The sequence below is a fragment of the Lolium perenne genome, chromosome 5 (genome assembly GCF_019359855.2).
Source record: "Lolium perenne isolate Kyuss_39 chromosome 5, Kyuss_2.0, whole genome shotgun sequence".
Lineage (NCBI taxonomy): Eukaryota > Viridiplantae > Streptophyta > Magnoliopsida > Poales > Poaceae > Lolium > Lolium perenne.
In genome coordinates, this window is record NC_067248.2 from 59,565,683 (window position 1) to 59,637,771 (window position 72,089).

Here is a 72,089-nt window from a genome sequence, read left to right on the forward strand (position 1 = left end):
AGTTTAGGGTTAGGGGTAGATACATGATTTTTCTGGTTTGAACATGTCTAGACCTTGTTTATCAATTTGAATGCATACTATATGACATAAGAAGGCTATGTGCTTTGGTTTTTCATTCTTACGATTTTTTTCTTAATTTTTATGCCCATTCGAATCTTGGTCAAATCCCAGGTTTGAGCAAGATTTAAACAAGTTTAAAACATGACAATGAAAAGGTAATCAATCCTGGATCCTTCATAATTAATAAGTTAGTCTAATTAAAATGAAGCTTTTGGGAGGTTTTTGAAATTTTTGTGTTTGAAACCAAAAACCACTTCTCTTCATGCTTGACTTCATAAGATAGAGTTTAGGGTTAGGGGTAGATACATGATTTGTATTATTTGAATTGTCTTGACCTTATTTATCATCTTTTAAATGCTTACTATATATATGACATAAGAAGACTATGTGCTTTAGTTTTTCAATTTTCTGATTTTTTAATTTTATGCCCATTTGAATCTTGGTCAAATACTAGGTTTGACAATGATTTAAACAAGTTTAAAATATGAAAATGAAAAGATAAGCATGGATCCTTCTTAGTCACTCTAAAATAAAGCTTTTGGGTGGTTTTGGAAATTTCCATGTTTGAAACCCAAAAGCACTTCTCTTCATGCTTGACTACATAAGACAGAGTTTAGGGTTAGGGGGTAGACACATGATTTTTCTTGTTTGAATATGTCTAGACCTTGTTTATCAACTTTAATGCTTACTATATGACATAAGAAAACTATGTGCTTTGTTTTTTCATTTTTTTATTTTTTTGGAATTTTGATGCACATTTGAATCTTGGTAAAATCCTAGGTTTGACCAAGATTTGAACAAGTATATAACATGAAAATGAAAAGGGAAGCATGTATCCTTCTTAGTCACTCTAAAATGAATTTTTTGGGAGTTTTTTGAAATTTCCATGTTTGAAACCCAAAACCATGCACTTCTCTTCATGCTTGACTTCATAAGATAGAGTTTAGGGGTTTGCGGATAGATACATGATTTGTCTAGTTTGAATAAGCCTAGACCTTGTTTATCAACTTTAATGCTTACTATATGACATAAGAAGACTATGTGCTTTCGTTTTTCATTTTTCTATTTTTTTATTTTATGCCCATTTGAATCTTGGTCAAATCCTAGATTTAACCAGGATTTAAACAAGTTTAAAACATGAAAATGAAAAGGTAAGCCTTGATCCTTCTTAGTCACACTAAAATGAAGCTTTTGGGATGTTCTTGAAATTTCCATGTTTGAACCCAAAACGACTTCTCTTCATGCTAGACTTCATAAGACAGAGTTTAGGGGTTAGCGGGTAGATACATGACTTGTCTAGTTTGAATAAGACTAGACCTTGTTTATCAACTTTAATGCTTACTATATGACATAAGAAGACTATGTGCTTTGGTTTTTCATTTTTCTATATTTTTATTTTATGCCCATTTGAATCTTGGTCAAACCTATATTTGACCACGATTTAAACAAGTTTAAAACATGAAAATGAAAAGGTAAGCCTTGATCCTTCTTAGTCACACTAGAATGAAGCTTTTGGGATGATCTTGAAATTTCCATGTTTGAAACCCAAAACGACTTCTCTTCATGCTAGACTTCATAAGACAGAGTTTAAGGTTTAGGGTTATAGATACATGATTTGTATGGTTTAAATATGTATAGACCTTGTTTATCAACTTGAATGCTTACTATATGGCATAAGAAAACTATGTGCTTTGGTTTTTCATTTTTCTGATTTTTTTAAATTTTGATGCCCATCGAATCTTGGTCAAATCCTAGGTTTGACCAAGATTTAAACAAGTTTAAAACATGAAAATGACCAGGGAAGCATGTATCCTTCCTAGTCACTCTAAAATGAATTTTTTGGGAGGTTTTTGAAATTTCCATGTTTGAAACCCAAAACCAGTTCTCTTCATGCTTGACTTCATAAGACAGAGTTTAGGGGTTAGGGGGTAGATACATAATTTGTATGGTTTGAATATGTCTAGACCTTGTTTATCAACTTTAATGCTTACTATATGACATAAGAACACTATGTGCTTTGGTTTTTCATTTTTCTGATTTTTAAATTTTAATGCCCATTTGAATCTTGGTCAAATCCTAGGTTTGACCAAGATTTAAACAAGTTTAAAACATGAAAATTAAAAGGGAAGCATGTATCCTTCTTAGTCACTCTAAAATGAAGTTTTTGGGAGGTTTTTGAAATTTCCATGTTTGAAACCCAAAACCACTTCTCTTCATGCTTGACTTCATAAGACAGAGTTTAGGGGTTAGGGAGTAGATACATGATTTGTATGGTTTGAATATGTGTAGACCTTGTTTATCACCTTTAATGCTTACTATATGACATAAGAAGACTATGTGCTTTGGTTTTTCATTTTTCTGATTTTTTTTTAATTTTCTGCCCATTTGAATCTTGGTCAAATCCTTGGTTTGACCAATATTTAGACAAGTTTGTAGACCTTGTTTATCAACTTTAATGCTTACTATATGACATAAGAAGACTATGTGCTTTGGTTTTTCATTTTTCTATATTTTTATTTTATGCCCATTTGAATCTTGGTCAAACCTATATTTGACCAGGATTTAAACAAGTTTAAAACATGAAAATGAAAAGGTAAGCCTTGATCCTTCTTAGTCACACTAAAATGAAGCTTTTGGGTGGTTTTTGAAATTTCCATGTTTGAAACCCAAAAGTACTTCTCTTCATGCTTGACTACATAAGACAGAGTTTAGGGTTAGGGGGTAGACACATGATTTTTCTTGTTTGAATATGTCTAGACCTTGTTTATCAACTTTAATGCTTACTATATGACATAAGAAAACTATGTGCTTTGTTTTTTCATTTTTTTATTTTTTTGGAATTTTGATGCACATTTGAATCTTGGTAAAATCCTAGGTTTGACCAAGATTTAAACAAGTATATAACATGAAAATGAAAAGGGAAGCATGTATCCTTCTTAGTCACTCTAAAATGAATTTTTTGGGAGTTTTTTGAAATTTCCATGTTTGAAACCCAAAACCATGCACTTCTCTTCATGCTTGACTTCATAAGATAGAGTTTAGGGGTTTGCGGATAGATACATGATTTGTCTAGTTTGAATAAGTCTAGACCTTGTTTATCAACTTTAATGCTTACTATATGACATAAGAAGACTATGTGCTTTCGTTTTTCATTTTTCTATTTTTTTTATTTTATGCCCATTTGAATCTTGGTCAAATCCTATATTTAACCAGGATTTAAACAAGTTTAAAACATGAAAATGAAAAGGTAAGCCTTGATCCTTCTTAGTCACACTAAAATGAAGCTTTTGGGATGTTCTTGAAATTTCCATGTTTGAACCCAAAACGACTTCTCTTCATGCTAGACTTCATAAGACAGAGTTTAGGGGTTAGCGGGTAGATACATGACTTGTCTAGTTTGAATAAGACTAGACCTTGTTTATCAACTTTAATGCTTACTATATGACATAAGAAGACTATGTGCTTTGGTTTTTCATTTTTCTATATTTTTATTTTATGCCCATTTGAATCTTGGTTAAACCTATATTTGACCAGGATTTAAACAAGTTTAAAACATGAAAATGAAAAGGTAAGCCTTGATCCTTCTTAGTCACACTAAAATGAAGCTTTTGGGATGTTCTTGAAATTTCCATGTTTGAAACCCAAAACGACTTCTCTTCATGCTAGACTTCATAAGACAGAGTTTAAGGTTTAGGGTTATAGATACATGATTTGTCTGGTTTAAACATGTATAGACCTTGTTTATCAACTTGAATGCTTACTATATGGCATAAGAAAACTATGTGCTTTGGTTTTTCATTTTTCTGATTTTTTTAAATTTTGATGCCCATCGAATCTTGGTCAAATCCTAGGTTTGACCAAGATTTAAACAAGTTTAAAACATGAAAATGACCAGGGAAGCATGTATCCTTCTTAGTCACTCTAAAATGAATTTTTTGGGAGGTTTTTGAAATTTCCATGTTTGAAACCCAAAACCAGTTCTCTTCATGCTTGACTTCATAAGACTGAGTTTAGGGGTTAGGGGGTAGATACATAATTTGTATGGTTTGAATATGTCTAGACCTTGTTTATCAACTTTAATGCTTACTATATGACATAAGAACACTATGTGCTTTGGTTTTTCATTTTTCTGATTTTTAAATTTTAATGCCCATTTGAATCTTGGTCAAATCCTAGGTTTGACCAAGATTTAAACAAGTTTAAAACATGAAAATGAAAAGGGAAGCATGTATCCTTCTTAGTCACTCTAAAATGAAGTTTTTGGGAGGTTTTTGAAATTTCCATGTTTGAAACCCAAAACCACTTCTCTTCATGCTTGACTTCATAAGACAGAGTTTAGGGGTTAGGGAGTAGATACATGATTTGTATGGTTTGAATATGTGTAGACCTTGTTTATCACCTTTAATGCTTACTATATGACATAAGAAGACTATGTGCTTTGGTTTTTCATTTTTCTGAATTTTTTTTATTTTCTGCCCATTTGAATCTTGGTCAAATCCTTGGTTTGACCAATATTTAGACAAGTTTAACACGTGAAAACGAACTGATAATCCCATTTGTTGACTCATTTAACTAGTTAATCCCATTTGTTGACTCTCTGTTGACCAGGCACTTGAGGTAAAACTGAGTATATTGCACTAGCCAGTATTAGTACTCAAGGGGAAAACCGAGCACACAAAAAATGCTACAGTATAAGACTCGAGAGTATATCTAAATTTCCAGGGTTAGACTCGAGTACGCGTGTTGCGGTGCAGAAGTGGAAGACGTGCAATCGTTGACGGGTACTGACGCGAGTCGCGGTGCAGAAGTCGAAGACGTGCAATTGTGGACGCGTGTCGCGTTGCAGAAGCCCAAGACGTGCAGACGTTAAATGGTGGACGCGTAGGACGCGGGTCGCATTAACCACCCCTCGCCTTTATAGACGCCTCCTCGCACTATCTCTGTCACTCTCACTCGCTCATGCAACGCCGCCTCTCACGTCCCATCATCGTCTGCAGGCGAGATGGACATGGAGAATGCGAATCCCATCGTCCATGACGCCGTCGGCTCCAAGCGCGACGCCTCCCTCTTCGATGTCGTCCCCTCAAAGGCCATCGCCGCCGCCGGTGGCGGTCGTATCCCGCCGGGATGGGACCCCTATGAGCCGGTGCCGTACATCTCGCCTCCGAACCCCTACGACACCTTCATGGACGACCCATGGAACGAGGTAACTATGGTTTGCTCCCTTTTTTCTTCGCCCATTCCTTTTTGAACCCTATTTTTGCTGGTTCCCTAGTAACTATTAGTGCCGATCTGTAGATGGTTGAGTATTGGGTTAATATTTGCGCCGATCGATTTTATTCCATTTTGCTTTGATCCCTTCTTGATTTCGTTTAAGATTTGGAGTTCGGCCGTTCGGTTAATTTATGCAAGTAATAATGGGATCTCAATCAGTTAATTTATGGGATCTCAGTCAATTATTTTATGCAGGAATCAAAAGATATCAACCGTTTAATTTTGCAAATATTCTGGAATCTGTTCAAAATCAGATCTGGAATCTGTTTCTTTGCCTATGATGAATCGTTGGGCACAAATTTTTACAGAGTGGGTTCAGCGAACCATTGCTGTGTACAAATCTGTTGTGCATGAGCTATGGTTCGCTAACACCATCCCTGTAGACATATAATCGTGTCCACTCTAACTGAGGCTGGCTCTGTTTTTCCTTACTTTGTTATCATGCACGTTAGTCATCGTTGCATCTCATTCACTAATAGTTCCCGTTTGATATGGATCAGCTGTCTGGCAGCGACGTCGGCAGCGACGACGAGCACCATGACGTCAAGACTCGCCAGGTGATGCGGAGGCTGCAGGTCGGCCAGTACGTCTCCTACTTCGCCAAGGGTGTCTACAGGTGCCCCTTCTGCACTAGGAGGCTCGGCCGCACTGACTTCAACTGCCTCCTCACGCATGCCGAGAACATCGGCAACACCAACCCCAAGGTCGGCGCCGCGATTAACCACCACTCCTTCCGCGCCAAGCACATGGCGCTCGGCATGCACCTCCGCAGCATCCAGCGGGTGGAGATCTCCGCCGGGCGCATGCCTCCGCTCAAGCCCAAGGCTCCCAAGGGGAGCAACAAGTGGAGGCAGATGGGGTAGGCGGAGTCCCGGACGTGTGCTGCTGCTGCTGCAAAGCAGCTTCTATTTTGTTGTTAGCTAGGGATCCCTTGTTGTTATGTTGTTAGTATGATGGTGTTGTGAAGAACCTCGAACTCGTTGGCTGCTGTGTATGCAGCTTATTATCTAGGGAGGGATCCCTATTATCTATCCCTATTCTACTGGAGTATATTTTGTTGGCCCTACTTTGTTTTCTCGATTTACTATTACTGCGAATTTGTCGTACGGAGTACATTACCCTGGAGATTTGCTTCTAGATTTAACTACATACATATGGACCAGAGGGAGTACTAGATTTGCTGCCATATTGGGCAAACAACGAGGGCCAAAAGGCACAAATAATTGAAGAAAGACAGAAATGCAAGCTTCTCTAGATTTGATACTAATTTGGTTAATAAAGACAAAGAGACAGAGGGGGAAAAGGTGCTCTTAAAAATGCCAATTCGCGCCGAGAGAGACAGAACCCAGCTCCTGCTCACGTACAACCAAACGCGGTCTCGTCCTGTCCCACGCGGTCCCTTTCTACTAGCCCCACACGTCAGCACGGAACGGTCAACTAAACTGGAATCCTCCCGTCTGAGCTCCTTCTGCGGGTAACAAATAAGGGCTTGGCGAAAACTGAGGAAAAACATAAGGCAATCTTATTGACTAATATAGCTGTTTAATTAATAAAAGGATTAGCTACAACGTGCTCAGTTTGCCCATTTATTAAGGTATAAGACTGGCAGGAGAGAAAGTAATCGCTAGTTTCCTCATTTTGCCCCTGCATGCTCGCACGATTAAAGCTCCTTCCGCACGCGCTGGACTCCTCGTTTCCTTAAACCTCCTCGTTTCTCGGGATAGACCAACAGTTTTTCAGGATCTTGGGGGTTTTTTTTTTGACAATCAATACCACATATATTCATAGCAAAAATAGTACATGGTAGAGGGCTACATGACGACTAGATATATCACCAAAAAAGGTGATGCATGTCTCCTTCACCAAAACAGCTGAAACAAGCAGTACACGAACGCAAGTACACCACCATAATAATACTACTACATTAACACAAGTACGAGTAATAAAGTAAGAGTACTACTCCCTCTAATCTAATTTAAACCAAAATAAAACTTAAACTTCATCCTAAATTTGAACTAGTGCCTCGTCCTCGTTCTTCGCTCATTTTCTGATCCAAGACGGCGCAGAGTGCCAGAGTGCATGGCACGGAACTCTTCATCGGTGGCATGCCATGGGCATGTCACCGGATGCATGATTTTTTTCGCAATGTTTTAAATTTGAATTTAGGCCGCATGTCACACGGTGACATGCAAAAGGTGCATGTCACCTGGTGGTGGTAGGCAACTACCCTTATTTACGGCGGAGTAGGCGACTGGATGCCGCGTGGCCAGCCGCTGCCTCGTGGCCGCCTCGGTTTCCACGCGGGAGACCATTAAACGCCGACGACCAACCTTCCCGCGTCACGGTTAGCGACTATGACTATAAGGGCAAAACGCTAAACTCTCTCGTTCCATTCACTTTCTTCCTCTCTCCACCTAACAAACATTTGTTCGTCTCTCTCTCCTCCAGCAATGTCTTCAAAATTCAGGTCGTCGGCGGTCAAGTACGCGGAGAAAAAACGCCGGCTCGAAATTTCGAGAGACGGTTCCAGAAACCAAGTGGGCTCGCCGTCGCCGCCGCTGCCGCCGCCGCCGAAACGCGTCCGTGCTGTGCTCACCGGGTTAGTTTCCTTCGCCATGTACTTTCGTTTCTTCTTGCCCGGGCTCAAGCTCTTTAAGAGTCTCTATGGTTATACATCTTAAAGGGTTGGAAGTTCCAACGACGCCCCTACTGCACCAACTTCCACGACCAAGGAATCATCGTCGTCCGATGATTTCAACCCGGCCCTACCCCGGCGAAATGAGGTAGCACCAAGCACTGTGTAGTTATCTTCTTCTTCTTCTTCTTCTTCTTCTTCTTCCTTTGCGCTTACTTGCTACCGATGATTTCGCCCTGAAGGAAGCGGCGCCGACTATCGACACCACTGTCGCCATCTTGATGGAAAAAAACGAGGAGCTCAGCTTAGAGTGTGATCGCCTCCGAGACGATTTGGCTGCCAAGAAGAAGAATTCGAAAACTCTTGTGGAGCTCATTTGCAGCCTTCGAAATGAGCGCGATATGTTGAAGAACGAGCTGATTAAGCAGAAAGCATCAGCGGAGAAAGCCAGCAGCATACTCAAGACTGTGTGCCTCGACAGAGACAAGTCTGATATAGAGTACAAAATCCTTCTTCAGGATAAAGTACAGCTCCAAAAGTTGAACCTTGAATATGCTGACATCGCCATCCTTGCCCTTCTCGAGAGGCAGAAGGCACAAGATAAGTTGATGCACCTGATGTTGGAGAGCTGCAGTGAAAGAGAAGAGACATTGAAAGAAGTGAGCAGTTTGGTGGGATACATGAGTGACGTCGGGCGTACTTCGCAGAATCCGCCCCGGCTGAGCTCAAATTCTAGCGGAACCAGCTTTCAGCAATGCATGTTAGGCGCACCTACAACTTCTACTCATTGATTAGAGGTCGCACGACATGGCATTTTCCCTCGAAATAGTAGTACTGTACTAATAGTTGTACTACTTAATATGTACCTTTTTGTAAAATAATTTCTTACATGTATTAGAAACTACCCCTCTCGTTTCTGGATGCACCCGGGACATTGTCATCCGGCCCTCTTCTGGACAAACCCCCTCGGGAAGGGCGGTATATTTTGCACATTTCGCTACTAGTACTTCTAATTCCACCGCTTATTTTTCTAATCCGTTAAATCGTTAATTGGATGACCAACTGATGGAAGCTGCGATAGATTAGACCAACAAGTGGTGAATTGTGCAAAAGATATGTCCGTGTTTTATGCAAAAGAGTGATATGGGGATCTGGTGGAATCTTGAATTTCCTCTTCAGTGGTAGGCATGCTTCACTTATAGCTGGAGTACATTGCGGACCTGGTGCATTTCGTCAGTACCGATCAGCTATTTTTGCTTATCCGGGAAGAAAAGGTAGTACTAGCCTTTTCTGTGAGATGTCTTTTCAGTGCTACGGAGTTGTCTGTTCACTGCTTGCTTTGTCTGTCGGTGACTTTGCCAAGCTGACTTTGCCATGACTTTGGGTGACTGATATGTGGACCACAGTTGTAAGTGACTCAAAGTCACTGACTTTGGGGACTCGTGAATGCTTCGTATATTTCTGACGGTTTCAGAATTATGTACTCCGTACAACTTTTGTAATATTGGTCAAACTAGTTTTGACCAGGGTTTGTGTAGGGTGTTTTTTTTTGGTTGGTCCAAATGGTGTTGTGTGGTCCAAATGTGATGTATCATCACACCACCATGTGCCCCCCTCCCCCCACCCCACCCCTAGGTTTTGGTAATGCCATTCTGATACATGCTTCTTAGAAGGAGTACATTTTTTCCGTTAGGGCATGACAATTTTGAAAAATTCAAAAAAAAATGGGAAGACAGAATGGTAACATCATTTTCCATGTGATGATGCACCCCTGTGCCAAATTTTGGTTCATTTTAAGAATGTAAGGTGACAAATTACTCGAGGAAGCTAGTTGGAGTAGACGGGCATGATCGGATTGGCATAGGCGATTTATTTTTTGAAGGATGTTATTTTTCATAGACAATATCTGACACAAAAAATAAAATGTTAAGGTCTCATATTATTCTGAATGATTTTGAATTACTTATGACGTTTGGAAGTATTGGTATACATGAGTCCCACATGAAGTTAAATGGTCCAAAAAAAAAAGTTTCGTACACGTCTCCCAGAAAGTGGAAAGTCGAGTACATGCATGACTTCACGCGTCCACTACTGGATACAGGGGGTCGGAGGCTATAACATAATCGGCCTCATCATCTCTCGCGAGCTCGTCCTCTCCACTCCCCCAACTTGCCTCCCCCACACTGTGAAAACCCCCATCCACTCACCGCACCTCTGAGGCATCGACTTTCCCGTTTCCAACCACAACAGCATGAAGATAGGTATTGCATACGAGGCGGAGCAATAGGCGACCGCCCACGCAGAGGATGCCTCTACGGTAGTGGCCGTCGTGGTGGGTGAGGCTTCACCGGGCACCCAAGCCGCTCGTCTCCTCTGCTTGTCGGATTCTTCAACCTCGGTCGAAATGGGCATCCTGGCCGTCACGACGGGTGAGGCTTCACCGGGCACCCATGCCGCTCGTCTCCTCTGCTTGTCTGGTTCTTCGACCTCGGTCGAAACGGGCGTCCTGGCCGTCGAGCAGAAGGTGGATACCAACGTTGTTTATCCCGCCGAAGATGTGCACGGCGTTGCAGGCCACCACGGCGAGGTCTTCCTAGGCCCGATGCTGGACGCGAACCTCGACCCCTTCGATGATTTCGGCCCAAACGTTCAGTTCCAGGAGGATGTTGAGGGTGATGACGAGGAGGTACTTCTCTTTTACCGAAACTGTCCCAACCCTCTTTGTGTCATATTGCTGTTCACATGGTTTGCACGAGCCTGGTTCTTGATTGATTTGATATCCTACCTTGTTCTTGTAGATGTAATTGATTCTATGATTCGTAAGATCAGATTCTAGTTTAATTTCGACTAATCTGCCATGTAGTCATATAATCAATTTATGTGTTCATACTTAGTGGACTTGCAATTGTTGTGGCTAATGTTCATGGTTGTTCATAGGGTTTCTCATGATTTATTACGATTTCTTCTGCCATTTACTTGTTCTACACATTTAATTTTAGGGTTTCTAAGGTTTGATTATGTTAGTGGAGTATTTATTCGATCTGTCATAAAAACTTGATTATGTAGTACTTAATAATTCATAGGAGTATTCTGATGACATGGACAACAACAAGGTGCGCAGGGACCGGAAAAGCCGCTATGTTCTCAAGCGGCTGAAGGGTGGTGAAATTCGTTTCTGCATACGCGCGGGGAGCTATTTTGCCCATTATGTGGCAAATTTCTCTAGAAGGACATCCACAGCCTGATCCAACATGCGATGGGTGTAGGCCTAAGTACATAGGGGGAAACACCGCCCTGCAACCAAGGCCAAGTACGCATCATATGGCCTCTTCCTCCAGAATTACGTCTTGCCTAGCTTGCTCCACGTCAACGCCCTCGCCGCCGGGCCCTCATGCTCCTGGTCATGTTTAAAGTTCATATGTGTAATCTTAATCCCTTTGGAAGTTCAGCATTAAACTCTACTAGTACAACCGTGGTGGTCTTGTGATGTAGTACTCTTTTGATGCATTTGTGATGTAGTAGTACTTTTTTTTGAAATGATATAGTACTATCTAAGAAAGTACTCCCTCCGATTCACATTCATTTCACATCAAGAAATATGGATCAGAGCGAGGAGTAAATTAAACATGGCATCTCGTGCATGAAGCTTGACATATCGATCAAAGTTGGCTAGAATAGCAATACAATGTTGCTCATTAGGCAAATGCATGCCATGTACGATAGTATACATCCAAAGAAAGAAGTCTATACTGACATAAAAAAACTACTTTGGGGATGAGAGTCAATTGGGGCATCTACAATATAGAAAATCTTGCTCGTAGATGATTTTGGCTAAGAGGGTTTTACTCACATTACACGTGCCACTTTCCTTGTCTGCAAAACAAGTTCCAATAAAGGGAGAGGAAAGAAGAGGGTATTGTGGGCGAGATTGAACACCTTTTTTATGTGTTAATCTGAGGCCTCGTTTAGATGAGGATTTCGACTTATGCCTAACAGCTCAACACATCCACAAATAACTCTGCTTGCGCACACCACCGTTCATTAAAAATAACAATATTAGCTCGCAAGATTAAGAACAAAGTGAATTTAAGTAACTTGGTAAGCTTTTCAAGCAATATATTCAGAGAAAGAGCACACATGTTCGGCTCAAAATAATCATAAGAGAAGAACAATAAATCTAAGACACCACATGGATTCATACCTTGAGTCGACGCTGGCTCGTAGAAGGGCGGCCGCGCCTCGAGGATGCCGGGGACGTCTCCACCTCGGTCTCACATGTGACTGCTTATCGGCGGGTGGTGCGCCGCGCCATGTAGAAGATCTATCAAGAGATGAGAGCCCGATGACGCTACCGACGCCTCAACCTTGATAGCACCGACTTGTTGCTCCGCACCGAGATGCGCCACGTGCAAGATTTAGCGGATGCACTAATTTTAGAGATATGTCATGATCATTGTAACAAATTTCAACGTGATGATGATTTGATCTTGTACTCGGCCTTGAACATAAGAACTAGTACAATCTCACCTTTTTTTTTATCATTATCCTTTGCGAGATTTAGCGGTTGCGCCAAATTCAGAGAAATATCATGATCATGGTAACACAATTTTCAATATAATGATGATTTGATGTTGCACTCGACCTTGAACATAAGTACTAGTACGGTCTCACAAATTTGTATCATTATACTTTGCAAGTTTTAGTGGATGCGCCCATTTTCAGAGGTAGATCATGATCATGGTAAGTTGGTAACAAATTTTCAACGTGATGATGATTTGATTTTGCACTCGGCCTTGAACAGAGGTACTAGTACGGTCTCACAATTTTTTATCATTATACTTGGACGGTGGCCAAATTCAAAATCTCATAGCGGCAAAACTTCCCGCCCACAAAATACAAAAATTTCACACGCTTCCAAATTCCCATTCTACCCCTGTGGAGATGGCAGCAAAGTCGGTTGGTGGGGGGGTCTGCCCGTCATTTTTTGGATCACCACCTCCCTAGCCCGGAAACCCTCCCAAAAAAAATTCATTTCCCTCAGACCACCCACCGGAACTTCCCAAGTCCCTCTCTCCCACCTCCACGACCACCGCACCGGAACATCCCCGCCGGACTTCCCTGGCCTACCCGAGGCCTCGCGATCCTCGTCATCCGGCTGCCTGCCGGAGCCGCTTCATCGACGCCGTCATCAACCGGACCGGATCATCCCCGCCGAACCTCGAAACCATATGCTCATCCAGCAGTCTACCGCAGTCGCTTCAGCTGCGGTATCGTCCACCCCGCCGGAGCCGCTTCGCCGGATCCATCGTCCACCGCATCGGATCTTGCTCACCGACACCGCTGTGCATGAACCGGATCTGCTTCACCGGCGCAGTGCATGATCTAAACTCTTCTACTGTCGCTTTTCTATTGCTTGCCTGCAAGTTCTTGTTTAATCTTGGGGGAACCTGTTTGTGCTAACGACGCGCCGTTACGTTTTTGCAGATGAGATGAGTAACCATGAAGTGTAATGGCCGTCTCTCCAACCCCAAGTAGCACATGTAGCGTACTTCATCACCGGATCTATCAACCCCAGGAAGATCTGTCGTGACTCCCACAGTGCTTCTCCTAATGTAAGTCCCTTGTTTTAGCGCCATGTTCGGGTTCAGTTTCTTGTTTGTCCGAAGCTCTTTTAGTTCATTCCTAGCTATGACCGTAACATCGTTGCTATTTTCTACTTCATTGCTAACTTTAAGCGATTGAACATTTTGGTTTGCATTCCCTGCTCGTAGATGTAGCCATCATAACTTCTATCTTGCTCGCCGTTGTTACAAAAATTATAGGTATTATAGTAACATCCTGCTATTATTTAGTTCATGGCCAATTTTAAGTAATTGCACATGTTGGTTCGCATTCCCTGCTCTATAGCTTTTGGCATCGTAACTTCTATATTTGGTTTACATTCCCTGCTCTGTAGATCTAGCCATCATAACTTTATCTTGCTCAGTCGTTGTTACAAAAATTATGGCCTGCTACTATGTTGTTTGTGCCAATTTTTTACTCCATGAACATGTTGGCTTGCATTCCCTGTACTACAGGTGATGCCATTGTTTTGTATCTAGTTCATTGTAAGCTAACAAAGTAAGGACTTAGTTTGGCATGCTATCACTCTGCTATCTAGCCTGTAGTACAAATAAACTTGTCATATACTACTAGATAATAATTTTGCGTGCCATCTTGTTCTTCAAAAGCTGCATTATTGACTTGTTTCTCTGACTTGGCATGACGCTCACATATGGAAAGCTGAACATATTGGTTTGCATTCCCTCTTATACAAGTTCACAGGTGATCCCACTATATTCTGTATCTGGTCCATCCTAAGCGCCAGCATTAACTATCCTCTATGTGTTGCTCATTACAAGTTTATATCCCGAAACATCTTGATTTGCATCCCCTTCACTATAAGTTCAGGAGTATTATTTAGTTCACGGGCAAAATGAAGTAATTGCACTTGGCACATGTTGGTTCACATTCCCTCCTCTTTAGCTTTTGCCATCGTAACTTCTATTTTTGGTTTACAGTCCCTGCTCTGTAGATGTAGCCATCATAACTTCATCTTGCTCAGTCGTTGTTACAAAATTTATAGCCTGCTACTCTGTTGTTCATGCCAATTTTGTACTCCCTGAACATGTTGGTTTGCATGGGACTCGACAGTAGTAAGTCTGCTGTTTCATTCTAACATGCTCTGTTATATTGGCTGTTGGTATGCGGCATGCACTCTTTGTTTGCTTATTGTGCGCATTACAATGATCTTGTTATAACGACGAAATGATGAGTTCCAAATTCTTTGGCAAACAATATTGTAGTGTCTTTGCCTTTCCATTGTTGCTGTCTTAACTTGTAATGTCTTTGTTTCAGATATAGGTGCTGCATGGACAACTTAAAAGATTGCCGGATCGCTTCATTGTATTGCTAGGTTTGATTACCATTCAATTTCTCTGGGTTCTGTAATATTTTTTCAATGCCTTGCAGCTGATGTAATATTTAGTTAGTTTTTATAGTTCTTTCGCGCATTTTTTCTTTGGTGCTTGTGGTAAGTGAGGCTATCCGACAGAAATCAATGCTGCGTAAATATTCTCAGTATCTAAATCACGAATTCCCATCCCTTAAACGGCCCAATTAATCGAAATCACATATGTGCCTGCCCGCAAAATCCTAAAGCGCATATTATGCCGGCATATAAACAGCAACTAAACGGGCTGGCCCACTTACTTCTTGGGCCAGCCCATGTGAGTTACGGTGGACCCCACACTCTAATTGGGCTGGCCCACTTGCTTTAAGGTGGACCCCACCCACTACTGGGCCGGCCCACTAATTAGTTGGGCCAGCCCATTTGCTTTTGTGGTGGACCCCACATACTAAACGGGCCGGCCCTTCAAGAGGAAAGTGGGACCCACCTGTGTTTTTGGCCCGGCCCACTATCTTGTTGGGCCGGCCCACTTGCAGTATGGTGGACCCCGCATACTAATTGGGCCGGCCTTTTAACAGGAAAGTGGGGCCCACCTGTGCTTTTGGCCCGGCCCACTATCTTGTTGGGCCAGCCCACTTGCTATATGGTGGTCCCACATGGTAAATGGGCCGGCCCTTTAATAGTAAGGTGGGACCCACCTGTGTTTTTTGGCCCGGCCCACTATCTTGTTGGGCCGGCCCACTTTCTACATGGTGGACCCCACATAACAAATGGCCCGGCCCATTAACAGGAATGTGGGACCCACATGTGTTTTTGGCCCGGCCCACTATCTTGGTGGGCCAGCCCACTTGCTATATTGTGGTTTGTGGACCCCACATACTAAATGGGCCGGCCCTTTAACAGGAAGGTGGGTCCCACCTGTGTTTTTGGCCCGGCCCACTATCTTGTTGGGCCGGCCCACTTGATATATGGTGGACCCCACATACTAAATGGGCCGGCCCTTTAACAGGATAGTGGGACCCACCATGTGTTTTTGGCCCGGCCCACTAGCTTGTTGGGCCGGCCCACTTGCTATATGGTGGACCCCACACACTAAATGGGCCGGCCTTTTAACAGGAAAGTGGGACCCACCTGTGTTTTTGGCCCGGCCCACTTGCTTCTTGGGCCGGCCCAGTTGCTGTAAGGGGGACCCCACATGTTAAATGGGCCGGCCCATTTAACTTTTGACCAGTCAACATTAGAGGTTAGGCCCGGCCCACGTAACTAATGGACCAGCCCAGCTATATAGTTGACCGGTCAAACTATGTCATCTGGCCCGGCCCGCTTAAGACGTGGCAGGCCTCGTGTGGGCCTACCATCTACCACGGGGTTTCAGCCGGTTAACGCCGTTAACTGGCAGTTAACGGCGTACGCACGTGTCAGTTTGCATGACGTCAGCAGTCAACGGGCTCCCGAAAACACTTCCGCAACGGTCCGATTTTCCGTGGCGGAAGGGCGCCCAAGCGCGACGGACCGAAAAAATCGTCGTTGGACTTTGCCTGACGCAGTTTCGACAACGGAACCCATATCGTCGGGTTAGGCCCATAGGCGACGAAAAATGCCCCTTAGTTGACGATTTTGGGACGTTGTCTATCATAACTTTTCTTGTAGTGAACCTTCAACGTGCTTCTTGACTCCTACTGGTCCGATTAAACCTTGGTTTCTTTCTGAGGGAAAACTTGCCATTGTGCGCATCATACCTTCCTCTTGGGGTTCCCAACGGACGTGTACATCTACGCGCATCAAGCACTTTTTCTGGCGCCGTTGCCGGGGAGATCAAGACACGCTGCAAGGGGAGTCTCCACTTCTCAATCTCTTTACTTTGTTTTTGTCTTGCTTTATTTTATTTACTACTTTGTTTGCTGCACCTAAACAAAACACAAAAAAAAATTAGTTGCTAGTGTTACTTTATTTACTGTCTTGCTCTCTATATCAAAAACACAAAAAAAAATTAGTTACTTGCATTTACTTTATCTAGTTTGCTTTATTTACTGTTGCTAAAATGAATACCCCTGAAAATACTAAGTTGTGTGACTTCACAAATGCAAATAATAATGATTTCCTTTGCACACCTATTGCTCCACCTGCTACTACAGCAGAATTCTTTGAAATTAAACCTGCTTTACTGAACCTGGTTATGAGAGATCAATTTTCTGGTGTTAGTTCTGATGATGCTGCTGCCCATCTTAATAATTTTGTTGAGCTTTGTGAAATGCAAAAGTATAAGGATGTATATGGTGATGTTATTAAATTGAAAGTGTTTCCTTTCTCATTAAGAGGAAGAGATAAAGATTGGTTGCTATCTTTGCCTAAGAATAGTATTGATTCATGGACTAAATGTAAGGATGCTTTTATTGGTAGATATTATCCTCCCGCTAAAATTATATCTTTGAGAAGTAGCATAATGAATTTTAAGCAATTAGATACTGAACATGTTGCTCAAGCATGGGAGAGAATGAAAACTTTGGTAAAGAATTGCCCAACCCATGGACTGACTACTTGGATGATCATCCAAACCTTCTGTGCAGGACTAAATTTTTCTTCGCGGAATTTATTGGATTCAGCTGCTGGAGGTACCTTTATGTCCATCACTTTGGGGGCGGCTACAAAACTTCTTGATGATATGATGATAAATTACTCTGAATGGCACACGGAAAGAGCTCCACAAGGTAAGAAGGTAAATTCTGTTGAAGAAACCTCTTCCTTGAGTGATATGATTGATGTGATTATGTCTATGCTTGTGAATGGTAGATCTAATGTTGATCCAAATAATGTTCCTTTAGCTTCATTGGTTGCTCAAGAAGAAAATGTTGATGTGAATTTCATTAAAAATAATAATTTCAACAACAATGCTTATAGGAACAACTCTGGTAATAACTATAGGCCATATCCTTCTGCTAATGGTAATGGTTATGGTAATTCTTATGGGAATTCTTACAACAATAATAGGAGTGTACCCTCTGATCTTGAAGCTATGCTTAAAGAATTTATTAGTACACAAACTGCTTTTAACAAATCTTTTGAGGAAAAGCTTGATAAAATTGATATTATTGCTTCTAGAGTTGATAGACTTGCCTCTGACGTTAATCTTTTAAAATTGAAAGTTATGCCTAATAATGATATTGATAATAAGATTACTACTACAGCAAATGCCATCCAAGTTAGAATTAATGAGAATATGAGATTAATGGCTGAATTGCGTGCTAGGTGGGATAGAGAAGAAAATGAAAAACTAGCTAAAGAGAATAATGTAGCTAAAGGTTGGACTATTACCACCACTAGTAATGTTAATTCCTCACATGTTGCTGCACCTCCTACTATCAATGGTAAAATAATTGGTGTTGGCAATGTTTCTACTCCTAGTGCAAAGCGTACAAAACTGCCTGAAATTGCTAAAACTGCTGAAACTGCTTGTGATAAAACTGCTGAAATTTTTTCCAACCTTGGGAACAATGATCCCATTGCTGTAGCTCATAATGATTTAGATTTCGATGATTGTCACATCTCTGAAGTTATAAAGTTCTTACAAAAACTTGCTAAAAGTCCTAATGCTAGTGCTATAAATTTAGCCTTTACAAAACATATTACAAATGCTCTCATAAAAGCTAGAGAAGAGAAACTAAAACTTGAAACTTCTATTCCTAGAAAGTTAGAAGATGGTTGGGAGCCCATCATTAAAATGAAATTCAATGACTTTGAATGTAATGCTTTATGTGATCTTGGTGCAAGTATTTCTGTTATGCCTAAAAAGATTTATGATATGCTTGACTTGCCACCATTGAAGAATTGTTATTTGGATGTTAATCTTGCCGATAATGTTAAAAAGAAACCTTTGGGGAGGATTGATAATGTGCGCATTACGGTTAACAATAACCTTGTCCCCGTTGATTTTGTTGTCTTGGATATCGAATGCAATGCATCTTGTCCTATTGTGTTGGGAAGACCTTTTCTTCGAACCGTTGGTGCTGTTATTGATATGAGGGAAGGTAATATTAAATATCAATTTCCTCTCAAGAAAGGTATGGAACACTTCCCTAGAAAGAGAATGAAGTTGCCTTTTGATTCTATTATTAGAACAAGTAATAATGTTGATGCTTCATCTCTTGATGTTACTTGATTTGCACTTTCTGCGCCTAGCTGAAAGGCGTTAAAGAAAAGCGCTTATGGGAGACAACCCATGTTTTTACTACAGTACTTTGTTTTATATTTGAGTCTTGGAAGTTGTTTACTACTGTAGCAACCTCTCCTTATCATGTTTTTGTGCCAAGTAAAGTTTCTATGTCAAAGTTGATGTTATATTTGGGATCGCTGCGCAGAAACAGCATTGCTGTCTGTCACGAATCTGGGCACAAGTCTCTGTAGAAAATTCTAACAAATCTGCCAATTTACGAGCGTGATCCTCAGATATGTACGCAACTTTCATTAGTTTTGAGTTTTTCCATTTGAGCAAGTCTGGTGCCACTTTAAAATTCGTCTTTACGAACTGTTCATATTTCGCATTGCCTCTTTTGCTATGTTGGATGAATTTCTTTGATCCATTAATGTCCAGTTGCTTTATGCAATGTCCAGAAGTGTAAAGAATGATTGTGTCAACTCTGAATGTGTGAATTATTAATTGTGCACTAACCCTCTAATGAGTTTGCTTGAAGTTTGGTGTGAAGGAAGTTTTCAAGGGTCAAGAGAGGAGTATGATATACTATGATCAAGAGGAGTGAAAGCTCTAAGCTTGGGGATGCCCCCGTGGTTCACCCCTGCATATTTTAAGAAGACTCAAGCGTCTAAGCTTGGGGATGGCCAAGGCATCCCCTTCTTCATCAACAACATCATCAGGTTCCTCCCCTGAAACTATATTTTTATTCAGTCACATCTTGTGTTCTTTGCTTGGAGTGTCGGTTTGTTTTTGTTTTTGTTTTTGTTTGAATAAAATGGATCCTAGCATTCACTTTGTGGGAGAGAGACACGCTCCGCTGTTGCATATGGACAAATATGTCCTTAGGCTTTACTCATAATGTTCAAGGCGAAGTTTCTTCTTCGTTAAATTGTTATATGGTTGGAATTGGAAAATGCTACATGTAGTAATTCTAAAATGTCTTGGATAATGTGATACTTGGCAATTGTTGTGCTCATGTTTAAGCTCTTGCATCATATGCTTTGCACCCATTAATGAAGAAATACATAGAGCTTGCTAAAATTTGATTTGCATATTTGATCTCTCTAAGGTCTAGATAATATCTAGTATTGAGTTTTGAACAACAAGGAAGACGGTGTAGAGTCTTATAATGTTTACAATATGTCTTTTATGTGAGTTTTGCTGCACAGTTTCATCCTTGAGTTTGCTTCAAATAACCTTGCTAGCCTAAACCTTGTATCGAGAGGGAATACTTCTCATGCATCCAAAACCCTTGAGCCAACTACTATGCCATTTGTGTCCACCATACCTACCTACTACATGGTATTTCTCCGCCATTCCAAAGTAAATTGCTTGAGTGCAACCTTTAAAATTCCATCATTCGCCTTTGCAATATATAGCTCATGGGACAAAATAGCCTTAAAAACTATCGTAGTATTGAATATGTACTTATGCACTTTATCTCTTATTAAGTTGCTTGTTGTGCGATAACCATGCTTCTGGGGAACGCCATCAACTATTCTTTGTTGAATATCATGTGAGTTGCTATGCATGTCCGTCTTGTCTGAAGGATCTACCACCTTAATGGTTGGAGCATGCAAATTGTTAGAGAAGAACATTGGGCCGCTAACTAAAGCCATGAATCATGGTTGAAGTTTCAGTTTTGGACATATATCCTCAATCTCATATGAGAATAATAATTGTTGCTACATGCTTATGCATTTAAGAGGAGTCCATTATCTGTTGTCCATGTTGTCTCGGTATGGATGTCTAAGTTGAGAATAATCAAAAGCGAGAAATCCAAAATGCGAGCTTTCTCCTTAGACCTTTGTACATGCGGCATGGAGGTACCCCTTTGTGACACTTGGTTGAAACATGGCATTGCAAAGATCCGGTAGTCCAAGCTAAGTAGGACAAGGTGCGGGCACTATTAGTATACTATGCATGAGGCTTGCAACTTGTAAGATATAATTTACATAACTCATATGCTTTATTACTACCCTTGACAAAATTGTTTCATGTTTTCAAAATAAAAGCTCTAGCACAAATACAGCAATCGATGCTTTCCTCTTTGAAGGACCTTTCTTTTACTTTTATTGTTGAGACAGTTTACCTATCTCCCTCCACCTTAAGAAGCAAACACTTGTGTGAACTATGCATTGATTCCTACATACTTGCATATTGCACTTGTTATATTACTTTATGTTGACAATATCCATGAGATACACATGTTATAAGTTGAAAGCAACCACTGAAACTTAATCTTCCTTTGTGTTGCTTCAACACCTTTACTTTGATTTATTGCTTTATGAGTTAACTCTTATGCAAGACTTATTTATGCTTGTCTTGAAGTACTATTCATGAAAAGTCTTTGCTTTATGATTCATTTGTTTACTCATGTCATTACCATTGTTTTGATCGCTGCATTCATTACATATGTTTACAATAGTATGATCAAGATTATGATGGCATGTCACTTCAGAAATTATCTTTGTTATCGTTTTACCTGCTCAGGACGAGCAGAACTAAGCTTGGGGATGCTGATACGTCTCCAACGTATCGATAATTTCTTATGTTCCATGCTACTTTATTGATGATACCTACATGTTTTATGCACATTATATGTCGTATTTACGCATTTTCTGGAACTAACCTATTAAAAAGATGCCGAAGAGCCGATTCTTTGTTTCTCATTGTTTTTGGTTTCAGAAATCCTAGTAACGAAATATTCTCGGAATTGGATGAAATCAACGCCCAGGGTCCTATTTTTGCACGAAGCTTCCAGAAGACCGAAGGGGAGTCGAAGTGGGGCCACGAGGTGGCCAGGTGACAGGGCGGCGCGGCCCAGGCCCTGGCCGCGCGGCCCTGTCCCCTGGGCCCCTCGTGCCGCCTCTTGACCTGCCCTTTCGCCTACAAATAGCCTCCGTCGCGAAACCCCCAGTACCGAGAGTCACGATACGGAAAACCTTCCAGAGACGCCGCCGCTGCGAATCCCATCTCGGGGGATTCAGGAGATCGCCTCCGGCACCCTGCCGGAGAGGGGATTCATCTCCCGGAGGACTCTTCATCGCGATGATCGCCTCCGGAGTGATGAGTGAGTAGTTCACCCCTGGACTATGGGTCCATAGCAGTAGTTAGATGGTCGTCTTCTCCTAATTGTGCTTCATTGTTGGATCTTGTGAGCTGCCTAACATGATCAAGATCATCTATCTGTAATATTATATGTTGTGTTTGTCGGGATCCGATGGATAGAGAATACTATGTTATGGTGATTATCAATCTATTGTTTATGTGTTGTTTATGATCTTGCATGCTCTCCGTTATTAGTAGAGGCTCTGGCCAAGTTTTTGCTCTTAACTCCAAGAGGGAGTATTTATGCTCGATAGTGGGTTCATGCCTTCATTGACACCCTGGGACAAGGACGAGAAAGTTCTAAGGTTGTGATGTGCTGTTGCCACTAGGGATAAAACATTGATTCTATGTCTAAGGATGTAGTTGTCGATTACATTACGCACCATACTTAATGCAATTGTCTGTTGCTTTGCAACTTAATACTGAATGGGGTTCGGATGATAACCTGAAGGTGGACTTTTTAGGCATAGATGCAGTTGGATGGCGGTCTATGTACTTTGTCGTAATGCCCGGATTAAATCTCACTATATTTATCATATCATGTATATGCATTGTTATGCCCTTCTCTATTTTGTCAATTGCCCGACTGTAATTTGTTCACCCAACATGCTTTTATCTTATGGGAGAGACACCTCTAGTGAAGTGTGGACCCCGGTCCTATTCTTTACATCGCATACAATCTACTGCAATACTTGTTTTACTGTTTTCTTGCAAACAATCATCTTACACACAATACGGTTAATCCTTTGTTACAGCAAGCCGGTGAGATTGACAACCTCACTGTTTCGTTGGGGCAAAGTACTTGGGTTGTGTTGTGCAGGTTCCACGTTGGCGCCGGAATCCCTGTTGTTGCGCCGCATCACATTTCGCCATCATCAACCTTCAACGTGCTTCTTGACTCCTACTGGTCCGATTACCTTGGTTTCTTTCTGAGGGAAAACTTGCCGCTGTGCGCATCATACCTTCCTCTTGGGGTTCCCAACGGACGTGTACATCTACGCGCATCAGCCGGCTCCTGGCCGGCGAGAAACTTCGTGAACTTATCTGGGAGTTTCTTTCTACTGAGGGTGTCCTCGGTGATGTGGACGACGAACTCAAAGTGCATGGCGACCGGGCACTCCCACTCCTCAGGAGAGGGTGAGCGCGCAGGCGACGAAGAGCGTGCATATCCGGCCGCCCCTGCCCCAGCCTCGGCGGCCGCGTCCTCGGCCCCTACGACCCGCCATGGCGTGCGCATGGAGAAGGTAGATGGAGAGAAGATGAATGGCGGCTCTAGCGTTGCAGATTGGGGAGGTAGCTAGGGCTTGTGTGCGAGAATGGTCCGGCGGAGGCAACCGAGGGGCCGATGACGTGCATTAAGGCGGGTACCCATTACTAAGCCTGAGGAATCTGCATCGTTGCAGCCATTAACTCGCTTGGCAGAATGCGAAAGCACAGCTGCCCGTTAGTACCGCCGCGCTGCGTAGAAGGCGAAGCAGACACGGTTGCTGCCAGGTGGGCCTGAGGCAGATCAGAGCGGTCACGCGCTACGTTGGCACAGCGTTTGCGCCGACACATTTCGACCTTAAATTTTGGCCATGTTTGCGTTCCGTGGATAGACCGAATATTTACTAGGACGTAGACCCATTTATCGAGCGTACTGACGCACTTTACGTATGTTTACGTGGGACTGGCTGGAGATGCCTAATTCAAGATGAATGAATTCAAGTGTCCGTTGAAAAATGTGGCATGGTATGGCATCAATTGCTGCAGGCTGTAGAGTCATGTTCCGTCGTGCAGGTGCTAGATTCTATCGATTGAGGCGATCGATGAGACTGCTTAAAACCACAGTGAAGCTTGCAAAGTCTCAGTTGAACCTGGGTGCACGTGAACCCAGGTGGGAAATGCATTTTTCAAATGTTAAAAAATTCTGAAATAAAATAACGGGTACGTATGCATATTCCATGTGTGCGTAGAAAGTTTTCGCGGAGAAACCACTTTTTTATTTCAGACTCTAAAAAGACAAAATACGTCACATATATACTGCTATATAGCCCTGCAAATTTTCATTTTTTTGCCGAGGCAAAATAAAAGGTTTTTTCGTCACGAAACTCATGTCCAGGGCACATGTTTGAGATCACCTTTGCATTCATTTTGTGTTTCGATTTTTAAAACATGTTTTTACATCACAAACGCACATTTGAAAAGGTGGGTTCACATGCACCTAGGTTCTGAAAAGCTGTACTCGGCGAGAATACTCGTACACAGGGGTTGCTGCCCGTACACGTTCTCATCAAATAAAGCATCCAGAAAAGCATGGCCGACATCAAATGTGCCACCGATGAGAGACAGCAGGAGAGAGCACAAGCCAAACAGTGATAGGCTTTATCAGAGGGTTGAAATATCGTCAGTATTGTGTTGATGTGTGAAGCCTTGGGTGGTCGCGCGGACACGCAAACGGATGCCCGTGTCCACGTGTTCGTTTGGATCGCGCGCTGCGCTCAACATGGTGAATTTGGGTCGCGGCGTCATATAAGTTGCTATTTGTCTCTAAATTCACTATAAAAGCAAAATAAATCATAAAAATATATAAATAAATTTAAATGCTCAAGATTTATTATATAAGTTTATTGTCCACGTATTCAATGACAAAGTATTACTCAAATAAAATGTAAAAACGAATGCTCTAGGCTTCGGGATTTCCTTCATTGTTGTTTGTAGCATTGTTGCCAACATGCTGTCACATGTGCTCCACCAAATCAGCTTGGAGCTGGTTGTGTACAGCTAGATCCCGAATTTCGTGGTGCACATGGAGGATATCCCGGAATAATGTCGGACCACCTTAAGGAGTAACCAACTCTCTCTGGCCATCCCACTCATTATCAAACAGTGAATCATCCCGCTCTACCTAAATAATCATGTTATGCATAATTACACAAGCGGTCATCACCTCCCACAGAGTTTGCACATTCCATGCTCTAGTGATACGTCTCAAACGTATCTATAATTTCTTATGTTCCATGCTACTTTTATGACAATACTCACATGTTTTATACATACTTTACATCATTATTATGCATTTTCCGGCACTAACCTATTAACAAGATGCCGAAGCGCCAGTTGTTGTTTTCTACTGTTTTTGGTTTTAGAAATCCTACAAAGAAAATATTCTTGGAATTGGACAAAATCAACGCACAGGGTCTTATTTTTCCACGGAGCTTCCAGAAGACCGAAGAGCATACGAAGTGGGGCCATGAGGGGCCGTCACCATAGGGCGGCGCGGCCTGCATGGGGCCCGCGCCGGCCTATGGTGTGGGGCCCCTGTGCCCCCTCCAACGCTGCCTTCCGCCTACTTAAACTCTCCGTCGCGAAAACCCTATTACCGAGAGCCACGATACGGAAATACTTCCAGAGACGCCGCCGCCGCCAATCCCATCTCGGGGGATTCAGGAGATCGCCTCCGGCACCCTTCCGGAGAGGGGAATCATCACCGGAGGGCTCTACATCACCATGCCCGCCTCCGGATTGATGCGTGAGTAGTTCATCCTTGGACTATGGGTCCATAGCAGTAGCTAGATGGTTGTCTTCTCCTCTTGTGCTATCATGTTTAGATCTTGTGAGCTGCCTAACATGATCAAGATCATCTATTTGTAATGCTACATGTTGTGTTTGGTGGGATCCGATGAATATAGAATACTATGTCAAGTTGATTATTGATCTATCATATATGTGTTGTTTATGTTCTTGCATGCTCTCCGTTGCTAGTAGAGGCTCTGGCCAAGTTGATACTTCTAACTCCAAGAGGGAGTATTTATGCTCGATAGTGGGTTCATGCCTCCATTGAATCTGGGACAGTGACATAAAGTTCTAAGGTTGTGGATGTGCTGTTGCCACTAGGGATAAAACATCAATGCTTTGTCTAAGGATATTTGTGTTGATTACATTACGCACCATACTTAATGCAATTTTCTGTTGTTTGCAACTTAATACTGGAAGGGGTGCGGATGCTAACCCGAAGGTGGACTATTTAGGCATAGATGCATGCTGGATGGCGGTCTATGTTCTTTGTCGTAATGCCCTGATTAAATCTCATAGTGATTGATGACCCACAAGTATAGGGGTGTATCGCAGTACTTTCGATAAATAAGAGTGTCGAACCCAACGAGGAGCAGAAGGTGTTGACAAGCAGTTTCGATGAAGGATTCACTGTAAATGCTCACAGACAAGTTTTCAGAGGGTTTTGATATAGCAGATAAATAAAGTACAAGTAAGTAAAATGCGAGAGTAATAATTGCAGCGAGTGGCCCAATCCTTTTTAGCACAAAGGACAAGCCGGTTTGTTTACTTATAATGACCAAACGTTCTTGAGGACACACGGGGATCTAGTCTAGTGCTTTCGCTTCATATAGTTGCTTAATCTTCATTGTTTTGATAAATGTTGTGTGGGTGAACCTATGCTAATGCACCGCCCTTCCTAGGACTAATACATACTTGTGATTATACCCCTTGCAAGCATCCGCAAATACAAGAAAGTAATTAAGATAAATCTAACCACAGCCTTAAACTCTGAGATCCTGCTATCCCTCCCGCATCGATATACCAATGGGGGTTCAGGTTGCTGTCACTCCGGCAACCCCACAATTAGCAAACGAATACAAGATGTACTCCCCTAGGCCCATAAAGGTGAAGTATCATGTAGTCGATGTTCACATGACACCACTAGAAGAATAACACCACAACTTAAATATCAAACCATTAAATATTACTCAACATAGTTCACTACTAACATTTAGACTTCACCTATGTCCTCAAGAACTAAACGAACTACTCACGAGACATCATATGGAACATAATCAGAGGTGATATAATGGTGAATAACAATCTGAACATAAACCTTGATCCAATGGTTTCACTCAATAGCATCAATAACAAGTAGTAATCAATATCGGGAGAGTTTCCCCTATGAAATACTCAAGATTCAACCCTAGATGTTACAGCGGAGACGAGGTGCAGCGGTGGAGATGGCGGTGTCGATGGTGGAGATGATGATGATGATCCCAATGAAGTCCAGCTCGATGACGGTGACGATGGCGACGATTTCCCCCTCCGGGAGGGAATTTCCCCGGCGGATTCCTGCCCGCCGGAGAGCTCTTTTCTCTCTGGTGTTTCTCCGCCCCGCAGAGGCGGCTGTGTCTACTCTCGCTTATCCCCCGTGCCTTAGGTTTTCGGGGTGATGAAGTACGCGAAAGAGAGGAGGCCGAGGGGGGTCGTGGGCCCCCTCCCCACATGGCGGCGCGGCCAGGGCTGGGCCCGCGCCGGCCTATGGAGGGGCCATGGCGGCCCTCCTCGGCTCCTCCTTCTGGCTGGCTCATTCTTCTGGAAAAATAAGATCTTCGGTATAATTTCCGTCAATTGTTGATCTTCAGAAATATGGTATCCTGACGGTGCTTTTTCCAGCAGAATTCTGACTCCGGTGAATAATTCTCCAATAATCGCGAAACATGCAAAATAAGTGAAATAACATAAGTATCATCTCTAAATATGAAATATATCAATGAATAACAGTAAATTATGATATAAAATAGTGATGCAAAATGGACGTATCAACTCCCCCAAGCTTAGACCTCGCTTGTCCCCAAGCGAAACTGAGCTCAATAAACAAGACCACATGTTTATGGAGTGAAGAGTCGATAAATAAAATACGGACAAGAAGCATCATATTAATTCACACAAGACATTCTAGTAAACATCCTCCTCATATAACTCAACTTGAAATAAGTAAAGAGAAATCACAAATAGAGGTGCATAGGAAATCATAAACGGTTAAGGCAAACTTTGTTCTTGGTCAGAGAACTTATTAATAGATTGTGCTTATCTTCTGAGCAAAGCCTTTGTATCAGAACTTTATGGCCAAGCTTACATCCTTAATCATAACAATCTCCTCATAATCATTAATAACCTTCAAAGTCATATTCATTCAGATAAAATTTGTACTAAACAAGGAAGAGTAAAAGGCATGATTAAATAGATCATAATATAGATGGTTGGATCACAACAACTCAATTGCTTGCATGAGATGGAGGTAAATAGGTTTACCGACTCAACATAAAAGTAAAAGATAGGCCCTTCGCAGAGGGAAGCAGGGATTAAATCATGTGCTAGAGCTTTTAAGTTTTGAAATCATATAAAGAGCATAAAAGTAAGATTTTGAGAGGTGTTTGTTGTTGTCAACGAATGGTAGTGGGCACTCTAACCCCCTTGCCAAACAGACCTTCCAAGAGCGGCTCCCATGAAGGACGTTATCTCTACCAGCAAGGTAGATCATCCCTCTTCTCTTTTGTTTACACATGTATTTTAGTTCTATTTATGGATGACACTCCCCCCAACCTTTGCTTTCACAAGCCATGGCTAACCGAATCCTCGGGTGCCTTCCAACATTCCTCATACCATGGAGGAGTGTCTATTGCAAAATTAAGTTGCTTACTGATAAATCAGGGCAAAACATGTGAAGAGAATTATTAATGAAAGTTATTAATTAGGGCTGGGAACCCCGTTGCCAGCTCTTTTTGCAAAATTATTGGATAAGCGGATGTGCCGCTAGTCCATTGGTGAAAATCCGCCCAACAAGATTGAGAGATAAAACACCACATACTTCCTCATGAGCTATAAAACATTGACACAATTAAGGAGTAATATAGTTTGAATTGTTTAAAGGTAGCACATGAAGTATTTACTTGGAGTGGCGCAAAATACCACATAGTAGGTAGTTATGGTGGACACAAATGGCATGGGTTTGGTTTAAGGTTTGGATGTATGAGAAGCATTCCCTCTCAGTACAGGTCTTTGGCTAGCAAGGTTGATTAGCAAGCATAAAAGTTGAGGGAAACAAACAAATATACATGTGATAGAAACAATCATGCATCTTCCATGTAAGCACAAGCAATTTTAACTTCAGAATATTAAACTCATTAACTAACAAGAAAGAAAGATAATAAAGTAATATGTCTACATGTATTTTCTCTTTTATTTAAACTCAAAGTGTTGTTGCTATTGACCAATGCTAAGTTTGCCAAAACCAAATAGATTTACTTGATGCTCCCATAGTGATATCAATACTAATGTCAAGAGTAATCATATAACAGAAATTGCAAACTAAAATAAGGTGTGCAAAAAGTAAATGATGAGACTTCTCATTAATATTCCATAACGATAACTCACACCAACGGATACATAGATAACTAACTAAGAGAGAGATACTTCCACACTGCAAACCATCTTATATGATAACTTCCCTACTCATGATATGCCACTACTTGATAGTAAAAAGATAAAGATAGTGATGATGTGATACCGCGGCACTCCCCCAAGCTTGGAACAAACCAAGGGGATGCCAATACCAATGATGAATTACTCCTTCGGTGGTGATGGTGAATTCTTCTCGACAAGCTTCTTAACGAGCTCCTTTAGCTCATCAATCTCATAGGTGAGGTTGCGGATCAGCTCCGAGTTGTGCTCGGCGCGGTTAATGAGTATATCAGATGGCGAATCCCAACTCTTAGAGTTATTTCCCCACTCCTCAGCTTCAGGCTCCATCTTTCATGCAGTGTTAGAACGATCCATATCCCAACCACTAGGCAATACTGCCTTGGGAGTCCTTTCAATTTGACGACTATAGATTAGAGTGCGGAAAGGGTTGTCAATGCCTGGAGGAGTTGTCCTTGGAGCTAGGAAGCGACGTGGGACTCCTCCTCCGGTGCTGATCCGTGCGCTTTTCTTGGTGTTGAACGGATTTGCTACCACGCCAATGCTTGCGATGGTGGCGCGCGGGTATACTCGCGGAATTTCCTCCACTTCTCCTTCATCCTCGCTCTCGACTTCTTCCTTCAGATCGGGGTCTTGAATATCTTCCTCCAAAGGCCCCTTGTCTTTGTTGTTGGAAACCATGGTGCTTCTAGATCAAAAACAGATCCTGGCAAAACAGCTCGAAACAAAACACGACGAGAAAACGATATACGGACCTCTGGGGATCCGGGGGATTATATAGCAAATATTTTCACGACAAAAGGAAAGCGCCAGGCCGAAAACGAGTGGAAACGGGACGCTGAGGGGCTGTCCCCATAGGGCGGCGTGACCAGGGTGGGGCCCGCGCCGGCCTATGGGGGCACGCCCTCGTGCGTCTCCTCCACTCCATTTCGATCTCGTAATTTTTCATATTTTCCAAAAATAACAGAAATATTGTTCGGAAAGTTAAACGCGGACTTTTTATTACTAAAACTGTTACCTATTTAAAGTCGAACTCTGCAGAACTGTCAATTTGGTTTTTGATGAAAGCTTCCGGAGTCACTACTTGAATAACATCAATATCTTCATTATAAGAATCTCCAGAAATATAATGCTTGAGTCTTTGTCCATTCACCACTTGTGTAGCATCATCTTTCAGCGAGGCAATTTTTATTGCTCCTGAACGATACACCTCCTCAATGACATACGGTCCTTCCCATTTTGAGAGTAATTTCCCTGCAAAAAATCTGAGACGAGACCGATACAATAGGACTTTATCTCCAACATTAAATTCTCTTTTAATAATTCTTCTATCATGCCATTTCTTAACCTTCTCCTTAAAAAGTTTAGCATTTTCATAAGCTTCACTTCTCCATTCATCTAAAGAACTCAATTGAAGCAACCTCTTCTTACCGGCTAGTTTAAAGTCTTTATTAAGTTCTCTTACAGCCCAATAAGCTTTGTGCTCTAGTTCTAAAGGTAAATGACAAGCTTTTCCATAAACCATTTTATAAGGAGACATTCCCATAGGATTTTTATAAGCAGTTCTATAAGCCCACAATGCTTCCTTTAACTTACTAGTCCAATTTTTTCTAGATTTATTAACAGTCTTTTGCAAGATAGATTTAATTTCTCTATTTGATAATTCTACTTGCCCACTAGTTTGAGGATGATAAGCTAAAGCAATTCTATGATTAATACCATATCTAGCAAGAGTTTTTCTAAAACCACCATGAATAAAGTGAGAACCTCCATCAGTCATAATATATCTAGGTACTCCAAATCTAGGGAAAATAATATCTAAAAGCATTTTTAAAGAGGTCTCACCATCAACACTTTTTGTAGATATGGCTTCTACCCATTTAGTAACATAATCAACAACGACAAGTATATGAGTGTTACCTTCTGAAGAAGGGAAAGGACCCATGAAGTCAAATCCCCAACAATCAAATGGTTCAATAACAAGAGTATAATTCATAGGCATTTCATTGTGTTTAGAGATATTACCAACTCTTTGACATTCATCACAAGATAAGATAAACTTCCTTGCATCTTTGAAAAGCGTTGTCCAATAAAAACCTGATTGTAGAACCTTTTGTGCGGTTCTATCTCCGGCGTGATGTCCTCCATAAACACTACCATGACACTTACTCAATATCTCTTGTTGTTCATATTCTAGGACACATCTTCGCATAATACCATCCACTCCTTCTTTATATAAGTGTGGGTCATCCCAAAAATAATGCCTCAAATCATAAAAGAATTTCCTCCTTTGCTGAGCTGAAAAGGTTGGAGGCAAGTATTTTGAAACAATAAAGTTAGCATAATCGGCATACCAAGGACTATCTCGTGAGCTCACCTTTATTACAGCCAATTGTTCATTCGGAAAACTATCATTAACAGGAACAGGATCATAAGCAATATTTTCCAATCTAGATAAATTATCAGCAACAGGATTATCAGCACCTTTCCTATCTACAATATGTAAATCAAATTCTTGCAAAAGAAGCACCCATCTAATAAGCCTTGGCTTGGCATCTTTCTTTTCCATAAGGTACCTAATTGCAGCATGATCAGTATGAACTGTGACTTTTGAATCAACAATATAGGATCTAAACTTGTCACATGCAAAAACTACGGCTAATAACTCTTTCTCAGTTGTAGCATAATTTCTTTGAGCAGCATCTAGAGTTTTACTAGCATAATGAATAACATTCAATTTTTTATCTACTCGCTTTCCAAGGACAACACCCACAGCAAAATCACTAGCATCACACATAATTTCAAAAGGTAGATTCCAATCAGGAGGTTCAACTACAGGAGCAGTTGTTAAGGCTTTCTTTAGAGTTTCAAAGGCTTCCTTACAATCATCATAAAAAACAAAAGGTACATCTTTTTGAAGAAGATCAGTAAGAGGCTTTGAAATTTTAGAGAAATCTTTAATAAATCTCCTATAAAAACCAGCATGACCAAGAATACTACGAATACCTTTAACATCCCTAGGATAGGGCATCTTCTCAATTGCTTCAACTTTAGCTCTATCAACTTCAATACCTCTCTCAGAAATTTTATGTCCCAATACAATTCCTTCATTAACCATAAAGTGGCATTTCTCCCAATTAAGAACGAGGTTAGTTTCTTCACATCTCTGCAAAACTTTATCAAGGTTTCGCAAGCAATTATCAAAAGAATTCCCATAGACAGAGAAGTCATCCATGAATACCTCAACAATCTTTTCACCAAAGCCATGAAAAATAGCAGACATGCATCTTTGAAAAGTAGCAGGACCATTACACAAACCAAAAGGCATACGCCTATAAGCATAAGTTCCATAGGGACAAGTGAAAGGGGTTTTCTGTTGATCTTTAGCTCTAACAGCAATTTGTGAAAACCCAGAATAACCATCAAGAAGGCAGAAATGAGTATTTTTAGACAACCTTTCTAACATTTGATCAATAAAAGGTAAAGGGTAATGATCTTTCTTAGTAACTTTATTAACTTTTCGATAATCAATGCACATTCTATACCCTACAACTACTCTTTGAGGAATCAGCTCATCATTATCATTAGGCACAACAGTTATTCCTCCCTTCTTAGGAACACAATGCACAGGACTAACCCATCTACTATCAGCAATAGGATATATAATACCTGCTTCAACAAGTTTTAATACCTCATTCCTTACCACATCCTTCATCTTAGGAATTAGACGACGGTGATGTTCAACAGCAGGTTTTGCATCATCTTCCATGTTGATGGCATGTTGGCAAATAGCGGGAGAAATCCCCTTCAAGTCATCAAGAGTATAGCCAATAGCTCCTCGATGTTTCTTCAATATTTCCAATAACCTTTCTTCTTCAAAATCTGAAAGCTTAGCACTAATAATAACATGATATGTTTTCTTATCATCAATATAAGCATACTTAAGATTATCAGGTAATGGTTTCAAATCAAATACAGGATCTTCCTTTGGTGGTGGTGTTATACCTAGATCTTCAACCGGTAAGTCATGTTTAAGAATAGGTTGACGAAGGAAAATTTCATCAAGCTCATCCCTTTCTTCCCTAAAAACTTCACTCTCACTATCCTCCAAATGTTGCTGCAAAGGATTATTAGGAGCAAGAGCAATAGATGCACACTGTTCAACTCTAAAATCATCATTAGGCAAATCAGCTTTATAAGGAGTTTTGGCAAATTTAGAGAAGTTAAACTCATAAGATTCACCAGCAAATTTAGTAACAATTTTCTCTTTCTTGCAATCTATAACAGCTCCACAATTATTTAGAAAAGGTCTACCAAAAATAGTAGGACAAGACTTACTAGCAGCAGAACCAAGTACCAAAAAGTCAGCAGGATATTTAATCTTACCACATAGAACTTCCACATTTCGAACAATACCAATAGGAGAGATAGTTTCTCTATTGGCTAGCCGAATAACCACATCAATATCTTCAAGTTCAAAAGAACCAATTTCATGCATGATTTCCGTGTAGAGCTCATAAGGAATGGCACTAATACTTGCACCAATGTCGCATAAACCATAATAGCAATGATCACCAATTTTAATAGAGAGCACATGAACACTGGCTTTCCTAGACTTTTAGGATGCGAAACAATATTAGAAGCATCTTCACAAAAAATGATATGACTATCTTCTACATTTTCAGTTACAAGATCTTTAACTATTGCAACAGCAGGTTCAACCTTTATTTGCTCCTCAGGTTCTATAGGTTTCTTTGCACTTTTATTAACTACACTAGTTATAACAGAATACTCCTTCATTTTAGCAGGGAAAGGAGTTTTTTCAATATAAGCTTCAGGAAGAACATAATCAACAGTTTTAATTTCAATACATTTACCTATAGGTGAATCAGTTTTATCTTTATAAGGTTCATGATACTTATCAAAATTCTTCCTAGGCAATTCAAAATGAGAGGCAAAAGCTTTATAAATATTTGCAACAACTTGAGAGTCAAGACCATAAGTAGCACTCATATTACGATATTTATCAGTATCCATAAAAGTTTCAATGCATTCATAATCATAATTTATACCTGACACTCTACCTTTGTCATTCTCCCATCCTTCAGTATTTTCTTGGATTCGATCAAGAAGGTCCCATTTAAACTCTTCTTTATTGCGTGTGAATGATCCAGAACAAGTAGTATCCAGCAAGGTTTTATCTTGAAAAGAAAGTCTTGCATAGAAATTATCAATGATGATATTACCAGGAAGCTCATGAATGGGGCATTTGAGCATTAAAGACTTCAATCTCCCCCATGCTTGGGCAATACTCTCTCCATCATGAGGCCAGAAATTATATATGCGGTTTCGGTCTTTGTGAATTTCACTTGGAGGATAGAATTTAGAGTAAAATAGAGGCACAATATCCTTCCAATCAAGAGAATGCCCATCCTTCAGCAGTTTATACCAATGCGCCGCTTTACCAGACAGCGACATAGCAAATAATTTCTTCCTAACTTCATCCATTGAAATACCTGCACACTTAAATAACCCGCATAATTCATGTAAAAACCGTAAATGATCTCCAGGATGAACAGTTACATCCCCTTCATAGCGGTTATCCACAACACGTTCAATAATTTTCATAGATATTTTATATGGAATTACTTCCTCACCTGGCGCCTCATCCACTACCGTTGCAGTAGTAGTAGATTTCCCAAATAGAAATTCAAGAGAGGATCTCTCCATAATGACTTATAGCAGCAAGCAGAAACAAAATCAGCACGTACAGTAAAAGTTTTCCTTACCAATTCCACTTACCAATAGCGCTTCACTCCCCGGCAACGGCGCCAGAAAATAGTCTTGATGACCCACAAGTATAGGGGGTGTATCGTAGTACTTTTGATAAATAAGAGTGTCGAACCCAACGAGGAGCAGAAGGTGTTGACAAGCAGTTTCGATGAAGGATTCACTGTAAATGCTCACAGACAAGTTTTCAGGGGGTTTTGATATAGCAGATAAATAAAGTACAAGTAAGTAAAATGCGAGAGTAATAATTGCAGCGAGTGGCCCAATCCTTTTTAGCACAAAGGACAAGCCGGTTTGTTTACTTATAATGACCAAACGTTCTTGAGGACACAAGGGGATCTAGTCTAGTGCTTTCGCTTCATATAGTTGCTTAATCTTCATTGTTTTGATAAGTGTTGTGTGGGTGAACCTATGCTAATGCACCGCCCTTCTTAGGACTAATACCTACTTGTGATTATACCCCTTGCAAGCATCCGCAAATACAAGAAAGTAATTAAGATAAATCTAACCACAGCCTTAAACTCTGAGATCCTGCTATCCCTCCTGCATCGATATACCAACGGGGGTTCAGGTTGTTGTCACTCCGGCAACCCCACAATTAGCAAACGAATACAAGATGTACTCCCCTAGGCCCATAAAGGTGAAGTATCATGTAGTCGACATTCACATGACACCACTAGAAGAATAACACCACAACTTAAATATCAAACCATTAAATATTACTCAACATAGTTCACTACTAACATTTAGACTTAACCCATGTCCTCAAGAACTAAACGAACTACTCACGAGACATCATATGGAACATAATCATAGGTGATATAATGTTGAATAACAATCTGAACATAAACCTTGATCCAATGGTTTCACTCAATAGCATCAATAACAAGTAGTAATCAATACCGGGAGAGTTTCCCCTATGAAATACTCAAGATTCAACCCTAGATGTTATAGCGGTGGAGATGGCGGTGTCGATGGTGGAGATGATGATGATGATGATCCCAATGAAGTCCAGCTCGATGACGGTGACGATGGCGACGATTTCCCCCTCCGGGAGGGAATTTCCCCGGCGGATTCCTGCCCGCCGGAGAGCTCTTTTCTCTCTGGTGTTTCTCCGCCCCGCAGAGGCGGCTGTGTCTATTCTCGCTTATCCCCCGTGCCTTAGGTTTTCGGGGTGATGAAGTACGCGAAAGAGAGGAGGCCGAGGGGGGTCGTCGGCCCCCGCCCCACATGGCGGCGCGGCCAGGGCTGGGCCCGCGCCGGCCTATGGGGGGGCCCATGACGGCCCTCCTCGGCTCCTCCTTCTGGTTGGCTCATTCTTCTGGAAAAATAAGATCTTCGGTATAATTTCCGTCAATTGTTGATCTTCAGAAATATGGTATCCTGACGGTGCTTTTTTCCAGCAGAATTCTGACTCCGGTGAATAATTCTCCAATAATCGCGAAACATGCAAAATAAGTGAAATAACATAAGTATCATCTCTAAATATGAAATATATCAATGAATAACAGTAAATTATGATATAAAATAGTGATACAAAATGGACGTATCAGTGATCATCATGATATGTATATGAATCTTTATTTGTCAATTGCCCACCTGTAATTTGTTCACCCAGCATGTTATTTATCTTATTGGAGAGACACCACTAGTGAACTGTGGACCCCGGTCCATTCTTTTACATCTGAAATACAATCTACTGCAATCTCTGTTCTTTATTGTTCTTCGCAAACAAACATCATTTTCCACACCATACGTTTAATCCTTTGTTTTCAGCAAGCCGGTGAGATTGACAACCTCACTGTTACGTTGGGGCAAAGTATTTTGATTGTGTTGTGCAGGTTCCACGTTGGCGCTGGAATCACTGGTGTTGAGCCGCACTACACTCCTCCACCAACAACCTTCACGTGGCCCTTGACTCCTACTGGTTCGATAACCTTGGTTTCTTTCTGAGGGAAAACTTGCTGCTGTGCGCATCACACCTTCCTCTTGGGGTTCCCAACGGACGTGTGCTTCACGCGCCATCAAGACTGTTTTCTGGCGCCGTTGCCGGGGAGATCAAGACACGCTGCAAGGGGAGTCTTCCACATCCAATCTCTTTACTTTGTTTTTGTCTTGCTTTACTTTACTTTATTTACTATCTTGTTTGCTTTATATTAAAAACACAAAAAAATTAGTTGCTTTACTTTCTGTCTTGTTTACTTGCTCTATATCAAAACACAGTTACTTGTTTTTACTTTACTTTATTCTTCCTGCTTAGTTTATTTTTATTACTGCTAAAATGAGTAATCCTGAAGTTGAAGTTCGTTCTTTTAAGCAACAAGGTGGGGAAAGTTTTAAAGATGCTTGGTACAGAATTAGTAATGCTCATCATAGGTGCATTAAGAAACACTCCACTATTATCCTTCTTAGGAACTTTTATGTTGGTATATCTAGTTGGAATAGGTATGTTCTTGATACTCTTTCGGGAGGTAATTTCCTAGGTACTCCTGCTTTAGAAGCTAGTTGCATCATTGAGAGTCTAGTAGGAACACCACATGTTAATGAAGTTAAACTTGAAATCTCTCTAGAGGATGTCATGAAAAAGTTGGAAGCCATAGAGAAAAAATTTCCAAGCGTTGAGACTAAATTGGGAATATTACTTGATAATACTGATAAACTTGATAAATCCCTAGGAGGAATTAATGAAAGAATTGCTATCCTAGAAACTTGTGTTATCCATGATAATCAAACCAATAGGATTAGTGAACTTGAAAAAGCTATGGGAACCTTGGGTTCAACTTTTTCTTCTCTTAAGTTTAAGGAGAAAGCTTATGTGGGTAAAGAGCAAAAATTCATGTATGTCTCTAAGGTGCCTAAACCAAAGAATTATTATAGGCCTAAAATTGATAAAAACCCCTAGTACCACTATGGGAAATTTAGATAATGGAGCATCTAAGGTACCCTCTGCAACAAGTTGTGTTTGTAAGAAAAATTATGATGTTGATGCTTCCTCTCTTGATGTTACTTGCACTACAAAGGAAAACAATTTTTTTGACAAATCACTTTCGTCATATTAAGGCCAATTTTCGTCAAGGATTACTTCGCGGTGACAAAATTTGATCGTCATGGGGTTCGTCAAGGAAGCTCCGTCATAAAATATCGGGGGTGACGGTATGCATTTTTTCGTCAACGTCAAATGTTTGATGGTGACGACCTGCAAATTCTTCAACATCAAAGGTTCATTGTTGACAGACAGGTTTGTCATGAAAAATTGCAACTTTCGTCAATATCTAAATCTTGGGAAGTTTCTGATTGGTCCAAAAAAAGCATACGTGGCCTTACATGTGGGTCCCATTTGGCTTCTGACAACATGGGTCCGACGGCGCTGACATGGATATCTGTCATGTGGGACCGGCATGGTGCTGACTGGTGGGACCCACAAAATATTATGACAAGCTGGACCCACAATATTCTGACCGGTGGGATCCACAAAATTTAGACAAGTGGGACCAGGTTGTTGCCGACATATGGGTCCCAATAATGCTGACTGGTGGGACCCACAAATTCTGACAAGTGGTACCAGAAATTGGTGCCACGTGGTTGCATTTAATAGTGACGTTGTGACATTTTCCGTCACCTTTTGAATTTGACAAAATTTGAGAGCATTTGAATTATTTGCGAAATTTGGGAAACAAAAAAACTGGCGAAATATCAAAAAATAGACAATAAATATCATACATAAATGGTGGCACAAGAAGTATATATGTCTCTCACAGACCGAAAGATTCATAAGAAAATTACAATTGGAACACAAAGAAATTAAAATACTTATGATTAATAATGTTGTAGGACGGTGGTGCAATAGATTAGTTGCCCTGGGATTGAGACATGGATGGTGGCTGGGATGTCCTCAAGAGCAAATTAAGCACGGCATCCATTTCTGTCAGCCAGAGTCTTTTCTTCTTGGGCTTTCTTCACAGCTTCAAGTTCTTCCTCCTGCTTCTTCCTGATCTCTTCAAATTTTTGATCTTGTTCTTGCAGTCTTGCCTGCATCTCACTGTGGTACGTTTCAGCTGCCTGTATGGAGTTCTGCTCTTGATCTACCAGTCTTTGTTGTAGCTCTCGGATGCGTGTAGCTGAGACAGAAGACTTCCTGGAACTTATTGCGACGCCCAATCTTGGTAGGAATGTGCTGTTGCAGGTGGTGGATGGGCTTTTCTCGCTCAGAACTAGCTGAACAATTTGCAAATCAGTCAAATCAGGTTCATCTTCATTGCGTGGCGCCGCTTTTTTTGCCACCATTTTATCCTGCATAAATATTACAATCATTGCATGGACAACATACAAAACTGGATTATATTATATTGTGCTAATAAGAAATATTTCTTACATATGCACTTTTTGCTTCAGCACTCATAATGTTATCCTTATTAGTGTGTGTGATTCTAAAAAATTCAATTGGAGAGGTTTCTTCTTCCTGCTGCTTAGCCTTCTGCTTGAAAAAATGTAGAATGCACATTATACACTGTGTATGACAGAAGTATGAACTGTATTGGGAAATTCAGAACACTTACTAGATGTTCCCAGTGAGCAACATAGCTTCTAGATCCAGTGGTATGGAACTGTTTCACAGCTTCTCTATTCTTTCCATTTATTACACACAGTCTCTATGTTCAGTACATGCATTTTATTTATCCAGATCAGAGAAATGTAAGAATTCAGTAGATGTTATTGAAAGGAATAACGTTTATGTACCTGGTACTTCTCATCAAACCATATTTTCACCAGTTCTTTCCAGCTTTTCTCTTCTACATGACCTGGCTTCTTGAGATATGCTTGCTCCAGTGTGAGATTTTTAATTTTCGGCCAATACTCCTTTTTAAGCCTATATCGGAACTGCCGAATACTAACTTGCAGCATATCAGTGCACACATCTTGAGCCACCTCATCATTTTTGTCCATACTAAACTTTCCCTGCAAAATAGTGATGCATTAATCAGTAGATTCTTAGATGGTTGATCATGTAGCATACTAATTAGGTTAAACCAAGATTGTACATGACTCACCGCTACTGTACTTATAGCATGAGGAATGACATGTCTGAGAGTTTCATCTTTCTTGTACTGTGTCCAGTGTGTTGCAAGCGGCATTTTTTCACGGATGTGAATACCAACCTCATTGCTCAGCTTTGCTGACTGGACATAATCCTTGGGTCTCCTGACACCAGCAGTGAATTCAATTGGCATCTTATTGCCACCATGTCTTCTTGTGTACTCATGTAGTCCATGGCCCATGGTATGTCTGCGTCCACCTCTCTTTCTCTTACTACCGCCAGATGTTGTCAATGTCTCTGGAATAAGAGATATGAAATGATTCTCTTTTATATGAAAATATGCGGTACAGTGTTTAGTTTTTACAAACGTTCATACCTTGCTGCTCAAAGTTTACAATTTGATTGTCCTCAGGAGATGAGGTGCTGCCTCCAGATGTCATGATCTGGTTAGGTGAGGGTGCTCCTTCAGTGTTCAGACCAGCAGTGGCCGTCGGCTCATCAGATGACCCAGCTTCAGGTTCAGTTGTTGCCATTGATCTTGTTGCAATGTTGGATGGTGCAACTTCAGGTATGGATCGATTCTTCTGTGCAACTATTGCAGAAGAAGCAACTATCTGCAAGCAAAGTAGAGGCTACATTAGTAGGAAACATTTAGCATGTACGTATTTCCTATCATAGTTCAGACATAGTTCCACAGACCTGAGCTGAAGTTTTGCCGACAGTGCGCTGATCCTCATCTGAATGAAGATCATCATCAGCAGTAGCTATCTCTTCTGGATTCGGTTCATACGAAGGGTCCTCTTCGACCTCCTTCTCTTCGCAGTCTGTGTCCTTTAGATTGTTACTAGTTCCTATTTGTACCCCACCATACACTAATGAACGTGCAAAACCAGAGAAATCTTTCTGAAATTTGTGGCCAGGTCCATATCTTTCAGCGAAATGTTTTTCCATGCGTACTATATTTTCTTGCATTTGTTTCTCCTTGGCAAGCTCATATGCCGGCTTGACGGGGTTTTGTGTCTCCGCTGAAATAATCGGAAGAGCGGAGCGTGAACAAAACATAAGAGGGGGCCAATTCCATAGAAAACAGCAAATAATTGTCTTTGCAAATATTGTACAGCAGCAAATGATTGAAAACATAAGAGTCTACGTATGATGTCGGCGAACAAAACATAAGAGGGGGCATATGCCAGGCTAAGGGACATCATGTGCTTTTAGATATCTACTCGTAACAAATAATTGACACATGAGACTCCCCTCGGACACTGAATTATGCATGTCTGTTGATAGCTGGTTTCAGTCTGTTATTGGACAAGTACCACCTCACATGGTGGATACTACCCTTCTGGTTGCTTGGCGGGCTTGGTATGCATGTAATGAGGTTACTCATGATAATCCACTACCCCCTATTATTGGGTCTCACCGATTTGAGAGTGGATATATCAAGCAGATCGGGGATGTGAAGTCCATTCCTACAGAGAACCTAGTTCAGATATGTGCTGATAGAAGTTCAGATATGTGCTGATAGAAGTTCAGATATGTGCTGAAATTTGATTTTTGACTTTTGAAAGACATAGATAAACAAAAATTGTGGAAATAAATAGACTGATGAAACAAAGTACATGATTAAAAAAACTTCATTACATTGTTAAGACGTGCATTGCACGTGCAAACTAACTAGTTCCATAGAAAACAGCAAACAATTGTTCTAGATCAAACTCTGCTTCCCTCTGAAACTGAGGAATAAAAGTCTGAAGCAATGTCGTTGTTCACTGTAGCTCGTCAGGCTGTTTTCAGCAACGGCTGGAATTAGTTTAGTTAAGTGTTTCGGCAAACAATTGTCTATGCAAAAGATTGTACAGCAGCGGGATGGCAAAGATTGTGTAGCACGGCATGATTGTCTCTGGAATAAAAACGATAAACCCTATACGTATGATGTCGGGATTGGATCTATGAAATATGCAAGATCTAGATATAGGTCAAACGGGCGTGGTAGACATGTAAAACCGATCTCTCGATCGAACCATCCGAAAAACACAACAACAAGCCGATCACCGACAGATTTACCTTGGCGTTTCTTCGAGCTGGGCGCCTTCTTCGGCGTGTGTGCGCGATTTTCCTTCCCCCCGACGTTTCGACGACTGCCGGCCATGGCGACCACCGGTCGGGGAGATAGATGCGAGATGGAAGAACGTCCGGCGAAGACACCGGATCGGGGTGAGCACGAGAGGATGAGGTCGGGGGGTGGGGAGTTAAGATGCTCGTAAATCATGGGGGAGAGGCACGACGTATATAAGGGAGGGCGAAATATTTGATAGGTGGGGTGCGCAGGAGGAGTGGAGGGAACGAAAAATTTGTGCGTTTTGGCAGCCGTCGTACTACAATTTGGAGGGAACAAGTTTTTGCCGTGGAAGAAAAAATATTACTCTGAAAATGGAACTGTACATGTATATTTTAATTAAAAAATACCAGAACATGAATGGGACGCATGAAAAAAATCTAAATTTGGCACCCTCCTTTCGTCCGAAAACCCCTCTTTCGACACATGAATGGAACATGATGGTTTGGTCATTTTTTGGCCATTCCCCCCTCTTTTCGTCCGAAAACCCCCTTTTCGACACATCTACACCATGGGGACACCATGCCACCAACTCCAAAAAATCAAAACCCATAGCAACCAAGGTGTCATATCACAATGTGCACAAGGGTGCCAAATCATGCCCCAATCCATGGTGGTTAGGTGAGTTTTTGGCCATTCCCCCCTCTTTTCGTCCGAAAACCCCCTTTTCGACACATCTACACCATGGGGACACCATGCCACCAACTCCAAAAAATCAAAACCCATAGAAACCAAGGTGGGATATCACAATGTGCACAAGGGTGCCAAATCTTGCCCCAATCCATGGTGGTTTGGTGAGTTTTTGGCCATTCCCCCCTCTTTTCGTCCGAAAACCCCTTTTTCGACACATCTACACCATGGGGACACCATGCCACCAACTCCAAAAAATCAAAACCCATAGCAACCAAGGTGGCATATCACAATGTGCACAAGGGTGCCAAATCTTTCCCCAATCCATGGAGGTTTGGTCAGTTTTTGCCCATTCCCCCCTCTTTTCGTCTGAAAACCCCTTTTTCGACACATCTACACCATGGGGACACCATGCCACCACCTCCAAAAAATCAAAACCCATAGCAACCAAGGTGGCATATCACAATGTGCACAAGGGTGCCAAATCTTGCCCCAATCCATGGAGGTTTGGTCAGTTTTTGCCCATTCCCCCCTCTTTTCGTCCGAAAACCCCTTTTTCGACACATGTACACCATGGGGACACCATGCCACCCACTCCAAAAAATCAAAACCCATAGCAACCAAGGTGGCATATCACAATGTGCACAAGGGTGCCAAATCTTGCCCCAATCCATGGTGGTTTGGTGAGTTTTTGGCCATTCCCCCCTCTTTTCGTCCGAAAACCCCTTTTTCGACACATCTACACCATGGGGACACCATGCCACCAACTCCAAAAAATCAAAACCCATAGCAAGCAAGGTGTCATATCACAATGTGCACAAGGGTGCCAAATCATGCCCCAATCCATGGTGGTTTGGTCAGTTTTTGGCCATTCCCCCTCTTTTCGTCCGAAAACCCCTCTTTCGACACATGTAGACCATGGGGACACCATGCCACCAACTCCAAAAAATCAAAACCCATAGCAACCAAGGTGTCATATCACAATGTGAACAAGGGTGCCAAATATTGCCCCAATCCATGGTGGTTTGGTCAGTTTTTGCCCATTCCCCCTCTCTTTTCGTCCGAAAACCCCTCTTTCGACACATCTACACCATGGGGAAACCATGCCACCAACTCCAAAAAATCAAAACCCATAGCAACCAAGGTGTCATATCAAAATGTGCACAAGGGTGCCAAATCATGCCCCAATCCATGGTGGTTTGGTCAGTTTTTGGCCATTCCCCCTCTTTTCGTCCGAAAACCCCTCTTTCGACACATCTAGACCATGGGGACACAATGCCACCAACTCCAAAAAATCAAAAAGCATAGCAACCAAGGTGTCATATCACAATGTGAACAAGGGTGCCAAATATTGCCCCAATCCATGGTGGTTTGGTCAGTTTTTGCCCATTCCCCCTCTCTTTTCGTCCGAAAACCCCTCTTTCGACACATCTACACCATGGGGACACCATGCCACCAACTCCAAAAAATCAAAACCAATAGCAACCAAGGTGGAATATCACAATGTGAACAAGGGTGACAAATATTGCCCCAATCCATGGTGGTTTGGTCAGTTTTTGCCCATTCCCCCTCTCTTTTCGTCCGAAAACCCCTCTTTCGACACATCTAGACCATGGGGAAACCATGCCACCAACTCCAAAAAATCAAAACCCATAGCAACCAAGGTGTCATATCACAATGTGCACAAGGGTGCCAAATCTTTCCCCAATCCATGGAGGTTTGGTCAGTTTTTGGCCATTCCCCCCTCTTTTCGTCCGAAAACCCTTTTTTCGACACATCTACACCATGGGGACACCATGCCACCAACTCCAAAAAATCAAAACCCATAGCAACCAAGGTGGCATATAACAATGTGCACAAGGGTGCGAAATCATGCCCCAATCCATGGTGGTTTGGTCAGTTTTTGGCCATTCCCCCTCTTTTCGTCCGAAAACCCCTCTTTCGACACATGTACACCATGGGGACACCATGCCACCAACTCCAAAAAATCAAAACCCATAGCAACCAAGGTGTCATATCACAATGTGAACAAGGGTGCCAAATATTGCCCCAAGCCATGGAGGTTTGGTCAGTTTTTGCTCATTCCCCCCTCTTTTCGTCCGAAAACCCCTTTTTCGACACATCTACACCATGGGGACACCATGCCACCAACTCCAAAAAATCAAAACCCATATAAACCAAGGTGTCATATCACAATGTGCACAAGGGTGCCAAATCATGCCCCAATCCATGGTGGTTTGGTCAGTTTTTGGCCATTCCCCCTCTTTTCGTCCGAAAACCCCTTTTTTCGACACATGTACACCATGGGGACCTAGGTTTGACCTAACACTCAAAATTCCAGCCCTAATCATGGTATGAAATTCTTATAAATTTGAAAGAATTTGAATTTTTTTGAAAGGAAACGTTTGTAAATTAATATCCTTCACTACGTGTGATCACTAATTCGTATTTAAAATATTTTATAGTTTTTAATACGCATACTGAAAATTCTGTGCCTGCCCATCCGTCATGCGTGGGACCCATGTCAAAGTAATGGGAAAGTGGACTAGATGCACGAATCCACGTTTTCACACACACGCGTCACACAGAGGAACCCAAACGGCAGCACTTACTGTATATCCATCGGCCCCATCGTCTCTCCCACCCGCAACTTCTATTCCCCAATCTCTGGCGAAAAACCCTGCTTGCACCTCCACCAGCGCACCACCGACCTCCCCTTCCACCGAAGATCCCGAAGATGAAGCGTGTTCGCGGAGACGAGCCGGAGGCGAGTGCGGTCGTCAACATCGACATCGGCGAAGGCGATGCTCCGGCAGTAGTCGACGTCGCGGAGGCGGGATCTTCTTCCGGAACTAGAGCAGCTCTTCGCCGCGCCGTGACCGTGGAGGGCTCCGCCCAACCGGCCGTGGTCGCCGTCGCTGATGAGGCCAAGGGAGACGTCCTCGCTCCCGCGGCAGAAGCAGATGACCAGGGCTTCGATCCGAATGACCCGTACTACCGCCACTCCAGGCAGTACTGCGAGCTATATGGCCCCAGAGAGTGCGACAAGTTCGAAGAGGAGGCCTCCGACAACTGCAGCGAGGTACTATACTATTCCGATCAATCCCCTGTTTTTCTTGATCTTACTGTTCACCTTAGGGTTTGCTCATAGGATAGATTGGTTTGCCCTGTCTGCTACTTCTTGTACAAATTGATGATTGTGGGGTTCTTAATCATCTGATTTGTGGTTCGTAGTTAGTAGATTTGTAATATTTGATGCACATCTTGATTCAACTGTACGAAAGTATCAACCAAATGATTTATGGTACCATGAATATTCATGCATGTTTCAAATTAGTAGATGACACTTATCTTAATTAGGTCATGATTCCTTGTGTGTGATTATGATTACAAGAATTATATTATAGGTACTATTAATTGATCTGATCCATGGATTTTATAATCACCATTTGTCTTAAACTGGTGCTTATTTATACGATGAAACCATAGTGTGTACATCATTTTTATTTAGGAAACAAATGAATGATCAGATGCATGTAAATTATGACCACCATTTCTCTTGAATTCCTGCTTATTGACGTGATGAATCCATATTGTTTTATGAATCAGTACATCTTCAGGGAACAAATGATTGATCCCTGATCCATGAAATTTATAATCACCATTTTCTCTTAAATTGGTGGTTAGTTATATTACTGAAATAATGATTGGACTACCCATGAACAATTTGTGACAACAGTTTAAATTGGTGCTTATTTTTATTAGTGAACTAATTATCTATGGTTGGATCTGGATCATAAATGTTGATTCTACATGATGATTAATTCTTAGTAATGTTCATTAAAAAATATTTAATGCTTGAATTGTATTTCAGTTAATTTCCTTCTCTCACTTCTTCTTTACTTTCAAATTCGCAGGAAGACTCTGAGGACATTGGCAGCGACAAGGAGGACCGGGACCGGAAGAGCCGCTTCGTTCTGAAGAAGCTGAAGACTGGCCAGATCCCTTTCCGCCGGGACGGTAAGCCTAATTGCCCATTCTGCGGCAGGGTTTTCCCGAAGGATATTGAGAGTCTGATCCAGCACGCGACGGGAGTTGGAAAAGGTAGCGCGCACAAGCACAAGGCTGCTAGCAAGGCGAAGCATGCTGCCTTTGGCAAGTTCCTCAGGGACTACGTCAAGACTGGCCTTATCCCGCTCGTCGGTCCAGCTGTTGGCCCTCATGTTGTCCAGTAAATTTAGTTTCTGTTTAGTTGTTCCCCTGGAGGTTCATGGTTAAACTATGTCATGTTTCAAAGACTATGTTCTACTTTTGTTATTTGGAACCTGGGCAATCATACCCAGTTGTTTAATACTATGTCATGTTTATATGTTGTTTGCTCTTGCAGAAGCATTACTGCTGCACATGTTATCTCTTTTTTCATGTTGATGCACGCTGCATTTGTGTAGATGTTTTATTATGTAGCTAAGCAAGTTTCGAGTTAATTTCGACTACCAATGTTTGGCTACAGCAGAGTTGTGTAGATTACATATCCCTTTTCCCACAAGTTTACTACTTTTATGTCTGTTACCTGCCAAAGCCCACCGGCGAGCAGTGGTTAAGCAACACGAAGAGCCGGGAGGCTTCCAAGGCGGCAGCGGGCCCTGGTCCCTCGACGTCGTCCCGCAAATGCTCCGGCACACGACCTGGCGGCTGCAAGGGCGTGCCACCTGACCTATACCTGGCCAGGAAGGTGTGGATTGCTTCGATTAGTTCCCTGTATGGCAGACACGTAAACATTAAATACGAGCCCTATCGGCTCTCAGGTTGCCCTGCGGATCGGCTCAAAGAGCCGATCGCCCCATGGTTCATGTTGGATTTTCGATGACATGGGGATCCTGCTTGATCATGACAAAGCTAAACCAATCTACGACAGTTTAGGGTTTTCACCGTATGATCGGAACATCCTACACGTAGTTGAGCCTAATAGACACGAAAGATAATGGAAAACTAACCCTAAAAGAGGCCTAAAAACCAACATTACGTTAATTCCCGGAACATCCCTCTTAGGACTAACAAACCATACCTAACGCACTACCGGATCGTTCAACCCGTTTGCAAGGCCTAACCATACGGATATTAAACTAATCCTTGACGAACAAGGAGCAACTATAACAGATCGGATCTACTAAGTAACGAACAAGCAAGATGCTGCCCTTACACCTGGATAGGCGTAAGGGCAGCTAGATATTGAGGGACAGCACAGCTAAGCAGATATGCACAAGAAGAGCATCTATGCAAGCCCCAAAACATCTACGATAAATAGTGCTACTCGCCATCAACAACGCTTCAGTACGAGCAACACAAGGTAAACGAATAAACGTTGTGCTGCCTAGATCGCAAGATGCGATCTAAGCAGCATGGTGCTTACCCGGGAGAAACCCTCGAAAGAAGGGGTGGCGATGCGCCTGATTTGTGTTTGTTGTGAATGTGATTGTCCTCCTTTTCCGATAACCCTAGATACATATTTATAGTCCAAGGGACTTTCTAATTTGGACGTGCACCTAACCGTGCACGAGTTAAACTCTATCTTTTAATCTAAACTACGATGCGATCTACTATATTACAGATACATAGGCAATTAAGCCCAAACTCTTCGCGCAAGGCCGCTTCAAAGATGCTCCACGTGTATATTCTTCAAGCCCATCTTCACTTACGGCCCATCTCCTGATTTGGCCAAAATCCGGTGATAACAATGTCTCCTTTTTTCGACTTGTAGTTGCTGTTGTTAGTTTCAAGTTTTGTTTTCATAAATAGAATCTGTGTTGGTAATCAGCAAAATTGAAACCTCATAGGACAATTTGGAGGATGTGGTGCTTGAATAATAGTGGAAATGCGATATTATTTTTTACATGCATAATATATAGAAAATAACTAGATCTCTAAATCGATGCATATGAAGCTACATATATATTCTTGGTCATAATACCCTTATCTAAAGGGGATGGATGCATGGCTTCACGTCGTCGTCGCTTTCATCGTCACTATCTTCGTCGTCTGAGTAGTATACCTCCTGCACATTGTTCCGTCGAACACCTTCACTGTGAGCACATCATCGCCTTCATATTTGAAGTGTACGAACCAGCCGAAATCCACACCATGCGCGATGGCGAATTTCTCCCAGCCCTTGTCGAGGTACATCCGGCCTTGTCCGTCAAATAGGACCTCCACGGTCCAGAGATGAGGACCGCAGTCAGCTGCTCGCAGATACACCTTAGCTGGCTCCTGGCCGTCAAGATAGTCTGCAAATTTTTTTGGTAGTTCCTGCAAAGAGATCGAGAGCCGATCGTTTGAAATTAAAGGTTTTTTAAAACATGCCCATAATTAATCACATGCATCATATATGTGGGAACGCGTACATACCTTCTTTACCAAAGGGTCTTCATAGACGACGATGAAGAACTCCTCTATGATCAATGGCAGTGTTGACGGTGGTGGTGGCAATGATGATGATCCACTTCCCCTTCCCCTTCCCCTTCCCCTTCCGGTCCGCGTCCGAGACGTGGAAGCCATGGCAATGGATCAAGTGTATGTGAACAAAGAAGAGAGAGGCAGAACCTATTGACAGAAGGGATGGCCGTGTGGGTGTTTATAAGGGAGAGATGACCGTTGTAGGTGTTTACACAATAAAATAAGGAGGAGATGACCGTTGTGGGGGTTTACACAATAAATTATGGAGGAGAAGACCGTTGTGGGGGTATATATCTCAACAAAAAAGTAATGCGGACTATCTTGACGGAAATTGAACAAATGGGTACAACAAATCATTGATGGTTTATCTTTTTTGCGTGAAGAGTTGTGTAGATTACATATCCCTTTGTCCCACAAGTTTAGTACTTTTATGTCTCCTTTTTTCGACTTGTAGTTGCTGTTGTTAGTTTCAAGTTTTGTTTTCATAAATACAATATGTGTTGGTAATCAGCAAAATTGAAACCTCAGAGTACAATTGTTGACATTTCATGGCAAAATATTTACTTATATATAGTAAAAACCAACTAGCAAAAAGCATCTACAGTTTGAAAAGAACTGAGTACTAGCCAAAAGCACCTCACGCAGGAGGGAGACCAAACCAAAAGATCAGGGGGTCATGCAGCATCAAGGACTCTGTCGACCACGATCTTGCGGTAGAGCTCGTAAGAGACCCAAGCATCAATGGCTGCATAGTCGATGTTCATATTTGGAAGTGGGAAGTCCCCCCACAGTCTGTGCCGATGGTGGTGGAACTTCTTCTTCATATCACCGTAAGATGAATCAATGAGTGTGGCTGCCATGGTAGCCATGCCAGCCCTCGGATGACCAGTGTACTTGAAGTACTCGTCCTGGAGATCGACGTAGTACTCAGGAGGAATCTGCATGTGCCATGACCTCCACAGAACTTTCGTGTCACCACGGATGTCAACACTCGCAAACTTGATTTCTTCTCGAAAGAAAACGCAGATAGCCGGAGCGTCCCACCGGGCAGCACTGCAGTAAACAAAGTAATGTACTAGTCACAGATCGAGCATATGAACTAGGAAACAAATTAGGGATCAAGTAATGTAAAAAGGAAGTCACAGATCGACCACATGAACTAGTCAATCAAATGAGGAATCAAGAAAACTAAAAAGGAGTCACAGATCGAGCATATGAACTAGTCAATCGTACGACGAATCAAGTAAACTAAGTAGCAAATATGCAAGAACCTACATAGGAGACGAAGATGAAACAAATTAATAAAGCGGGAACAATGTCTAGCAGATTTAGATCGGGAATGTACTGATATTCGGGAACAATGTCTAGCAGTTGTAGATCGGGAATGTACTGATTTTCGGGAACAATGTCTAACGAGAGTCGAAGAGAGACACAACGGCGGAAACTAAAAAACCCCAATCGAAAGATTCAAAAAGGGGATTAGTTCTTACGCTGCGTAGTGGAACACCAGCACATGTCGACGCATGCAGAGTTGAACCACGGCGATCTTCTTCTCGTCCTCGGCTCGATGGTTGGTGTACTCGAAGTCGAGGCCCACGAAATTGTGCTCCTCCTCCTTGAGCCACTCCGTGTACATGTCGAGGACGCGGCGCACTTGCCAGGGGTCGTTGGTGTAGACGACTTCCAGTTCCTGGCCGTCGTGGATGTGGACTGCGCGCGTGCTGGACCAGTAGTACACTTCCTGCTCATCCATGTCCATGGCGACGCGGCGGCGGGAGACGAGGACACTGAGGGAGCGGAGACGACGAGAAGTGGGAAACCAGGAAGCGGTGCGAATATTGAGACGGTAGGGGAGGGGGAAGGGGATAAAAATCATCCCCATTAATTACTCCGTGCGAATATTGAGACGCGTAGACGACGAGAATATTGACGCGGGTCTTGACTTCTGACGTGCAGTCCAACTGACCAGTGGGGCCTGCGCATTCGATCGTGTTGTCACGTTGTCGGGGGGAAGACCCCGGGTAGGGCAATGGACGCGGAGCGGCCGGCTTGAGGACGGCCGGCTCGCGGCAAAGGCCGGCTGAGGAGCAGCCGGCTGGAGCCGTGGCCGGCTGCCTCGGGAGCCGGCTGGCTCTAAGTCCTAGTCGGCCTGGCTGCGGCCTTCAACGCTGTAGCTGGGCCGGCTTCCACAAGCCATACCCGACTGGGGTTTGTACCTCAGACCGACTCGAGGCTGGCGAGTCTTGCACTGGAAGGAACTGGGTAGGTGATCCGGGTTCAAAGGTCCACGCTGACCTCATCTCCCGTAAAGTACGGGGCACTGTAGAGCAGCAGTGCCACGCGCCAGACAGGCCATCATGGCGTACGTCGGACCGTACGCGCTACAGAGCATGATGACGACAACGACAGCACCTCCCACGCCGCTGACCTGAGCAGGCGGATGGGACGTGCCACTACGCTCAACGGCTCCCTGATGTCAGCGCCTCGGGAAGGGACGGGAGCCGAAGCCGGCCATGCCGGCCACTAGACTATAGGGACTTATATGTAAAGTACCGGTGCCTATATAAGCCGGGCTACCCCCCTCGTGCGGGGGACGATCGATCAGTTCTCATTCACTAGTCTTAGAGCTGCCCTGTGAGAGAGACCTTCGTCTACCTTAGCCTCCCAGGAGCAGCCGGATATACAGCTCAAGGAGCACCATTGTACTGTGTGATCATCATATACATTCATAGCAGGAGTAGAGGTGTTACCTCCATCGGAGGGCCTCGAACCTGGGTACGTCGCCGTGTCGCTCGTGCCCATACCCGCATCCGGATACCGCCGTGAGACCACTAGGAACCACTTCGATTAGCCACCCTATGGCATATGTCATGACGATACCACGACATTTGGCGCCCACCGTGGGGCCTTCAGCGTCCGCGGCCGGTGTCTCCATCCGGACGGGCCTCACCACCACCACCGGCGAGAGGGTCGCTTCAGGCTTGGTCTGGAGATTCGGCTCCCTCGACTGCGTCAGCGACAACGCTGGCTGCTTCGCCGACCGGCCATTCCCTGCCGGCGGCAACATCATCAGCTTCGGCGGCTTCGACGTCTACGTCGCCACCGTCGCACCACCGCGCTACCCGCGCGAGATCGTCTGCTGCGCAAGCCCTCCCCCTGGAGCCGGCGCCAGCCTCACCACCACCGGCCCCTGCATCATGCAGGAGGTCATGACCACCGGCGACGACGCCGGGGGCAAGTCCACGCGCATCCGTGGGCCAGTGCTGGAGCGCGAAGCCGCTGCCGGCGCATCCGCCTCGGGCGCAAAGGCGCCGCCACCACCGTCCCGGCTGGAGGAAGTCCGGGCAAAGCTGAGCACCCCGCTCACGCCTGGCGCCGACCCCACCACCATCGAGAAGGACCTGGAGGAGCACCGCCAGCTCCTCCTCAGGCAAACAGAAGAACTGGCTGCTGCAAAGCGCCAGTGGGAGATCACCCAGCGCGAGTTCAACCGCGCCCACGGCCTCACGCCCGCCGGCGACAACCCAAGCCGAGCCGGCCAGATCTGCCGGAGAGGAGGCGGCCTGGGCGCAGAGATCGCCCGGGACGGCGCAGCATCGCCGGCTCCGTCTGCGGAGCAACCCGTCTACAACACCCCCGACAAGAACATGCTCGCGGCTGAAGCTGCCGCGGAAGAGCTGCACCGCCTCGAAGGCGCAGAGTTACGCCGCCAAACTGAGCGGGTGACTGAGCTGCTGAAGGCGGCCAACCGGCTGACCAAGGACCCCCAGGTACGCCCATGCCCCCAGAGCTTCTCACGCTCGTGGCGCTGCAGGCAACGACCGAGACGGTCCGAGGGACACGGCCGAGTCCACCTCCCCCGCACCAAGCCGGCGAGCCGACAGCCGGAACACCCACGCAAGTTCCAGCCGCACAAGCCGGCCGCCCAGTGGCAACAGCGGCCGCAGCCGGCCACCATCAAGCCGGCACGACGATGAAGAGTACGAGAGGCCATCCACCATCAAGCACCGCGCGGCTCCAGAGGCCAGCGGCCAGCGCCAGCCGGCCCGCTCCCGGCTGGGCCCGCGCGTCGAGCCAACCGACGCCAGAGATCGCCTCGACCGGCTGGTCGAATCCCGCATCGCGGAGGAAGAAGGGCCAGCCGGCCCCAAGTGCTTCGGGCCGCAGATCCTCAACGAGCCCATGATCGACGGCTTCCAGCTCCCCAGCGACACGCCCAAGTACGACGGCACGGCCAAGCCGGAGGACTGGCTGCAGGACTACTCCACTGCAGTCGGCATCGCCAAGGGCAACAAGCGCTGGGCCGTGCGCTACTCCCCCCTCATGCTGCTCGGCTCCGCTCGCACATGGCTCAACAACATTCCAGCAGGCAGCATCAACGGCTGGCTCGACTTCGAGGACGCCTTCATCAGCAACTTCACCGGCACCTACCGCCGACCGGGTCGCCCCCAACAGCTTGAGATGTGCAAGCAGGGCGCAGACGAGACGGACCGTGCATACCTGACGCGCTGGTGCGAGATGCGCAACTCCTGCGAGGGAGTGCACGAGATCCAGGCAGTCGGCTTCTTCATGGCCGGCTGCCGGCCCAACACCATGCTATGGCACAAGCTGCGCCGCAGTGAACCCAAGACGATGGCTGCCTTGATGGCCATCGCAGACAAGTACGCGCTGGCTGAAGGAACCAGCAGCACGCCGGCTGAGATTTCGCCGGCTCCATCCAGGCGGGACAACAACAAGTCGGCCGAGCACAAGCCGGCCGAGGGCGGCCACCACGGCAGCCGGCGGGACAACTACCGCGGCAAGAGGCACAGCGACCAGCCGGACCGCCGGTACGGCTCCGCCCACGTGGCAGCCGTGTCAGACCACGCGGCGGCTGGCGGAAGCCGGCGCCAGGAGCAGACGGACCGGCCCTGGAAGCCGAAGTACACCTTCGAGCAGATGCTCGACTCGCCGTGCAAGTACCACAGCGGCAAGAACCCCTCCAACCATTCCACCCGCGACTGCCACTTCATGAAGCGGCTGACGAGCGGCGAGCCCCTTCCGCCTCCACCCCCACCTCCACCAGCCGGCGGGCCGGGTGGCCAAGCCGGCGCAGAAGCCAACAACCTCGAGCACCACGAGGCTAACCAAGTGCACCATGGCGGCCGGTACCTGGCTGAGGATGCCACCTACATCATCTTCACCTCCGAGCCCGAGGACAAAACGAGCCAGCAGCGCCGTTCCCTCGAAGTCAACGCGGTCATGCCGCCGGTCCCCAAGACGAAACCGGTCGAGCAGGCCATCACTTTTGATCGCCGCGACACACCGGCTGTCCTACCGAAGCCGGGCAGCTACGCCATGGTCCTCGACCCCACCCTCGGCACAACCCGGCGCAGCGTGCGCTTCTCGCGTGTCCTCATCGACGGGGGCAGCAGCATCAACATCCTCTACCGCGACACCGCCCGCAAGTTGGGCATCCAGGAGGCCGAGTTGCGCCCCACCCCCACTGTCTTCCATGGCATCGTGCCAGGCCACTGCTGCCAGCCGATCGGCCGGATCACCCTGGAGTTCATGTTCGGCAAGCCGGACAACTTCCGCACGGAGAACATCGAGTTCGAGGTGGTGGACCTGGTCAGTCCCTACCACGCGCTCCTGGGCAGGCCGGCCCTGACCATGTTCATGGCAGTGCCCCACTATGGGTACCTGAAGATGAAGCTACCTGGCCCCAAGGGGGTCATCACCGTAGCCGGCGACTACCGCCGCTCCATGGACTGCGCCACGCAGAGCTCCAAGATGGCCCAGACGCTGGTCATCGCCACCGAGAAGCAGCTCATCCATTACGCCGTCGCCTTGGCTAAGGCCGCGCAGGCGGACATGCCGGCTGTGGGCAACCCGGCTGGGACGACTCACTTCCAGCCGGCCGACAACACCAAGAAGATCCTGCTCGACCCGGCCCAGCCGGACAAGTACGTCACCATCGGTGCCGGCTTGGGCAGCAAATAGGAAAGCGAGCTCACCAGCTTCCTCCGTGAGAATCGGGACATCTTCGCATGGTCTCCAAGGGACATGCCGGGTGTGCCGAGGGAGTTGGCTGAGCACCACCTCCACGTCAGGCCTGAAGCCAAGCCGGTGAAGCAGCCTCTCAGGCGCTTCGCCGAAGAACGAAGGAAGGCCATCGGTGAAGAAATCGCCCGGCTCCTAGCTGCCGGCTTCATCATGGAAGTGCTGCACCCGGACTGGTTGGCGAACCCGGTCCTGGTTTTGAAGAAGAACGGCTCCTGGCGCATGTGTATCGACTACACCAGCCTCAACAAGGCGTGCCCGAAGGACCCCTTCCCCCTGCCGCGCATAGATCAAGTCATAGACTCGACTGCCGGCTGTGAACTGTTGTCTTTTTTAGATGCCTACTCAGGCTACCACCAGATTCCTTTGAATCCGGCTGATCAAATAAAGACTTCATTCATTACCCCGTATGGGGCTTACTGCTACACGACTATGCCATTCGGCTTGAAAAATGCAGGCGCCACCTACCAAAGGTGCATGCAAAATTGTTTGCAGGATCAAATCGGCAGAAATGTTCACGCATACGTGGATGATGTCGTTGTAAAAACCAAGGAGATGCCTACCCTCCTTGATGACTTGAGAGAAACCTTCACCAATCTGCGAAGATTCCGGATGAAGCTCAACCCGGCCAAGTGCACGTTCGGCGTGCCAGCCGGCCAACTCCTGGGCTACCTCGTCTCTCAGCGAGGAATCGAAGCCAACCCAGAGAAGATCAGTGCCATTGAGAAGATGGAGCTGCCGCAGTGCCTCAAGGACGTCCAGAAGTTCACCGGATGCCTGGCCTCCTTGAGCCGCTTCGTCAGCCGGCTGGGGGAGAAGGCACTGCCCATGTACCAGCTGCTGAAGAAATCGGACAAGTTTGTCTGGTCACCACAGGCGGATGAAGCCTTCCGTGACTTAAAGCGCGTACTTTCGACCGCGCCCATCCTCGCATCGCCGGCTTCGATGGAGCCGATGCTGTTGTATATCGCTGCCACCAATCGTGTGGTTAGCGTCGTCCTGGTGGTGGAGCGCAAAGAGGCCGGCAAGGAGCAGTCGGTCCAGCGCCCAGTCTACTATCTCAGCGAGGTGCTGTCCCAGTCAAAACAGAACTACCCCCACTACCAGAAGGTCACCTACGGCGTGTACATGGCGGCCAAGAAGCTCAAGCACTACTTCCAGGAGCACCCCATCAAGGTGGTGGCCACAGCACCCTTGGCGGAAATCATTGGCAGCAAGGACGCCAACGGCCGGGTCGCCAAGTGGGCCCTGGAGCTAGCCGCCCACACCATCATCTACGAGCCACGCACGGCCATCAAGTCGCAGATCCTCGCGGACTTCTTCGTCGACTGGGCCGAGATGCAATACCTGCCGCCTGTGCCTGACTCCACGCACTGGAAGCTGCACTTCGACGGCTCGAAGATGCGAAACGGCTTGGGAGCCGGCATCGTCGTCACTTCCCCCAAGGGAGATCGGCTGGACTATGTCCTGCAGATCCACTTCGCCGCATCCAACAATGTGGCGGAGTATGAAGCGCTCATCCATGGGCTGAAGCTGGCTAAGTAGATTGGCGTGCGTCGCATCCTCTGCTTCGGCGACTCCGACTTGGTTATACAGCAAGCATCGGGCGATTGGGACGCGAAGGACGCCAACATGGCCTCATACCGCTTCCATGTCCAGCAGCTATCCGGCTTCTTCGATGGCTGTGAATTCCACCATGTGCCACGAGCAAACAATGAGGCGGCAGATGCCCTATCCAAGATTGGCTCGACCCGGCAAGCCATTCCGCCGGGCGTTGCCCTGGCGATTCTCAAGAAACCGTCCATCATACCGTCACCGGACTCGGATTCCATATTCGTGCCGGCTGACCCGGGGGCTTCTCAGCCGAACCCGGGGGCTTCATTGCCCAAGTCGGGGGCTCATCAGCCAAACCCGCCGGCTTCTCAGCCGAACCCGGGGGCTTATCGGTCCAACGCGGGGGCTTCTCAGCCAAACTCGGGGGCTTCTCAGCCAAACCCGCCGGCTTCACAGCCGAACCCGGCGACCACGCAGTCGAAACCGGAAGCTCCGAAGATGGAGGCCTTGGTGGTTAGCGTGTTTGAAATAAAATGCGTACCATCATGGGCACAAGAATTCCTCTCCTACCTCACCGATGGTGTGCTGCCCAATGACAGGGTTCAAGCCAGGCAGATTGAGAGAAGGGCCAAGGCCTATACAATCATCAACCACGAGCTGTACAAACGCAGCGTAAGTGGGGTGTTCCAGCGGTGCGTCGAGCCGGCTGAAGGGATTGAACTCCTACGGGAAATCCACCAGGGAGAGTGCGGCCATCACGCCTCCTCCAGAGCCATAGTGGCCAAAGCTTTCCGGCACGGTTTTTACTGGCCGACTGCGCTCAGAGACGCAGAAGACTTGGTGAAGAAGTGCAACGGCTGCCAGCGCTTCGCAAAGCAAAGGCAAACGTCGGCTTCCGCCCTAAAAACCATCCCCATTACCTGGCCGTTTGCCGTATGGGGCTTGGATATGGTGGGCCCATTCAAGACAGCCTGAGGCGGCATGACGCATCTCTTGGTGATGATTGATAAATTCACTAAGTGGATCGAAGCCAAGCCGATCAAGAAGCTGGATGGCTCCACAGCCGTCACATTCCTCAAGGAGATAATCGCGAGATACGGCTACCCGCATAGCATCATCACCGACAACGGCAGCAACTTCGCCGAAGGCATTTTCAAGCGCTACTGCGGGGAGATGGGTATCCGAATGGACCTATCATCCGTAGCACACCCGGAGACCAACGGCCAAGTGGAGAAGGCAAATGGCTTGATCCTAGCCGGCATCCGGCCTCGGCTGGTGGAGCCGCTTGAGCGCTCAGCCGGCTGCTGGATTGAAGAGCTGACCAGCGTGCTGTGGAGCCTGCGCACAACACCAAACCGCTCAGTCGGCTTCACACCCTTCTTCCTCGTATACGGGGCTGAAGCCGTCCTGCCGACTGATATCGAGCACGACGCGCCAAGGATCAAGCTATACACAGAAGCTGAAGCCAAAGAAGCTCGCGAAGATGGAGTCGACCTGGTTGAAGAGGTCCGGCTGATGGCCGAATCCAGGTCCACCGTATACCAGCAAAGCCTCCGTCGCTATCACAGCCGGAAGGTCAAGTCCTTAGCATTCCGAGAAGGAGACCTAGTGCTCCGGCTGATCCAACGGACAGCCGGACAGCATAAACTAGCATCCCCATGGGAGGGTCCCTTCATCGTGAGCAAGGCAGTAGGCAATGATTCCTACTATCTCATAGATGCCCAAGAGGCCAAAAAGAACAAGGCGAGCAAAGCTGACGAGGAGACAAAACGTCCCTGGAAAGTCAGGTTGCTTCGACCATTTTACACTTCAGAGCAGGAATGTATGTATCCCTTGTATCCCTTATGTAAGCTATGAAAAAGCATGCGCCAAGAGCGCCGTTTCCGACAAGTTTTTCGCGCACTCTACTTCGTTTCGCCAATTGGCTTGAACCCTTTCACGCGACGGCTTAGTAACGTGATCTGATTTCCGACAGCCGGCTTCCGACCAGCTACAGACCGCAACCCGGCTGTCCGGCTGGCGGGAGTAAGGCCTAGGGAACCAACACGCGAAAAACGACTAAGGAAAGAGTAAAAGCGAGTTGACTTGCAACTTTTCATAAAAGTGTCGGACTGCCGAAATCGACTCGTTCGACTGAAATACTATCGGCCTCACCCAGCGGCACGCTCTTGACCCGGCGACGGACCGCAAGTCGGACGTACGACCGGCAAGGGCACAGCCAAAGAGTGGGGCGGATGGGAAAAAGCGAACAAGTCGGAAGAAAGCAAGCCGGCACACAAATGATTAACAAACACACTAAACTTCTTCATAATAAAAAAGGCGATAATATTGTCTTTACATAGGCACCCGGCATTCCGGGGATTTAATAATTTGTCTTGGCAAAAGCGAAATTACATAAACAGGAAAGTCTAGGCACCGGCTGGAGCAGGACCAGCCGGATCAACAGCAGGTGGTGGAGAATCCATCTCGACCCCTTCGTCTTCAAGCTCCTCCTCCTCATCAGAGTGAGGGTTCGGATCCGCGATAAAGAGGCGTTTGTCGACGAAGTCGGCGATGGCGCTGGCCCGGGCAAGCCGGGCGGCCTTCTGTTCAGCCGAGAGCTCCTCCTCCACGCCGGCACGCCGATACTCGAGCTGCCCCAGGTCCACCTCGTTGTACCAGGAGAGGACAAAAGACAGCGCCATATCGGCGCCAGCACGCGTGGCAGACCCCTTCCAGTCGATGAAGCGATCCGGCGCCTGCTCGATCAAAGAGGTGAGGCTGGAGATGTCTTGCGGCGCCGCCTCGCCGGGCCACAGCATCGGAACCAGCTCCTCAGCCGCCTTCCGGAGCTCCCAGCCAAACTTGGTGATGGGCTCGACGCGGGCAGCCAGGGACGACATGTGGTCCTCCATGGTGAAGCTCTCCGAGCTGCCCTCGCCAGTCGCCCGCCCCCTGGACTCGCGCGCATCGCCAACGGCCGCCAAGGCCGCATCCTGCGTTTCCGGGAAGGCCGCTGCAAGAGGGAAGCATGTCAGAAGTCATAAAAGCCGAAATAAGCTGAAAAATGCAAATTTTCGAAGTCCTAAAGTAAGACTGGCGGCAGCCGGCACGAGCCGACTGCCCCCAGCCCGAAGATGGAGATTCCGAAGCTCTAAAGTAGGACTGGCGGCAGCCGGTACGAGCCGACTGCCCCCAGCCCGAAGATGGAGATTTCGAAGTCCTAAAGTAAGACTGGCGGCAGCCGGCACGAGCCGACTGCCCCCAGCCCGAAGATGGAGATTCCGAAGTTCTAAAGTAGGACTGGCGGCAGCCGGCACGAGCCGACTGCCCCCAGCCCGAAGATGGAGATTTCGAAGAATAAAAGAAAAAGACTGGCGGCAGTCGGCACGAGCCGACTCCCCCCAGCCTGAAGATGGAGATAGCGAAAAGAGATAAGTTTCTGCAGCCGGCTACCAACGGAGGCTGGCAGCCGACAGCCGAAAGCCGGCAAAGGGGAAGGAAACATAGACACTCACCCGAAAAACCGCGATCGATCGCGCCAATAAGGTCCGTCCAGTGCTTGGCAGTAGCCGTCAGCTCCGTGGACTTGGCGGTGACCTCTTTCTGAAGCGCGAGCCGCTGCTTCTCCACCTCGTCCAGCCGCCGGCTCAGATCCTCCACCTTCTCCTTCTCTGCCGTCCTAAGGGAGGCGAGCTCGGCGAGATGGTTCTTCTCCAGCTGGCGCAGCCGCGTCAACTCCCCATCGGCCACCTTGAGCTTGGCGGCTGCAGCGCGGCCCGCCTCCTCGCTCTCGGCGCACTGAGCGCGAGCAACCCGGAGGTCCCTCTCCAGCTGCGGGACCTTGGCGGCCTCAACTGCGAGGCAGCCCGAAAGAAATGTCAGCCAACAGAGACAAAAGAAAGAAGACATTGAGCCAAAAGAAGCAAGAGCTTACCCTTGACGGCTTCCAGCTCACGAGCCAAGGTGCCCCGCTCAATCTTGGCCTTGTGGTAGCTGGTCACCACCTTGTTGTACAAGACGGTGCGTCGCTCGTCGACCACCTGAAAAAGAGTCAATCGTTTAGGCGAAACCTGGGTCGGCTCCAAGCAGCCGGCCCATGCCTCGGAGGGCTACCAAGATAACAATAAAATCGCAGAAAACAAGCTGAGAAGCCACATACCTTGTCAGCATCCTCCAGCGTCGACAGCTGGGCCATAACCTCGGCGGCTTTGTTCTTCAAACTGGCTCGGTAGCCAGAGAAAAGCATCTTCAAGGGCGCCGTGCCAGGCTGCCCCTCCCGGCTGATTATCTCGCAGGAGTCCGCCTGGTTCCAGGCCTGCTCCATGGTGCCAGCCGAGCCGAAGCTGGAGTCCGAGGCGGACGGCACGCTCACCAACCGGGCACCCTTGGCCACATGAAGGCTAGTGGGCGACACCGCCGGGGCCTTCGTCCTCACCAACGCCTGGGAGTCGGCGTCCTTAGCACGGGCCGGCTCCTCCCGCTGCGGCTCCTTCCCAGTTGGCTCTGTCCTCGGCGGCTCCGAAGCCGGAGGCGGCGCGGCTGGCCCGGTGGGAACCACCTCCGGCTCTTCAGGCGGCGCAGCTCCGTCGGCTCCAGCTCCTGCCGCCGGTGGCACACCTCGGCCGGCTCCAGCAGTCGGCCCCAGCAGCGGCGCGCGGTGCGGAAACAGGTCACCTAGAGTAGGCCCTTGGACCGACTCGCCCTGGGCGCCCCGCCGTGGCGCTAAAGAAGGCGCGGCCGAAGAAGATGCCCCCGCGGGAGGCGGCGTAACCACGGGCGGCACCACGACAACGGGCGGCGTGCGCGCACGTGTCGAAGGCGGCGGCGTCGGCTCCCTCTGCCGACGGAACAGCGGCGCAGCACGAGCAGCCGGCCCAGAGGCACCGCCCTGGGTGAACTTTATGGCGGCCCTAGTCAAACAAACAAAGGAAGTTAAGTGCAAAACAAGGAAAGAAAAGGAATCAAACAACGAAGAAAACAAAAAGGACTTACCCGGCCATCTCAGGGACCTTCTTGGGCCCTTGCTGGCGCTGTCTCTTGGCCTGGCCCTCCAGCCTGGCCGTGCTCCCGCCGGCGGACCGCTTCTTCTTCTTCGGCGCGGAAGTCGCCGAGGCGGCAGGCGGCCTCGTGCGCAGAGGCACCGCCCGGATCGGTCCCGGCCCCGTGGTGGACGTGGCCGGCTCCACCTCCTCCTCCTCCCGCTGCTCCGGCGAAGGCGGCGGGTTGTGCTCCCCTTGGCCGCCCTGGTCGGGCACCGCCGGCAGGTCATCATCGCCGGCTTGGTCGCCGGCTTGGTCGGCCGGATCCACGAGATCCGCCGTCCAGATCTTGTGCGCCAAGTCGCCGTCCTCGATCTCTTGGCGGGGGAAAATCTAGAAAACAAGAACAGATGAATAACAAGTGGGCCACGCAGCCGCAAGTCAAAAGGCGCAAGCCGAACACAACTTACCCGCTCAGGCGGCGCGGCCCGGTCGTAAGGCGGCAGCCCCCACTCCCAGGCTTCCGGCATGTTGGCCTTGGTGATGTTGTTCACCCGGTGAGCGACTTGGGCCTTGGTGAGCGCCACCCTCGACGTCCGGGTCGGATCCAGCCGGCCGGACATAAGCCCGATCTTGTGGACGCGGCCCTGGAGTGGAATCACCCGGCGCTCAATATAAGTGCAGAGGAGGTCCTCGGCGCTCAGCCGGCCCCCAGTGACGCACTCCCCCAAGAAGTCCCAGAGGAGGTTGACCTCCGCGTCCGGATCCGCCGACTTGGCGTTGTGACCCCAGTTGAGCCGGGTGGTCGGAGGAGCCGGATTGTACTCCAGCACGTTGATCCAGTCGAAGGCTGGGTTGGCGTTCTTCACGTAGAAGAACGACATCTGCCAGTTCTTCACCGAGTCGACAGTCGGAATCTTCGGGAAGAGAGAGCCGGCGCGGAGATAGATGGAGGCGGCGCCGCAGGTCCTCAGGCGGCCCTCAGTCATTTGCGACTTGAGGTAGAAGAGCCGGCTCCAGAAATCCACGTCGGGCCACAAGCCGGCGTAGCCCTCCATGAAGGCCACGTAGCAGCTGAGGAGGACGCATGCGTTGGCTGGCAGATGGTGAGGCTGCAGGCCGAAGAACTCCAGGAACCGGCGGAAGAAGCGCGAAGCCGGCAGGCCCAGCCCGCGGTCGAGGTGCGCGCCGAAGACGACGCGCTCGCCAGGCTCCGGCTGGGGCTCCACCTCCTCGCCAGGCGCTCGCGTGATCACCTCCCGAGGGATCCGGCGGAGGCGCACCAGCCGCTCGATGTCGTCGTCGTGCATGTACGAGCCCCTCCAGGACCCGCTGGCGGAGGCCATTGTCGAAGAAGAGGTAGAAGAAGACCAGGAGAGATCGAAGGGAGAGGAAGAACCGCTCCTCACCGGAGGAGAGCGCGGTGGCGACGAGCGCAGCGTCGAGCCGCGGGGCCCCGTGGCGCCGGCTTGGCGTGTGGGCGGCTGCCGAACGGCGGAGAGCTCCGGCCGCGAAGGGTCGCCGGGGTTCGCCAGGAGGTCACCGAAGAAAAAGCAATGGCGTGCGAAGAGCGCTCGAGTGAAGTGAGAAAGAGAAGCAGAGTGAGAGCGTGAGGAAGAAGAAGGGCGCCTCGGTACCGCGCCGGGGGCATTTATAGCCGCCCGGTGCGCCGGTTGCGTGGCCACGTGGCGATCGTGGGCCACGTCGGGATTTACTGCGGCCATAACTGCCCCCACGACCGCTGCGGTTACCAGAAACCGTCGCGCCACTTCCCCCACGACCGCACCGGATCCGGAGGGGACAGCGATGTGACCAGACGAAACGGCCACGCTGACGAAGCCGTCAGAACGGTCAAGTCGGGCGCGGAACTCGAGGCGGCAGAGTTGCCGGTGCACCCGAGCCGGAGCCGGACGATAAAATCGACCCGGCCCCAAATTCTGGCAACAAGCCGGAAGCATCTTCAGCACTTAAGGAAAAGTGAAAACAACAGGAGCAAAAAAGGCGTCCGGCTGGAGGAAGCCGGACGGGGCGAGCCGGACGAGGGCGCAGCCGGCTGAATGAAAATTCTCAGCCGGCCCCTCCGGGAGCCGCCGGAAACATGCGAGAGATATATAGAAGCCAGGGAAACCTGCCTAGGTCCTTCTTAACGTAGGACCTTGCCAGCTTCGGGGGCTAATGTCGGGGGGAAGACCCCGGGTAGGGCAATGGACGCGGAGCGGCCGGCTTGAGGACGGCCGGCTCGCGGCAAAGGCCGGCTGAGGAGCAGCCGGCTGGAGCCGTGGCCGGCTGCCTCGGGAGCCGGCTGGCTCTAAGTCCTAGTCGGCCTGGCTGCGGCCTTCAACGCTGTAGCTGGGCCGGCTTCCACAAGCCATATCCGACTGGGGTTTGTACCTCAGACCGACTCGAAGCTGGCGAGTCTTGCACTGGAAGGAACTGGGTAGGTGATCCGGGTTCAAAGGTCCACGCTGACCTCATCTCCCGTAAAGTACGGGGCACTGTAGAGCAGCAGTGCCACGCGCCAGACAGGCCATCATGGCGTACGTCGGACCGTACGCGCTACAGAGCATGATGACGACAACGACAGCACCTCCCACGCCGCTGACCTGAGCAGACGGATGGGACGTGCCACTACGCTCAACGGCTCCCTGATGTCAGCGCCTCGGGAAGGGACGGGAGCCGAAGCCGGCCATGCCGGCCACTAGACTATAGGGACTTATATGTAAAGTACCGGTGCCTATATAAGCCGGGCTACCCCCCTCGTGCGGGGGACGATCGATCAGTTCTCATTCACTAGTCTTAGAGCTGCCCTGTGAGAGAGACCTTCGTCTACCTTAGCCTCCCAGGAGCAGCCGGATATACAGCTCAAGGAGCACCATTGTACTGTGTGATCATCATATACATTCATAGCGGGAGTAGAGGTGTTACCTCCATCGGAGGGCCTCGAACCTGGGTACGTCGCCGTGTCGCTCGTGCCCATACCCGCATCCAGATACCGCCGTGAGACCACTAGGAACCACTTCGATTAGCCACCCTATGGCATATGTCATGACGATACCACGACACACGTCAAAACCCAGCACCACCCATTTGCCCTCCTCTTGACCTACCGAAATTTACTCCACGATATAACTGGCCATCATATCACGACCTCCTTCAGCCGCCGCCAGATCTCGCCACGTCTCTCGCCGCCACAGCTCGCCACGTCTCTCACCGGCGAGACTTGTAAGACTCTCGCTCCGCGTCAAGACCAAGGATGGCGCCTACTAGTGGAGTAAGTAAATAAAATGTACGTCTCGCGATCGATCGTTGTTTCCGATTTGTAATCTTTCTTCATATTTTTTGCAGTGTCCAGTTTGCTTTGACAAGAAGGGGATGTGCGGCGGAGGGGGAGTCACGTTAGGTTTTTTCGTGCAAACACTACAAGAGCATTTTGAGGAGAAGACGGTACATGCGCTTATAAGTTTAAAATTCATTCAGATGTTTTATTAATTCACCGCCACATCAAAGTTTAACACGTGATCCTAGTAGTTATTGCTAGTTTAGTACTATTATTCAGATGTGTGTAATAATTGTTCTTCACCATATGTATTAACCGCTTATTTATGGTTGAGTTTTAGGATAGTTGTGATAACTTTTACGTTCATATGAGTTTTACGATAGTTGTAGCTGTTAGAGATAGAGGTATCGGTAGAAGTTCAGATATGTGCTCATAGAAGTTCAGTCCTATACCGATAGAAGTTCAGATATGTGCTGATAGAAGTTCAGATATGTGCTGATAGAAGTCCTAGATACATACGATGTATTACTTGCGCAACAATGTACCTCCCCTATATATTAATGAGATCTAAGAATAGTTAACTTACTTTTGTATTAACTCTACTGAATTTAGGTCATCCCTTGCTACTATAGACCGTATTTCCTTCAGAAGTATGGTGTCCAGACCTCCGACAGGACAACTTTTGAAGCTGCACTTAGAACCAAAGATGGCCATGCATTTGTTGTTAATGTTACCAACAGAGCTGGCAGAACCTATATCAACGGAAGATTTTGGAACGAATTTGCTAGAGTGTACAATTTTAAGGTTGGCATGGAGTTAATTTTCAGAATTAACTCATCTGGTCAGGATACTCTTGTAATAACTGGAACTGAACCACTAATCCATCCAGGTAATTTTCCACCTTTGGACAGAATGATTGATCATATTAATTATTCCATCTTAAGTCAGTTATTTTAATTATGCAGCTTACTACCAGTTGTCCCGTACGAAGCGTGACATCGTTGACTCGCTCAGTACTACTGATGGAACAATGATAAATTGGAGGATGATGCATACCGTCATTCTTCAGGTGGACAACTTGGACTACCTTGTTGAGTACCACAATGCTGGAGATTATGATCAAGGAGCACTAGTTGTCCCAATGCTGCATACTCTGAATTGGACAAACATCGAAAATTACAACAAACACGTGGTAAGCAGTAGATCATATCATTTCATTAACTTTGCGACCTACATTACGTACAACTGTTTAACTAAACTATGTCTCTACTGTTGGAACAGAAAATCCCTAGCCGTTTGGTTCCTAAAGATATGGAACAATATGGTGCAATCAGTATTGTGTGCCATCCCAGTACTTTGGTGCGTGCGTCCTACGCAATTTCTTCTGACGATGGTCGTCTCTGCGTCAGTGGGTGGAAGGAGTTCATGGACAAGGAAAAGCACCTTGAGATGGGTGACAAGATGTTGTTCTTGCTTTACCTAGGAAATGCAGGGGTTTACTTGTTTGCTACCCATGTGCCTGAAATCGATCTGGAGTAACTAGTCAGTGATTCATGGTGCCCGTGAGTCCAACTATGCAGCCCCTTTAGGTTTAAATTAAGTTGTAAAACTCTTTATGCGATTGTCGATTTTGCTTGTGTTAAAACAATAGTTAGTCATATCGTGCTGCTGGTTGTAATCGTGTCAAGTGTCGATTAATTAAAACCATTGTCCAAGTTATGGTACCGAACATATAAATAAGAACATTTCAAATGTTTGGAACAAAACATATAGTTGTATGTATGCATTACTTGTTTCTATCAATCAACATCACTATCTTCTTCTAAATTTTTTCCCTCGTCATCATGTATGTTCTCTTCCAATATGAGACTCTCTTCCTCATTCTGTAGTTCATCTTCGCTCATATCCATGTCAACATTGGGACTATCTTCCCCATTCTCTAGTTCACGAATTGTACGAGCATCATGAATACGTACAACTTCATCAGCACGATGATCATCCTCCTCTGCTTCCACCTCTGCTTCGTTGTCTAGGTCGACAACATCATGAAATGTATGGTCGACTGAACCTTCATCCTCCTGGTATGCGTCTTCATTCCGTACAAATGCATCATCGTTACCATCTTCTAATTCTGGAACGTCGTACACGTGTCTATGGCTGAACTTCTGCACCACTTTCCACGGATCACCAAACTTTGTATCCTCCAAATAGAAGCATGTTTCAGCTTGACTGGCCAATATGAATGGTGAATTCTTGAACCATAGGACAGAAGTGTTAACGCTTTTAAAATAACCATCATCTTTTATCTTGGAACCCCTGCTCGCAAGGTCGAACCAGTCGCAACGAAACAAGTACACGGACCTGTCACCGTGCTTGTTACTCCCGTACTGCAGTTCAAGAACATCTTGCAGAACACCATAGTACTCGGTCTCATCTGCATCACCAAAAGATCCCTTAGTCGCTACGCCCGAATTTTGAGTCTTCAGGTCTTTATCCCGAGTAAGCGTGCGAAACCTCGCACCCTTTACGTTGCAACCAGCGTATACTACTACACGCCGGTCTGGCCCAGCAGCCAGAGACTTCAAATCTTCTGATGCATTGTCCAACTGTCTCACATGGTTTGCAAACCAACCTGCAAACTCTCTCTGAACCGTCTCCTCGATGTCACGCACACCCCTACCTCCCAATTCTTGTCGGAATTCACTGAAACATAGAAAAAACACATATGAAATACAGGACAATTATGTCTGCAACATTGAGAAGTAGTTATTAAAGTGAAGCTAACTACTTACTTGATATAACGTTCTACATCGTCACAGTTGTTCAGCACATACCAAACCATTTTGTCAAATTCCTTGTCAAAATGTTTCAAAATGGATTTCCCAAGACCTTTAGCTCCAACTGAAAATACTTCCATCTCGTCACGATCAGGTTTTCGCCGTATGTCTTGGTTCCTATCATCTTTGTTAAATCTTGTTTCTGTGCCATCCTTGAAAAATCTAGAGCAAAAAATCAAACACTCATCAACAATGTAGCCCTCTGCGATAGAACCTTCTGGCCTTGCTTTGTTACGGACCGTAGACTTTAGATAACCTAATCTTCTCTCAACTGGATACATCCAACCATAATGAACAGGACCCCTCAAAAGAGCCTCGTCAGGAAGATGAATAGCTAAGTGCACCATTACATCAAAAAAAGCTGGGGGGAAGAGCTTCTCAAGTTTGCATAGGATCACAACAATTTCAACCTTCAATCGATTCAGCACATCAACTTTCAGGGTTTTGGCACACAGCTCCCTAAAAAATCTTCCTAGCTCTGCAATAGCTACATACATTTCCTTGGATGCAATTCCCTTGAGCCCAGCCGGCAACACTCGCTGCAGAAGTATGTGGCAATCATGCGTCTTCATACCGGTAACCTTACAACCATCAATATTCACACATCTTCCCCAGTTTGCGCAATAACCATCTGGGAACCTAGTGTTTGCCAAATACCTACACAAATGTCTCTTCTGTTCCTTCGAAAGCGTCCACGGTGCAGGGGGCTTCGCATAAGTTACTGCTGCATCATCATCATCCTTCACAATTTTCTTCAACCAATACTTCTCCCAGATTTTGAATTTCTTCAAATCAATTCTAGCACTAACAGTGTCCTTATTCCTGTCCTCAAGTTCAAGTAGTGTACCAACAATATTGTCACATATGTTCTTCTCAATATGCATCACATCTAAGTTGTGAGCTATCTTAAGTTCTGGCCAGTACGGTAGATGATGTAAGCTGACTTTCAGGTGCCATGTTGGTTCACCGGGTACAGTTGCACGCTTCCGCTTTCTACTTATTGGATTTTCCCATGTTCAAAATCCTTAACCCTTTCTACCTTCGCAGCTACCTCTTTGGGTGTGTACTTCCTTGGTGGATCTCTAGTCTCAGCTTTACCATTGAAAAGTCTGCTTCTCCTGTATGGGTGACTTTTATCAAGAAATCGCCGATGCCCAATATATCCAATTTTGTTTTTCAAAGATTCAGCGCAAGGATTCTCATCGCAATGCACACACGCATGAAATCCTCTTGTGCTTCGGCCTGACATAGTGGCATATCCAGGATAATCATGAATAGACCAAAGAAACGCAGCATGCAATGGGAAATATTCATCTGTGCATGCATCAAATGTCTGCACACCACTCCATAGCCGCATCATATCTTTTATCAGTGGCTGCATAAATACATGAAAATCTTTCCCTGGGGAATACTTTCCGGGAATTAGCAATGCCATCATGTAATTCGATTGATCCATGCACATCCATGGTGGGAAGTTGTAAGGAATCACAAAAACAGGCCACATACTGTAAGGATTACTCATACTTCCAAAGGGACTGAAGCCGTCTGTGGCAAAACCTAGTCTTATGTTACGAGGATCTTTAGCAAACCAATCAAACTTGACATCGAAGTGCTTCCATGCCTCACCATCAGCAGGGTGCCTCAGTACATTGGGCTCAACAACCCTCTTCTCTTTGTGCCATCTAGTATGTGTCGACATTTCCTTTTTAACAAATAGTCTCTGCAACCTTTTAATTATAGGAAAGTACCTTAACACCTTGTGAGGTATTTTCTTTTTTCCAGTAGGGTCTCTATATCTTGATACTCCACAAACATGGCAGTGCGTATCGTCCTTGTGATCTCCCCAAAATAAAGAACAATCAAACTTGCATGCATGAATTGTCTCATAACCAAGCCCAACATCAGAAAGAACACTCTTAGCATCAGCATATGATTTGGGAAAGTCCACATCTGGCAAAGCTGTACGTAAAAGCTGAAGTAAGAGATCAAATCCTCTGTTTGTTATCCGGCTATATGATTTGACATGAAGGAGCTGAATAATGAACGACAACCTAGTGAAAGTGGTGCATCCCTTATGAAGTTCTTTTTTCGCTGACTCAATTAGATTAGCATACATATTTGGCAGGTCAGGACCTTTATTTTCAGACTTCTGCAGTTCATCGATCATACTAGACGAATCATCAACATAACAATCACCATTGTCTTCCTCTTCATCGTTGTCACTATCATACGCACCATCGTCGTCTCTATCCCGCCCTTCGTCATCACTAAAACCTTCCCCATGTCTAGTCCATCTTGTATACGTCATGGACATACCTGAACAATTGCAGTGATCCTCGACTGTTTTTATATCCTGACGTATCAGATTTAGGCAGTCCTTGCAAGGGCACAAGATTGGTTCATCTGTATTGTCCAAGTGTTCTCGCGCAAACTTGATGAAATCCCTAACACCTGCCATGTACTTTGTTGTGAACTTCTTGGTGCCATCAGTTATCCAACTTCGATCCATTGCCTACAATTCAGTTAAGAACATGCCAACGTTCTTCAGAACAGATCTTGACAACTGATTAAAAAATCTAGACCTAACGAACAATCAGGAGAACTCACCGATGATGCGTCTCGCCGCCACCACAATGGAGCCTTCACGGAATTCTTCTCACCTCAACGAGAACCCTAGTCGATTCGACTGTTAGAAAGATCACCTATATAGGCCGTGTCTGCTAGCGGCGCGACTTAAATGAGGCACCCTCGGCCGACATAAATATTAATAAGGAAATTATTATGTCGTAACATCTAGATCGCACCATTGAAATAAATATGTAGAATAGACAAGTTACGGATCCAGATCAAAATTCCATATCTACCTTAGCGGTAAGACTCTGCGTCAGTCACGCCAACGCCCTGGTTCGATTCTTCCAAACCACAATTTTTACTTAATTAAATATGTTCCTGACAAGTGGGTCACGCATGATATATAAAACTAATAACATTTAATAAAGTAACTTAGTATTATTTTGTCACCACGATCTTTGATTTCGTCACCTATTAACAGACACGATGGAAGCCCTTCCCGCTTGGGTAATGGGTGACGATTTTTTGTTGACGAAAAATCATACCGTCAAGCATTACCTTAAATGCTTGACGAAAGATGAATTCGTCACCTATAAGGACACATCCTTGACGGTATGCATTTTTGTCACCAGGGTTTTCGTCAACAAATCCTCCATCTCTTGTAGTGTTGATTTGCACTTTCTGCGCCTAGCTGAAAGGCGTTAAAGAAAAGCACTTCTTGGGAGATAACCCATGGTTTTATTTTACTACTGTTTTGTTGAGTCTTGGAAGTTGTTACTACTATAGCAACCTCTCCTTCTCAGGTTTTTGTGCCAAGTAAAGTCTCTATGGTAAAGTTGATACTAGATTTGGATTACTGCGCAGAAACAGAATTGTTGTCTATCACGAATTTGCGTAGATCTCTCTGTATTAAAATAGAAAAAATCTGCCAATTTACGTGCGTAATCCTCAGATATGTACGCAACTTTCATTAGTTTTGAGTTTTTTTCCGTCTGAGCAAGTTAAGTGCCTCAGAAAAAATCGTCTTTACGGACTGTTCTGTTTTGACAGATTCTGCCTTTTATTTCGCATTGCCTCTTTTGCTATGTTGAATGGATTTCTTTGTTCCATTAACTTTTAGTAGTTTTGTGCAATGTTCAGAAGTGTTAAGAATGATTATGTCACCTGTGAATATGTGAATTTTTGATTATGCACTAACCCTCTAATGAGTTTGCTTTAAGTTTGGTGTGGAGGAAGTTTTCAAGGGTCAAGAGAAGAGGATGATACAATATGATCAAGAAGAGTGAAAAGTCTAAGCTTGGGGATGCCCCCGTGGTTCATCCCTGCATATTTCAAGAAGACTCAAGCATCTAAGCTTGGGGAT